General features: G+C 41.4%; 3 protein-coding genes and 1 gene segment (V, D, J or C); 3 read left to right on the top strand and 1 right to left on the bottom strand.

Moving 5' to 3' along the window:
- The first annotated feature begins 23,858 nt into the window (after positions 1-23,858).
- Positions 23,859-30,314, top strand: LOC128399211 (vomeronasal type-2 receptor 26-like). The gene is made up of 5 exons (XM_053360459.1): positions 23,859-24,079; positions 25,011-25,302; positions 27,092-27,289; positions 28,452-28,578; positions 29,182-30,314. The coding sequence occupies exons 1-5, from the start codon at positions 23,859-23,861 to the stop codon at positions 30,084-30,086; spliced, it is 1,743 nt and encodes a 580-aa protein (XP_053216434.1). The 3' UTR covers positions 30,087-30,314.
- A 4,825-nt stretch (positions 30,315-35,139) lies between these two features.
- Positions 35,140-42,280, top strand: LOC128399210 (vomeronasal type-2 receptor 26-like). The gene is made up of 5 exons (XM_053360458.1): positions 35,140-35,360; positions 35,984-36,275; positions 39,345-39,542; positions 40,659-40,785; positions 41,376-42,280. The coding sequence occupies exons 1-5, from the start codon at positions 35,140-35,142 to the stop codon at positions 42,278-42,280; spliced, it is 1,743 nt and encodes a 580-aa protein (XP_053216433.1).
- A 1,814-nt stretch (positions 42,281-44,094) lies between these two features.
- On the bottom strand, positions 44,095-44,754 carry LOC128400591 (Ig heavy chain V region 914-like). The segment is given in 2 exon segments: positions 44,095-44,447; positions 44,528-44,754. Coding segments are annotated over 2 exon segments (381 nt in total).
- A 14,191-nt stretch (positions 44,755-58,945) lies between these two features.
- Positions 58,946-64,572, top strand: LOC128399209 (vomeronasal type-2 receptor 26-like). Its single transcript, XM_053360457.1, has 5 exons — positions 58,946-59,236; positions 60,111-60,965; positions 62,162-62,383; positions 63,350-63,476; positions 63,671-64,572. The coding sequence occupies exons 1-5, from the start codon at positions 58,946-58,948 to the stop codon at positions 64,570-64,572; spliced, it is 2,397 nt and encodes a 798-aa protein (XP_053216432.1).
- Positions 64,573-72,089: the final 7,517 nt, after the last annotated feature.

Raw genomic sequence — 72,089 nt, 5'->3', positions numbered from 1 at the left:
GGAGAGTCTGGAAAGTCTTTCTGGGCCACACTTTGAGCAACTCATGACCGGCCACAGTTATAGTATCTATAATGGTGTTTATGCCGTGGCTCATTCTTTGCATGTTATGGGCTTGTCTCGATCCAAGCAGAGAGCCAATGAGAAAGGTTTCAGTACTGATCTTCAAGATGTTCAGCCTTGGCAGGTAATGTCCCTACAATGAAGCATTTTTATTTCAATAAATTAGTAGAAGGTGAGACTATATTCAGCTTTCTCCTGCAATAATCTCTGAGGAAATGGAGTTGGGCATCTTATTAGTAGAAAGCATTTTATATTTTTTATGTTTCTTTAAGCATCAGAAGTATGAATATACAAAGCAGGATGAATTCCCATAATCCCTGACATTTAGTCATGCTGAATGCATGGTGAGAATTGTAGCCCAACAACTTTAGAAGTCACTATCTGACATTAGATGAACTCTCCAATTTATTTACATGGCACATTCTTTTATTTATTCCTTCTATCTCCATCTATCTTCTAGCTCCATCACTTTCTTCACCAGATTTCATTTAACAACTCAGCTGGGGAAACCATTTCCTTTAATGACAAATGGGAAATGGGAGGCGGCTTTGACATCATAAACATGGTCATATTTCCAAATAACTCTTTCCAGAGGGTGAAAGTTGGTTGGATTGAGCCAGATGTTCCTGAAGGAAAAGAACTCATCATTCATGAAGATACAATTGTTTGGCACAGTGGTTTCAACCAGGTATGGATTCTGGCATGGCTGGATGAAGACATGAGCAGAAGGAGCTGCTGTCAATGGCATTATAGCCTAGGGCTGCCTTGCTGCTTGTCTGGGCAGTATTCTGCTTGATCATGCCAAGAGAAAATAATGCAGCACTGACTCCAAGTCCCCAGGGACTACAATTCTCACCATGCATTCAGTACTTGTCTTGCCAATCACTGGAATTGATTGAAACAAAGATAACATTCTTCATAATACATTCATTTTTATAGTCAACACTCTACCTAACAGTGAAAGTTTCATTCTGTCCCAAATTTGTAAATTTCTTTTCATATCTTCCCAGGTATTTAACTAATTATCATTATACAGATTTATATTATTTAACCATACACCTAGATAATTGACCTTCCTTTCAACCTTTAGACCTGACACATTTGTAATTTATTGTTACTCTCATCATTCATATCTTTTTTTTTACCAAGAGTTTGGTTTTGTGTTTATTAATCTTAAGACCTGCTACATCTCCACATTTTTTTATCTCTTGTAATTCTTACGGGATGGACTCTGTTGCTTCTTCTACAGATATCACCATGTTGTCTGCGAAAGCTTTTAGTTTACACTGTCTCTGTCCCACTCTTATACCTTTAATTTCTTGATTCCATCCTATTCTTTGTGTAAATACTTCCAAAACTAATATAAACAACAAGGGTGACAACGGGCAGCCTTGTCTCATTCCTTTAGTTATTTTGCAATTCTCAGCCAGGACATTTTGCCCATGCTCCCTTCCCACCTCCTTGCAGAATCGGGTCACTCAGGATGAGCGATCCCTGTCATCCACCATAGCCTGCAGCAGACCTGGAAGTCCCTAAACCATGAATGAAATCTTTGACTCAGCCCTGATCACAGAGATAACTGTATATCATTGCCTTGAAAAAGAATTCTGTGGTTCATATTGAATTATTTTTTTCATTTTCTTTCTTTCCTTTTGGTTTCTCCAGTGATTAGTATGTGTGTGGGCATTGCCATTCAAATGGAGCGTTGGGGGGGGTTACTTGCCCCCCATATTTTATTCAAGTTGGCACCCCTGATTTATATTATCAGAGGTATTTTCCTGAATGCCCAATAGAGTGTTACTATGTCCTTAAAATATCTGAGGTTTAGACCAAGATTGACAACTGAAGTATCTCTCTATCCAACTATTTTAATTTCCCTTTGTAACACCTTTCATGGTTATTGATAGGTGATGCCCATGTCTTTGTGCAATGACTACTGCCACCCTGGTAACCAGAAGAAAAGGAAGGAAGGGGAGAAATTTTGCTGCTATGATTGTACTCCATGTCCAGAGAGGAAGATTTCCAATCAGCTGGGTAGGTTATGTAGCACCCCAATGTTTCCATTACACAGGGCAAATTGAAAGAGTTGTGTCAGATGACTATTTAAAAGTAAAAAAACTGTCTATATAAATGGCAACATTTCTCCACCCTTTCTGAACATTTGAAAGCAATATTCCATTCACTGGGAGCAGAAAGTCTGCAAATTCTCTATAATTTGAGTGGAAAGCAAAAAGTGCTATAAAAAAGGTGTTCCCCATTGCAATCATGACACCCTATATAGCATGGCATATAGTCCCCTGTTATGCACCATTTCAGAATGAATATATGAATTTTTAAGAAATAAAAAATAAGGCTTATGAAAATTCTTACTTAATTTCATATTTCAATGCGTACAAGTATAATGCAACAGAAAACTGGGTGCAATTTACATACATAGGGACCCCACCAGAGTGTGTTAAGGCTGCTAAAGTGTCATCAAATGCACAAGCTTTTGTGTGTGCAGGTTTTTTTTTTGGTTTTTTTTTTAGAGGAAGCATCTCTTTAATCCTTTGCAAATGTTTATGACATCCACAGATATGGCTACTCTTTCTAAAAGGACCAAGACTGACAAATTTCAGAATGATGGTGGCAGTGGTCTTTCTGAAAGGGCAGATTTTCCCATTCTGGAATGGATACAGGTTAAAAACCACAGCATAGATCCTCAAGAAAGACTGGGGTGGATGAGAGCAGCAAGAAAAGTGTGGAGTGAGGTTCTCCTTCCTGCACACAGATTTCTCAGTAGATAACCTCTTCTCATTGATACAAAGTAGGCATATCTGAGGTCGGGAGTCTTGTTAGAATAAATCTGTGGCAGGCCCCTGGAGCCCCCACTCTCTTTCCCCTCCACAGACCCTCCAAGTTTCCCTATTTTCCAGGGACAGTCCCAGATTTACAGAAACCGTCCCGGTTTCTGATTTGTTCCTGGAATGTCTCACTTTTGCTTAGGGTGCCCCTATAGAGGGTATAGGGTTATGTGAGCCCTGAGCCAAGGAGATAAGTAACTGTACAACCTTTAGAAGACATCTAAAGACAGCCCAGTATAGGGAAGGTTGTTTTTTGTTTTAAAAAAGTTTAATGTTTTTATATATGTTGAAAGCCGCCTACATATATGGCTGAGGCAACCCAGTCAGATGGGTGGTATTGAAATATTATTATTATTATGGATGTCCCTATTTTCATCGGAGAAATGTTGGAGAGTATGCCTGTGACATAGTCCTCCAAGGCCTGGAGCAAGTGTATGCAGTAGCCCTTCCCCTCTTCACAGGCCTGGTAATAAGATATCTCTATATTCTATTGCATAGTGGAAGGGGACCAGAAAAGTGTCAAAGGTCTCAGGAAAGACTTGCATGGGGAAAATGTCACTGCTCAAGGAAGGAACATATTACTCCAAGGTTAATGATTTAAGACATTGAAGAGTCACTGAGCTGCCTCAAGATGTCTTCTTAACAGCATAATGGAATTTAGGATTGTGAATACTTCACCTGAATCACTTCATTTGACTTGTGATTTAGGAAGTACACAGAGCTTATGCACACTCCAAATAAGCAGAATTGAGACAATATGAACATTGGTTTTCAAATTACTACTGTAACACTCGAAACCATCAAGCAGAGGTTATACATGTTATAACTGATATATAATAGGTAGAGTGGAGAACAGTTCATAGGCAACAAATACTGATATGAGAAATTTCCAATTTTTTTAAAGATATGGATGACTGTTTCACATGCCCAGAAGATCAATTTCCAAGTAAGGAGAAAGATGAATGTTTGCCTAAAGTTATAACCTTTCTTTCTTATAAAGAACCTTTAGGAATCACTTTAGCCTTCACTGCTGTTTTTCTTTCCATTCATGCAGTCTTGGTGTTAACAATTTTCATTAAGCACAGGGATACACCCATTGTCAAAGCCAACAACCAAGGCCTCACCTATATCCTCCTCATCTCCCTCCTGCTCTGCTTCCTATCTTCCTTCCTATTTCTTGGCAAACCTGGGAAAGTGACCTGCCTTCTCCGACAAACAGTGTTTGGTATCATCTTCTCAGTGGCTGTTTCTTGTGTATTGGCCAAAACCATCACTGTAGTGATAGCTTTCATGGCCACAAAACCAGGATCCAGCATGAGGAAGTGGGTAGGGAAAAGACAGGGACAGTCTGTTGTCCTTTCCTGCTCACTTATTCAAGCAAGTATTTGTACCTCGTGGTTGGCAACCTCTCCCCCTTTCCCTGATTTAGACATGCACTCAGTAACTGGAGAAATCATTGTGCAATGTAATGAAGGGTCAGTCGCCATGTTTTATTGTGTCTTGGGTTACATGGGCTTGTTGGCCATTTCCAGCTTCACTGTGGCATTCCTAGCCCGCAAGTTACCAGATAGTTTTAATGAAGCCAAATTCATTACATTCAGCATGTTGGTCTTTTGCAGTGTATGGTTGTCTTTTGTTCCAACCTACCTGAGTACAAGAGGGAAAGACATGGTAGCTGTGGAGATTTTCTCCATCTTAGCCTCCAGTGCTGGGTTACTGGGTTGCATCTTTGCCCCTAAATGCTACATCATTGTGTTTAGGCCCCAACAGAACAAGAGAGAACAACTAATTAGGAGAATATTTTAAGAATCCACCTTGTTTATTTTTTCTACTCGGTTGGTAAGGTATATGTTTTAGGATTTTGGGTGTTAATATAGCATTAATTATGGTTTGATTAGTAGGTGAGGGGCCTGCCTCAAAAAACATCCAAGAAAAGCTATGTTATGTATTGCCAGCAGCTGACTTTTATGCAATGGATTGGGTTTCTTCTTTTATATTGACTGCTGTTTGGATTTCTGCCAAATAGCCTTAAAAGAAAGCTCTCAGTTTCCATTTGAGAAGTGATGGTCTCTGAAAGTAGGAGAGTCTCGCTGGGGTTCTGACATTTGTTGGGACTGACAGAGAAGGCAGGGACTCACACCCTCCGTTACCTTTAGGAGCTGGACACAACTCTGTTGTGACCAACATCTTGAATTTTAAGGGGTTGTGGCACAGTGAGCATGTTCCTCAGTGCTGCCCCCACAGTGTAGACAGGCCTCACAGTAATAGTTTTTCTATAGGAAAAACACACTCAGGACTGAAACACTAAATCACTAATTGTTCTCCGCTGGGATCGTGGAAATCATTGTAATTTTCTCACCTGCCCAAAGCTGTAGACGTTTTTCTAGAGGACACTAGGAAACCATCAACAAGCAAGCCTGAAAGTGGTTATGAATATCTCCCTAGTCCATAGCTTGTTGGGAATAGGGGCAAAAGGCAGGCAGAGCCCTGTCACTCTCATTTCAGACAATTCCCCCTTTATCCCCCCCCCACACCTTCTATCAGCCAGACGTGTGTGATGGCCATCTCTGCTCATACTCAGAGGATGCATTTGTACTCCCAATGATGCCAAACATCTGACTGATACATATCTCTTAAGTAAGAAGTGTATTAGCAAAGTATACTAGCACCAGCTGGTACTACATGTCTAAGTCAAGTTGCTACTACAGATGAAAACAGAGAGTGTCTGTGTGGAGAGGGAAGCTTTGTTGTCAGGATGTTTTGGCTACTTAAGTTCCTACTTTTGCTGCTGCATATGATGTACAAAGCCGATACTATGGAGTGCCCTGAAAGTGATCCCCTCCTTGTTCCACATGAGTGGTACCAACCAGGTGGGCTTCTCATTGGTGGGATGGCTTCTCTGATCTCTTATCCTACAGAAGAAATTTTATTCAATGAACATCCTTTTCAAAACCTGTTTGGCATTCCAGAGTAAGACAAATATTGACTTAATCTCCTACGATGAAAACTATTTTCATTTTAGAATGGAATGAGGGTGGTGAGAGAGATTATGCATTATTCTTTATGTTGATCACATTTGCATATAAGCAGCAGTATGTAACTTTTCTATAAAATCTATGAACTGTATTTCCTTCAGTCCATTTCTATTCTGGTTAAGTGTGAGTCCGTTCACAAAGAAAGATACACTAACACAGGTGTTTGTCCAATAGGAACAGAAAGTAGTAGCAGAAAGATATCCATCTTCGCATAATATTGAGGCAATGCATAAGTATGTGATTATAGAGTATTGATGCAGGATTAGGACCCAGTTCATTAAGAACTGAAAAGGTTCAGCATGGTAAATTTGGGGGATAGATCATCCAAGCCTAGGGAACTTAGGGTGAGGGGGGGTGGAACTTTCCTCCATTCTTCCAGTTGCCTCACGAATGGAACTGTACTAAGGAAAATACTGCTGGCTCAAAACAGTTCCCAAAAGTGTGAGAATAAAGAGAGAGTCCCGGAATTACAGAAGTCATTCCGTATCTGATTTGATCCTGGAATGTCCTGGTTTTCCTTTTTCCTCTCCTCCACGTCTTGGAGAACAAGTGGTGGAATGATCAGACCTCCCCACTCCTGTCCTTTTGGGAGCAGGAGCACCTGCTTTATGCGTGTGTGTAGGTGCAAAAAAGGAGTCCTGTTTATACTGAAAATAAAATATCTGTACCAAATGAAGGAAATTATGAAGCTCACCTATGAATCCCTTCCTATCATTTTGAAGGAAAATGTAATCAATCCACTTTAAATTATTTAATTGCCATGCTTCAGTGGCCAGCAATTTTTTAAGGAAATGTGTGGAGTGTTTCTTCCTTTATTATAAATTAAGCCTTACACTGCAAGCCTTTACATGTATACTCACAAGTAAGTCTCACTGTATTTGATGCAGCTTACTCCCAATGTAAAGACTGTGCAGCCTTACACTGCAATCCTAAGCATTTTTTTTTAATGAAAAGTAAGTTCCACTGAGTTCAATAGGATTTACTCTCTGGTATGTTCCTGATCGGGACGCTGGTGGCGCTGTGGGTAAAAGCCTCAGCGCCTAGGGCTTGCCAATCAAAAGGTCGGTGGTTCGAATCCCCGCGGCGGGGTGCGCTCCCGCTGCTCGGTCCCAGCGCCTGCCAACCTAGCAGTTCGAAAGCACCCCCGGGTGCAAGTAGATAAATAGGGACCGCTCCGGCAGGAAGGTAAACGGCGTTCCGTGTGCTGCGCTGGCTCGCCAGATGCAGCTTGTCACGCTGGCCACGTGACCCGGAAGTGTCTGCGGACAGCGCTGGCTCCCGGCCTATAGAGTGAGATGAGCGCACAACCCTAGAGTCTGGCAAGACTGGCCCGTACAGGCAGGGGTACCTTTACCTTTACCTTTATGTTCCTGATCACAGTTGTGGTTGATGTTGCTGCTGTTCTGTCCCACCTTTTCCCCTGACAGGGACTCAAGGTAGCTTACAGCTATAATTTTATTTTATTGGGGAAACATGTACTGGGCTGGAGAAGCTGGAGAATCTTCCTGCCCCAAACTTTGAGCTGCTCATGACTGGCCACAGCTATAGTATGTATAATGGTGTTTATGCTTTGGCTCATGCTTTGCATGATGAACTTATCTCGATCCAAGCAGAGAACCAATGGGAAGCACCTTCAAGATCTGCAACCTTGGCAGGTAACGTTCCCACAACAGAATATCTCCATTTTCCTGAACATATTGGTGCACCCAACTTTCTCCTTGAATAATAACTGATGAAACATGGTTGCATATTTTATTCCTTGAAAACATTATTGGTTTATATTTAATTGGAATTGGCAAATACAAACTGTTTATGTTCATGAGTGAAAGAAAGCAGAAAGTGAGACACAGATTTGGCTCCTACTTTCACTATTTTTAACACATTTTAACTCAAAACCAAAGTGCATGGAATCTATCTACATCTATGTAGCAATTGTATGTCACAGAAGATGCTTAAAACAAGGAAGAGGAACCTGTAAACCCCCCTCCCCATGTGATATGGTCTCTGGCTCCCATCAGATCTGACCATTGGCCATATTGGTTGGGGCTGATGAGAGCTGAAGTCCAACAACATTTGAGGGGACTATGTTAGCTACCCCGATATAATACAGTGGTACCTTGGGTTAAGTACTTAATTCGTTCCGGAGGTCCATTCTTAACCTGAAACTGTTCTTAACCTGAAGCACCACTTTAGCTAATGGGGCCTCCTACTGCCCCACCAGAGCACAATTTCTGTTCTCATCCTGAAGCAAAGCTCTTAACCTGAAGCAGTATTTCTGGGTTAACGGAGTCTGTAACCTGAAGCGTATGTAACCTGAAGCGTATGTAACCCGAGGTACCACTGTAGCTGTAATCAGTAAAGATGAAGTATCTAATTGGTTTATACTGCCCCTTCTTTTCCTCTCTTTGAAACATTTTATTTCCTAACTCATCCTATTAGCTCCATCACTTTCTTGAATACATTGCATTTAACAACTCAGCTGGTGAAACATTTTCCTTTAATGCTGAAAGGGAAATGGGAGGTGGAGTTGACATCATGAACATTGTCACATTCCCAAACAACTCCTTCCAGAGAGTAAAAGTTGGTTGGATTGACCCAGATGTTCCTGGAGGAAGAGAACTAATAATTCATGAAGATATGATTGCCTGGCACAGTGCTTTCAACCAGGTATGGTTCTGGTATGGCTGGATGAAGGCATGTGCTTAAGGGGTTGCAGCCAAGGTGTCATGGGGACCCTCCAGCATTTTAGACCAGAGTTCTAACTTTGAATAGTCAGCTAAGTTTTTTTATTTGGGCCAGATTCTTAGCTTTCTCTACACCCTTTCCAACCTGGAGATACCATTCTAAGCACATTACTTTTAAAATATTTTGCTGCATGTAAAGGTAAAGGTACCCCAACCGTTAGCTCCAGTCGCAAATGACTCTGGGGTTGCGGCACTCATCTCACTCTATTGGCCTAGGGAGCCAGCGTTTGTCCGCAGACAGCTTCCGCCGTTTACCCTCCTGCTGGAGCGGTACCTATTTATCTACTTGCACTTTGATGTGCTTTTGAACTGCTAGGTGTGTAGGAGCTGAGACCAAACAATGGGAGCTCACCCCATCGTGGGGATTCGAACCGCTGACCTTCTGATTGGCAAGCCCTAGGCTCTGTGGTTTAGACCACAGTGCCACCCGTCCATTTGCTGCACGTAAATCTTGCTAAATATGCATGTGTGTGCCTGCATACATGTGGAATTTAAAATAACAATGACTCACTCTTTGTGAGTTTTCTGCTAACTAAACTATTGGTGTTGTCAGGGGTGTTCTCCTGCCTGCCCTCCTCCTCCTTAATTTTTATACAGATATCCTCTATCTACCTTTCACCATTAATTCCCTAATTACAACTCTTTTCATGCCTGTGGATAGGTGCTCCCCATTTCTGTGTGTAATGAACACTGCCTCCCTGGTTATTTTGCTGCTACGATTGTGTTACATGCCCAGAAGGGGAGATTTCAAACCAGACTGGTAAGTGATACAGTGCTCCAATTTTACCATCACATAGAATAGTTGTGTCAGATGATCATTGGCAGGTGGAAAATGGCCACAATGTGAATATCTGGGAAGTCAATCCAGAATGAAAACATGAGCCAATATTATGGGTTTAAGAGCCACAGGTTTTTGATCCAATTGTATCTGATTCAGGAGAGGCTGTGAAAGCCCTGGACCAGAGGTGGATGCAAGCCTTGGAAGCAGTGGGAACTAGGTGAGGGTCAATAAACAAAGCTTGAATCCTAGAAAGACAGAGGTCTTGTGGGTGGTCTCCATGTCCTGGAGACAGGTAAACCACCTGTTCTGGATGGGGTTGCAGTCCTTCTGCAGTAGCAAGTCTGCAGAGTGAGGGACCTCTGTGATCCATTTCTGTCATTGAGCCCAAATGACCTCTGTGGTTAAGCGTGCTTTCTTTGAGCTCTTGCTGCAACCATTCCCAGAGCAAAATATCCTGACCACAATGGTCCATGCACTGATAACCTCAAGAGTTGGTTACTGGAATGCTTTTCATGTGGGGCAACACTTGTATCTGGTCTGGAAGATGCAGTTAGCTTAGAATGCAGTGACCAGACTGCTCATAGGAGGAGGTACTGGTAACAGGTTACTCTTCTGAGAGTGCTGCACTTTCCCCCTGTTCCCCCTGGCCAGGTTCAAGGTTTCTGTGATAATTCACAATGCCCTAAACAACTCTCCTCGCCTGCACACAGATTATTGGGAATACAACTTCTTTCCATTGGCAGAAAGAGATATGTGCATTAAACTGCATAGAAAAAGGGGGTGACAAGGGGTAAATATCATGGTCCTCCAGGAAAGAATGAGGAAATGTGGAAAATTTAACAGAGTGGATAAAGCTTTCCAATTGTGGGCAGCTATATCCAATAGTTTTATTTTAATTTTATTTTTTGTCTTTTCTTTACTGCTATAGTTTGGTTCAAACATCTAGCATGGTCCCTCCTGATAGCTGCTGTGGTCCTTCCACAAGGACAGTCAACAATTTCCAGGGGTTGGGGGGTTGGAAAAGGAACATATAACCACTGAAAAGACTAGGGAGAGTGAAATGTCTCCCACTAAGAAGGGCCCTGCAACTCCAAAGATCATTGGTGGAAGGTGGCCTCCTGCCAAACACAGAAATTTTTGGAACACAGTCTCTTCTTCTTGGAAGCAAGCTATTCATTGCATGGGGGAAAGGAACTAGGAAAATGGCTATGGACCAGCAGAAAAGTTTGAGGTGAGAGAAATGTCCCATGATCTTACCAAGGGTCATTGGTGGATGGGCACCTTCTGTTTAGGGGATGGAGTCACTTTGATAAAGAGAAAGCACTATATTGATTCTCATAGCAGAAGCGGGCAGCATAATGATCATGGGTGTCCAGAAAAGATTGGGGTAGGGAAAATGAAATACAATCAGGGACTTCATTGCCTAAGGGCCATTGGTGGGGTTGGTCCAGCTCATGACATTTCTCTATTCACCTAGGTTTCATTTTAAAAACAAGTGCAATTGATTAAAAATCTGAGTCTTCAAAGTGAATTAAGTTTTCAAGTAGTCCCTGATCTGCTCCAAAAAGGCTTATTAATAATGTCATTTGACTTCTGCATGTGAAAACCTCACCTGATTCACCCATATTCCTCTTGTAATTCAGGAAGTACACATCACTGATGCACACACCTGACAAACATTATTGAGCAAAATTGGAATTCATTTTCATATCACTACTGACACATCCCAAACTTTCAAGAAGAAGTCAAGAAGGTAGATTAGAGAACAGTCTATAAAATGCCCACAAGCTAAAATGAGAATCCTCTATCTTTCAGATATGGCTTACTGCTTCAGATGCCCAGAAGACCAATTTCCAAACAAGGACAACAATGAATGTATCACTAAAGTTACAACTTTCCTATCTTATGATGAACCTCTAGGGATCACATTTGCCACGGTTGCTATTTCAGTTTCCATGATCACGGTTGTGGTTTTAGCAACTTTTATTAAGCACAAAGATACACCCATTGTCAAAGCCAACAACCAAGGCCTCACCTATACCCTCCTCATTTCCCTCCTGCTCTGCTTCCTATCTTCCTTCCTATTTCTTGGCAAACCTGGGAAAGTGACCTGCCTTCTCAGACAAACAGTGTTTGGTATCATCTTCTCAGTGGCTGTTTCTTGTGTATTGGCCAAAACCATCACTGTGGTGATAGCTTTCATGGCCACAAAACCTGGGTCCAACATGCGGAAGTGGGTAGGGAAAAGACAGGCACATTCTGTGGTCCTTTCCTGTTCCCTCATTCAGGCAAGTATTTGTACCTCATGGTTGGCAACCTCTCCCCCTTTCCCTGATTTAGACATGCACTCGGTAACTGGAGAAATCATTGTGCAATGTAATGAAGGGTCAGTCGCCATGTTTTACTGTGTCTTGGGTTACATGGGCTTGTTGGCCATTTCCAGCTTCACTGTGGCATTCCTTGCCCGCAAGTTACCAGATAGTTTTAATGAAGCGAAGTTCATTACATTCAGCATGTTGGTCTTTTGCAGTGTGTGGTTGTCCTTTGTTCCTACCTACCTGAGTACAAGAGGGAAAGACATGGTAGCTGTGGAGATTTTCTCCATCTTAGCTTCCAGTGCTGGGTTACTGGGTTGCACTTTTGCCCCTAAGTGCTATATCATTTTGTTCAGGCCCCAGCTGAACAACAGAGAACAACTAATAAGAAAAAATGTTTAAAGGATCAGACTTTTATTCTTCTACTATATTGCTATGTTGGCAAAGTATTTTTAGTTTAATTAGTAGGTGAGGGGCCTGCCTCAAAAACATCCCACTTAAAGCATGTTTTCAGAAACTAACTTCTGCACAATGGATGAGCTCTCTCTTTTTACACTGACTGTTGCCAGGATCCCTGCAAAATGGTTTGCACTAATTGCTCTAAATTCTCAGAGTGATGTTCTCATTATTATTTATTGTACTGCTTTTATTTTATTGTTTTCATTTATTTATTTCTTAAGCTACCTCATTTGTACTATATGTTTAAAGCTGTATCATAGCACTGTTTCTCCCAAAGAATCCTTGCAACTGCATTTTTTAAGGATGCTGAGAGATGTTAGGAGATACTTATTCACAGAGCTAGGATTTCCAGAGTGAGTTAACAACTAGTCCCTCTTCCCAGGGAACTCTTAGCTTCCAGTGCTGGGTTGTTGCTTTTCATCTTTTCAACTAAATGCTACATCATTGTCATTACATACTCTTCCCTTGTATTATTTTGGGGTGGGTGGGAATACAGAACCTACGTCCTCCTTTTTCTTCAATAAATGTGCATAGTTACTGGTTTGATCCTGAAAGCAAATTTAACATGCATCTTGACTATTTACTGCCAAGTCCATTTGAATGAAGCAGGTAAATATACTGCCAGAGATCTTTTGATAATTTTTTTTTTATTAATTTTCAATTATAATCCAATAACTGCCTAATTATAACAATACCAATTTATAATACAATTACCAATATCAACCATTTTACCAAATTATATAATTTACATAATGTGTCCCCCCCTGTGCTGGAATTGATGATTTGATTATTTTCTTTGTTTCTGCATTCCAAAATCTTTTTGATTCAATTACATTCCAGTCATAATAACAATCCCTTATACAATAAGGTTAACAGACGTCCCCATTTCCCAGCGACAGTTCCCAGATTTACAAATCAATTTAATAGGAAGTTGAAAAGTTTCCCTGGATTCATTGAAAAAAATCTGTTAACCTTATTATACAACAGCTGCAATATTTATAACTTCTATTCGTGTTGACACATTAAATAATTTATGAAATTACAAGTGAGGATCTCAGACTATATCCTTTTTCTTCCTGTGTGTGACATTTATTCTGTCTATGGTGTTTCTTCCTGTCCTTGTAAAATGTAAAAATGTCTGTCTTTTCCTGGTTGTTGCTATAATCCGTCATTCCTTGAGCGGAGCTGATATTCCATTGTTGTTCCAGAGATTTCTCCCTCATTCAGTCCCATGCTTAGTTGTTTTGCAACTTTAACAACGGCTGCAAAAGTCACTCTATCCCAGTAAATAACCCGTTTCTGCAATTTCCCCTCTCAGCCTAGGAAGAAGAGTGATCTGTCATACTGCCAATGGCTCAGTAATGAACCTTATCAGTTCCTTGGCAAATTTCCAGATTCCTTTCATCTCTCTGTTCAACTGAAGATAAATGGGCAGTTGTAATTACAGTGGTGTTTCAAATTACAAATGCCTCAGGTTACAAACGCTTCAGGTTACAAACTCCGCTAACCTGGAAGAGTTACCTCGAGTTGAGAACTTTGCCCCAGGATAAGAACGGAAATCGTGTGCCAGCAGCACAGTGGCAGCAAGAGGCCCCATTAGCAAAAGCACGCCTCTAGTTAAGAACAGTTTCAGGTTAAGAACGGACCTCCGGAACGCATTAAGTTTGTAACACAGTAAATTGAATTCCAAGTCCTTTTAGTGTTGTTCAGTTCACTCCGTAGATAATAGTAAAGGAACAAAGAAAAAGAAAGAGTGGAGGTAGTGATGCTGTGCAGGACATGATGGAGACCAGGAAGAATAAAGAAACAGCATGGACAAAATAAATAAATAAATAAATAAATACAAATATAAAACAAATATCACACACAGGAATTATAAAGGATACAGAACTCCTCTTGCAGAAATAAAAATTATTAAATGTGTTAATACAAATGGAAGTCAAAAACTCTATAGCTGCTGCTAAGTGACTAAGATCAAGATGGAATGTAATTAGATTAAATAAGAATTCGGAAGCAGGATGAAATAAAATCATCTTGCCTTGAAATCTAGCATGCAGGAGACCAAACGTATAAATGGCTTTTTAATTGACATATATTTGAATTTGAATTGACATATATTTGAATTTGAATTGTAATTGAATTTTTAATTGACATATATTTGAATTTGAATTGTAATTTGGTATTAAAAGAGTGTGGTTTATATTGGATTTTAGCAATTGAAAATTAATAAAAAATATTTATAAAAAAGAAGTAAAATGCAGAGGGGATTTATAAGTGAGATGCTAGCTATAATGTAATTTCATTCTTTATCAATATTCCTGTGAGATCATGGACAGCAATCCAATAATGAAGCAAAGATTAAACCAGCTATTTAAGAGCAAGAGCTCAAGGAAGGTTTATTTAAACGAAATAAAAAGATACAATAGACACCAGAGCAAAGACTTCTTGGGTCACCATTTATATTTCTCTAATATCCATGGCAGGGGCTTATCAGAGATTAACATTCCTTTGGTCACTGCAAAGATTCTACATTAATTTATACAACTATTGTCCATTTAACAACTCCAGGTTTTGTCTTCTTGGACAACTTTTATCTGTCTTTTCCACCTTGTGCTCCCCATTTCCAACTCAGTGGCTGATGAAGCAGCAGTGTCACTTAAAGCATATGCTCTCTATATGCATGTATAAAAACTTCTATGAAGTTAGTTACATTGTACAGATTCCTTTCTCTTGTTTGTGAGTTATTGCTCCCTATGAGAATCTCATAACCACCTGCCACTTCTTATTCCATAAGGACCAAATGATTCTTGGCTTCAGATCTGGGAAAAACACACAAATGAGATCTTTGGTATTAAAAGTGTCACACAAATCTAAAGAACTAATTATCTTTGCCTGCAGGTATCCAAATCACTATAATTTGTTCACCTGTCCCAAAGCTCCTAAGCTTTCCTAGACAACAGGAGAAAATGATCAAGAAACAACTCTGGAAGTGGCTCTAAATAAACCTGTTTGCCATGGAGAGCAAAAGTAAGGGCAAGAGGCAAGCAGGGCTCTGTCAGTTTCATTTAGGATATTTCCCATTTCCCCCCTCCCCTTATCAACCAGACTTGGAATTAAAATGTTGGCAATCTCTGCTAGTACTCAAAGCACGCATCTGTATCGTTGTTGATACTGTACTGAAAAACTGATATAGATAGCAGTTTATTGACAGAGCTAGGCACCATCAAATGTACAGTTTTTAAGTCAGGAAGCTCCTATGAACCGTTATAGGAGAGCATTTGTCCAGCGAAAAGCTTTGCTACCCGGATGTTGTGGCTGTTGTTCTTCCTACTTCTGCTACCTCCCATGATGTGCAAAGTAGATATCAAGTGCTCCATGAACGATCCCATCCCTGTTCAGCATGAGTGGTGCCAAGCAGAAGCCCTTGTCATTGGTGGGATTGTTTCTCAGTTCACTTACCCTAAGCAGGAAATTTTCTTCATGGAACACCCTTCTCAAAAACTGTTTGAGGTTCCAGAGTAAGGAATTTCCCCGTCCCTACAATATGTTCCTAAATGGGTTTGTATGAGAGACAGGATGTTCAAAGGAAGTTCCCTTTATCTGCCTCCATCCCAGTCACCTGCTGAGTCTTGTGTATGTTGTTAACTCTACAGTAAATGTGGACTTTTTGCTCAAATAATGAAGGGTATTTTTCTTTGGAATGTCACATGGTGATGCAGTGGGCAATTTTTTCCCCTCCCCAAATTTGCATGTGGGGAGATTTATGCGACAACTGTATGATACACTCTACCCACCATTGCGAGCTTGTTCAGTCAGTCAATAAGGGATGTTGAGTGGATGTAGCCTGGAAATAAAAACCTCCAGTTATTGGCAGTAGTGAAATCAACAGGAGGGACTCAGTTACCTTGTTTGCTCACCTGTCACCTGGTGCAGGAATATAGTACCGTATTTTTCGCTCTATAAGACACACTTTTCCCCTCCTAAAAAGTAAGGGGAAATGTGTGTGTGTCTTATGGAGCGAATGAAGGCTGCGCTGCTCTCCTGGCTTCGTTTTGCTGGAGAGGCACTGCACAGCTTTCCTTCTCTGCGCAGTGCCCCTTCAGTGAAGCGGGAGGAGAAACGGAGCCCCTTCCATTTCTCCTCCCGCTTTGCTGGAGAGCCGCTGAGCAGAGAGGGAGAGAATATTTTTTTTCTTGTTCTCCTCCTCTAAAACTAGGTGCATCTTATGGTCGGGTGCATCTTATAGAGCGGAAAATTCGGTACATGTTTTACAATAGCAAAACTTTAAAAACAAACAAAAAATTATAATTCTGGCAGTATTTGAAATAGGATGATTTTAATTTCCCCTGAAAAGAGGTAGGATGAAACACAATTGCATTCTGATCAGTGCCTTACAAACGACGATGACCGAACGCTTTCATGACACACCACCTGAAAATAATAAGGGTTTCAATGTAGAGTGCAATCTTAACTTTCAACCCATAATACTGGAGTGGGTTAGGGTAAGGCACAGGTGACATGTCCCTGGGCTGTGCTAGCAAGGAGGATTCCAGACATCTGCTCTGCTCAACATTGCGGAAAGATAATGCTGGGATTTCTCCTACCAGCTGTAGCCCAGAGGAAAACCCTCAAACAAGGGGCTTGTCCACACTTACCATTTGACCAACTCTTTCCAGGCACAGATCCATGCTTTAAACTTCTGTGTCTGAATGCTCCCATTCTTTGATCCAGAACTTTCCCCCCATGAAAAGCTGCTCTTTAAAGCAATCTGCAGAAAACCTGAATTGCCCTTTGCTGCTCTTTAAAGAAAGCTTTAAAGAGCAGGCTTTCAGGGGGAAAGCGCTGGGGGAAAGTTCTTGTGCCTAGAAAGAGCATGGCAAAAGGTGTCCCAAGAGATTTTGTGATGGGGCAGGGATGGAATGTGGTACCCAGCAGCCTTAGAGGTGATAGTATGTGACTGCTTTTGAAATTTCTGCTCTACGTAGAGATGCTGGGGATTGAATCTGGGAACTCCTATAGATAAAGCAGATGCTCTTTTTAGAATCTGGGATGAAGGGGGAAATTCAGAAACAGTAGTAATGAACACAGGTTTTTCTTTTTTATGATTTAAATATTTGAGGCCAAAAAAACCCCCATTGGCATTGTGATGTTCCAAAAAAAAAAAATGCTTTCTTTACTATTGAATTCTCTTCTCTAATAGTAAGCTATCTCTCTATTTTCAGTATGGTGACAAAATTCTACCAACATGTGCTTGCCATGGCATTTGCTGTGAGGGAGATCAATGAGAACCCAAAGGTCCTGCCCAACATCACTTTGGGATTCCACATCTATGACAGCTACTTTGATGCAAGAGCAACCTATAAAAGCACTCTCAGCCTTCTCTTCAAATCCCATAGGCTTGTCCTCAATTACAACTGCAACACCCAGAAAAAACTTATAGCCATCGTTGGTGGACTTAGTTCTGATACCTCTTCTCTTATGGCAGAAATTTTAGGCTTCTACAAGATCCCACAGGTAAGATTTATGTATTGGAGAGGAGGAATTGAGGCAAACAACACTCTTATTGTGTCATTCTGTGAGTAATGTTTTAGTACAAAAAGAGAGAGGAAGACAATAAAACAAAAATCCCAGAAATGTTACTTCAGAAAAATTCCATGAGAAAAGCCTTTGACTGGACCTGTCACCAAGCCTTTAAATTGTTTCAACAATTTTTTATTATTTTTTTACATGCACATGCACAAAAATACACATCTCCCAATGTTTGTCTACAATATGTGTTTTCTTTCAGGTCACCTATGGTTCATTTGCCCCACAGGAATTTCAGACAGCTCAGGTCACTTCCTTCTACAGTATTGTCCCTAATGACGCCCTTCAGTACACAGGGATCGTCCAATTACTTCTGTATTTTGAATGGACATGGGTTGGGGTCTTTACTGTTGATAATAATAGTGGAGAACATTTCCTGAAGACCCTGGAGCTATTGTTTTTCCAGAATGGAATCTGTTCAGCCTTCACAAAAGTAATCCCACAAATAACCTACTTGGATGACTTGGATAGAATTATTCATATTGCCTCAAATATTTATGACTATTTCAGGGATAACAAGGTCAGTGCATTTATCCTGTATGGAGAATCTTTGACAATTGCATGGCTGAGAACTATTATATTTCTACGAGATCCTGGCAATAAGGAAAATAAATCATTTAAAAAATTGTGGATTCTGACAACTCAGATTGATTTAATTTCACCAGGCATTCAAAGGGGCTGGGATTTTCAGTTTTTCCAAGGTACCATTTCCTTTACGATTCACTCCAAGGGTGTTTTAGGATTCAAGGAATTTCTTGAGATCATAAAACCTTCCTGGACCAAAGGAGATGGTTTTCTCAAAGACTTCTGGGAGCAAGCATTTGACTGCATGTTTCTAAATCCCCAAGAGCTGTTGGAAGCTGATGGAATGTGTACTGGGGAGGAGACTCTGGGGGGCCTTCCTGTGCCTCTTTTTGAAATGGACATGACTGGCCACAGCTACAGTATCTATAATGGTCTTTATGCTGTGGCTCATGCTTTGCATGCCATGTACTCATCTAAATCCCATAACAGAGCAGTGGCTAAGGGTAACAATATTGAACATTTAAATCTACAGCCTTGGCAGGTAATGTTGGCATTACAAAATCATTTTTTATTTTTACTTTGTAAACTGACAGATTAGTATAATATCAAGTTGCATCTGGGTTTCTCTTCTATGTACAACAGATAAAGTTGAGCTGTACACCTTAATAATTGAAAATCCCCCATTTTCTATGTCATTCTAGTTCAGTGTTCATACCAGGTCTATGGTACATAAAATATATAAATGACAGTAGTAAGGAAAGGTGAAACCTCCAGTCTCCTGGTATTTCCCTCTATTTTTCAACTTCCATCATTTCTTTTTTATATCAATTAGCTCCACCCATTTCTTCAAAGAATTTCATTTAACAACTCAGCTGGAGAAACTGTGTCCTTTAATGAAAAAAGGGAAAGAATAGGTGGATTTGACATCATGAATATAGCCATATTTCCAAACAAGTCCTTCAAGAGAGTAAAAATTGGATGGTTAGATCCTGAGGCTCCTGAAGGAAAGGAATTGACCATGAATAAAGATATAATCATGTGGCATAGAGGCTTTAACCAGGTATCGATATTAACAAAACTAAAATAAACTCACTGTTACTGTTAACCATCATTTTCAAAAACAAGGTGCAACAAATTTCTATTCAAATTTTGAAAAGTCCACCTTTTCTGTAGAGGGGAAAATGTACCATGCATTGATTAAATGTGAAATTGGCTCTAAAGGATGGAGGTAAGATTTTTTCATTTGTCACCATCTGTCCCTTTTTGTTTCAATGGAGTATGTTGCTCAGCTGTGTGGTCCTCAACTTATTTATTTCCAGTTCAACAATTGAAAGCTCTTCCTTAATTTTTCCAAACTTAACTCCTTTCATGTACTGGATAGGTTGTTCCACTCTCTATGTGTAATGAACACTGCCAACCTGGCAATCAGAAGAAAAGGAAGGAAGGGGAAAAATTTTGCTGCTATGATTGTGTTCCATGCCCAGGAGGGAAGTTCTCTGACAAGAAGGGTAGGTTACAAAGTACTTCAGGTTCCCCATCAGGCAGGGTTAATAGACATTATTTAGTCACATTGTCTTTTGCAAGTGATAACTGGTGATACATGAGAGATATATTTGGCTAGCTAGTCATTAAGAATGCAGATTCATTGTTTGTCTTAAAATCATTACTGTTTAATGAATCAATATAAATGGGAATTTAAATGGATGAACACAAAACAAATATAAAGCGTTCATTAACTGCTTCATTTTTACTTGCTTATAAAGAGAAGCTACAGGCAGAAAAATAACTGGTGTATGAAAAGCATAAGAAAGCAGGTTTTCCATTGCAATATTAGGAATTGATACAATTTCAGTGGTTGGAACCCAAAATGAATGAAATTTCATAATATAAAAAAATTGTTGCATAGAATGTTACAGAACATTTGCGTGGCCATGGAGGTGCGGGGGGCAGCTGCCCCCCTAAATCAAGTAATAGAAATACTTAACTAACTGACCAGTTGCATCACAGATAATTCAGTTCTGCCCCCTAACATAAAGCCTGCCCCCCTAAAATAAATCCCAACTACCCCTGTGTTTCAGAGTATTATGAGAGAGGGAGAAAAAACAGTTGCACATATGCTTAAAATATATTGAAAAAAGAAGAATGTAAGTTTAGTTTGATTAAAGGCAAGCATTGTAAACACACCAGCCAAATGTTGATAGTAAGCATTGGCACAATGGAAGGAATATTTACCGGTAAGTTGGTTTCATAAAATATTTGGCACCTACGGAAGTGAGCATGAACAACAAATTCCACAAGCGATGCTGAACAGTCTATGTTACCTATGATCTGACATTGAAAAGAAACTCATTTCTATGTTTCAGATATGGATGAATGTTTACAATGCCCAGAGGAGAAATTTCCAAGCATGGACCAAAATGAATGCAGACCCAAAACTACAAGCTTTCTATCTTACAAAGACCCTTTAGGAATCAGTTTAGCCTCAATTGCTGTTTCCTTTTCACTGATCACAGCCATAATGTTAGGAATTTTTATTAAGCACAAAGACACACCAATTGTCAAAGCCAATAACCGGGACCTCACCTATGCTCTCCTGGTCTCCCTCCTGCTCTGCTTCTTATCTTCTTTGCTATTCTTGGGAAAACCTGGGGAAGTGACCTGCCTTCTCCGACAACCTGCTTTTGGCATCATCTTCTCTGTTGCTGTTTCTTGTGTGTTGGCAAAAACCATCCTTGTTTCCCTAGCATTCATGGCCACAAAGCCAGGGTCAAGAATGAAGAAATGGGTGGGTAAAAAAATGTCCAGCTCTATAATCCTTTCCTGCTCTCTCATTCAAACAAGTATTTGTATTGCGTGGTTAGCAAGCTCTCCTTCCTTCCCTGATTTAGACATGCACTCTGTAACAGAAGAAGTCATTCTGCAATGTAACGAAGGCTCAGTGACCATGTTTTACTGTGTCCTGGGCTACATGGGCCTCCTGGCCACTGTCAGCTTCCTTGTGGCATTCCTAGCCCGCAAATTACCAGACAGTTTTAATGAAGCCAAGTTCATTACCTTTAGCATGTTGGCATTTTGCAGTGTGTGGGTGTCCTTTTTCCCATCTTACCTTAGCTCAAAAGGCAAAGAAATGGTAGCTGTGGAGATCTTCTCCATCTTGGCCTCCAGTGCTGGGTTACTGGGTTGCATCTTTTTCCCTAAGTGCTACATCATTGTGCTGAGGCCTGAGCTGAACAACCGGGAGCACTTAATTAGGAAAAAGAACCAGTCTGGTTTATAGTTACGGTGGTAGCATAAGCTTTTAGGACCATAGAGGGAAGGGTTAGGGTTGGCAAAACTCTTTCAGAGTCCCTTTTTTATACACTTCCTAGTGTTTGTGGTGGCAAAAACTGTCTTTGATGACTGGGGGTGCTTTTTAAAAAAAAGTATTTATATACCACTAAATGTTCAAAAAGATCTCTTAAACAACGTATAACAGAAAAATTATCAACTATATAATTAAAACAAAGATACAACATGAAACCAGTAAAACAGGAGTATAAAAGTACATTAAGGGGGGTAAGGGGCACTCAAATAAATAAAAATAGAGACAGGGTCCAAACTTATGGGTAATTGAAAGCTTGCGCAAAAATGACTGTACTGTGCAAGGTACATGAAGCAACTGATCAATGCTCTTCCATATAGGACATTGAATAATACAAGGGCAGTAATGTGAAATGCCTATATTTAAGTGACTGCCTGATCACATTTTGTAGGGTGTAGTAGAACACATAAAATTTCCCCATATAATCTAATGAAGCAATCGTATGAACAAGGAGCTGACATAAAGAAATCAGGTGTAAGTGAAGCCAGTGTAAAGTTATACCAGGCTAATAATAATAATAATAATAATAATAATAATAATAATAAAAGATTTCTACCCCACCCATCTGGTTGGGTTTCCCCTGCCACTTTGGGCCGCTCTCCACAGAACATTAAAAACAGACTAAAACATCAAACATTAAGAACATCACTAAACAGGGCTGCCTTCAGATGTCTTCTAAAAGCCGGATAGTTGTTTATTTCCTTGACATCTGATGGGAGGGCATTCCACAGGGCGCGCACCACTACCAAGAAGGCCCTCTGCTTGGTTCCAAACGTTGTTTGGCATAAAACAGGACCTGCTTAAAATGTTTTGTTTTAATAAAAACACGTAACAAACTTGTGTATCAACACAGAAACATGACCCATTAAACAACGTTTTAAAAGTTGGTGTATATGTGTTGCTAGGTTGCCAGGTCACAAGGCCAAGCTGAATGGGCTTAGGATACAGCCCAAGTCCTTTCTCTCTGGTTCCACCTCTGTTTTTTGGGAGACATACCAACCTCGCTTCCCAATGCAAGCTTCTCTACATAGCATTTTAAATGCAATGCATACAAACATTACATTTTATGCCTATTAAACTTTTAGTTTTAACACAGTAACCTCAGCACGTATGTAATTTTCATGCATCAAGGTGGTCACAGCATTCTGCATCAGCTGCAGCTTCTGGACCAAGCCCAATGGAAGTCCCACATATACCACATTCTAGGGTTGCCATATTTCATGAAATGGGGGGGGGGTTGCCCCCAAAGCTTTTTAGAAGACCACCTCAAACCCGTGAAGCTTACTGTTTGGAAATTTCCCCCCAAAAGGCAAAGACTGTCCAAACTACCTTGGGCTGGGCTAGGCAGACTCAGGGAGGCTTGAATTGTTATCTATGCTGGATTCAAAGCTAAGGTGGAAGATTGGGATTTGGGTAGAAACCTAATGAGGTAGCAGGAGCCCATTCATTTAATGCTCATCCTGTATATACTTGTAAATACAAAACTATATATCACATCAACACCGCAGCCTCTGCTGTGTTACCATGAAAGGTAACCAAACCAAACATAGGTGCTGGCGCATGAAATCTCTTAGCATGTGAAATTAGGGTGCACATAACAATATGATCCAGAAATTCCTTATGTTATACTGAAGGCAAAGCAAAAATAGACCTGAGGTATAGCTGCCTGTTACAGCCTGAAAAAAGGTGTACTGAGGAAATAGAGAACTCATGTTTCATAAGCTAAAGGTTCCCTCTCATTTGTTCCTATGTCTTAGCTCTCCTGTTATTTTTCATTGAGATCATTGTGAACCCATCTTCTATCTGTTTTCCCATGAGGGAGTAAAAGAGTGGAGAAACATGTTTACTGGTGCCATATAGAGACCAGACTTTGCACAAGTAATTAATCCTGCAATTACCTCAAATAATTGATTCTCCATGACAACTTCAAGCAGTTTTTCCAAATCTGAATGTGGTTATATATCTTGAATTTGTGCTAATCATCCGATCAAATCAGTGCAGAGCTGTTCCCCTCAAGGCTTGTTAACTGACATGTTAAAGAAAATTCATATATTTATGAAGCTTATTGGTGGATTTGGCAGTTTTGTAATGCTGCTTGTTTGACTTAAATTGATGCCAGTTATAAGGAAGCTGATGGCTATCTGGAGAGATGGCTGCATTGGTGGTGGTGTTGCTGCTTTTGTTATCACACATGGTGTGCAAGGCAAATACCATTACATGCCCTAGAAGTGATGCCCTCCCAGTGCCTCATGAGTGGTATCAACCCGAAGGTCTCATCATTGGTGGCATTACGTCTCAGATCCTTTTTCTTTCCTACAAAGTGTCCTTCCAGGTCCACCCTTCTGAGGAACAAGGCTTTGATGTTCCAATGTAAGAGACCCCTCCCTGTCTCCTGGTGTCATGTGAGCTTGGAAACCTATGGATTTTAGTACAGGAATTAAAATTCTGAAAGAGCATAAATGGTGTTCTTGTTAATGACTGGCTCCCGTCATAAGATCATGGGCAGATCATGTTCCTGATCACAACTAGAGCAGTTACAAGGAACATCTACTCCAGTATCCTTTACCCTTAACAGCCAAACAGATGCCTGAGATGACAAACTGTGAATGTTTAAGTAAAATGAAGGCTATGGTGGACTCTCCTTGATTAGAAGTTTTTAACCAGAGGTTGGGTGGCCATTAGTTAGGAATTATTCAGTTGAGATTCCTGCATTGCAGGGGGTGGAGTAGATGTCCCTTGGGGCCCCTTCCAAGTACAACACTGATGAAAAGGCAAACACGTATAATGAGATTTTTTAGAAGAAGCAAATTAAGCAATGTTTAGGTTTAAAACAGTTTTAGATGTGGCTGTCAGGACTTTGGTCAAAATGAGAATAAAGGAAAGTTGTCAAAACAAGTAGTGCTGTTAAAAAGACATGGGTATTATAGGATGATCTCCGGTTGCTTAGCAGAGTGCTTTTGCTTTAATCTTCTAACTGGGCAATCAACTCAGCATGGTAAGGGACAGTTATTAAGGACTATGCAGGCTGTTAGCTGAGACTAACCTAGATTTTACCAGAGTGGAACATTCAAAGTAAAAAAAAATAATTTAGGGAAAAACTGGATGGGACACACGTCAAACTGAAATGGATACTGATTTCTCCATCTCCTTCCCTTCTTTTCAGCCACTGTGATTGAGTTTCTTCTTTAATATAATGATGGCCAAAGCTCATTGCATTTATGTCCGGGTCTAGCGCTGTGATAAAATATTTCGCACTCACCGTAGAATTTAGTTGTGAAAGAGCTTATGATTTTCTTTGCAGAATGGTGACAAAGTTCTATCAGCATGTCCTGGCCTTGGTGTTTGCTATAAAAACAATAAATGAGAATCCGAAAGTCTTGCCCAATGCCACACTTGGATTCCACATCTACGACAGTTACTACATTGAGAGGATGGCGTATCGCACCATTCTGGACCTGCTCTTCAAATCACATACGTTTCTCCCCAACTATGCATGTGGCACGCAGAAAAACTTAATAGCCATTATTGGGGGCCTTGCCTCTGATATCTCCTTTCATATGGCTGACATCTTAAGTCTCTACAAGATTCCACAGGTAAGATCTTTGCACAAGGAACAGGGTTGTAAATATAGATTGGTACTTTGATTCCATAAAAAAGGAACTCAGAATGGTTTGGCTAAAAACATCTCTAAAGTAGCTGTGCATTCTCTTTTAGCTCACGTATGGTTCATTTGCTTCAGAGCAAAGTGTCACAACACAGGCCCGTTCCTTTTATAGCATGGTTGCAAATGAGACCCACCAATATACAGGGATTATCTGGTTACTGCAGCATTTTAGATGGACCTGGATTGGGCTTCTTGCTGTGGATGATGAAAGCGGAGACCATTTTTTGCAGACCCTGGAGCCATTGCTTTCTCAAAATGGAATATGCACAGCTTTTTCAGAAAGAATCCCAAACCAAGGCAATTTCCATGGCCTTGAAGTTCTTAATGATCAGGCCCAAAATATTTACAAGCCTTTCATGGATACGAAAGCGAGAACATTTATTATATATGGGGAAACAATGACTGTAATGTGGCTGATCACTTTAATGTTTTTTGTTGTTCCTGAATATAAGGAAAACACTTCAGTTGCAAAGGTGTGGATCATGACAGCCCAGATTGATTTTTCAGTAACTGGCATCATAAGGGGTTGGGATTTTGAAATGTTTGAAGGCACAATTTCCTTTGCAATTCACTCAGAAGAACCTTTAGGGTTCCAGACATATCTTCAGAATGTAAGGCTTCATTGGTCACAAGGAGATGGTTTCCTCAAGGAGTTCTGGGAGCAAACATTCAACTGTTCATTTCCAAATCCTGAAGTAGCAGCAAAAGTTGATAGAACATGTACTGGAGAGGAGAAGCTGGAGAGACTTCCAGGGGCTGTTTTTGAAATGCGCATGACTGGCCACAGCTATGGTATCTACAATGCTGTCTATTCTGTGGCTCATGCATTGCATGTATTGCACTCATCTACATTCAATAAGAGAGAAATGATGAGGGGTAAGAGAATTAAACTTCAAGATCTCCAGCCTTGGCAGGTAATGTCTCCAAAATGAAATGAGTTTAGTGCCAGGAAATGTCTCTATTATGGAATTGCTTTTTTAAATATGTAAACCACTTTGGCATTGTTTTTTTCATAGTCAAGCAGAATAGCTAACTATATCTATCTATATCTATCTCTATCTATCTATCTATCTATCTATCATCATCTATCTCTATCTATCTATCTTCTATCATTTACCTATATCTATCATGTAATCTCCGGGACTGAAGGCAAGACAATTTTTATCTCCCCAGAGGTGTTGCTACTACAATGACAATGAAGATGGTGTATTTATTACTATTACTAATTATTATTATTAATTTCATTTCCATACTACTTTATAGTTAAGAAAAAAATCTACAAAACATTCAAACATCAAAAAGCAATCCAGAACAAAATGTTCCTGGGAAAAATATAAAGTATACGTTCAAAGCAAAACATTAACAGGAAACTAGAATATTACCTTAAAGATTTCAGAAGAAAACAGTACAAAGGAGGTCAAGTACAGAGTGCACATTGAAAGCAGCAAAGTTAATGAGAATAAAAAATTAGCATAAGCATAGGACATGTATGCTGCTGTTGCTGCCACTCTTTGCAATGGTGGTTCATGTTAGGCAGCAGTTGTGGTTTCTGTTTTGCACTTAGATATTTGATGGCGCAGAGAAAGAGAGAGGAGGAAGAGAATCTATACATTTTCCGTACTCTACACCTACAAATTACTTGCATCTTCATCAAAAATATTTGGACAGCCTCTACTATAATAAATATATACTGTTTTTTCATTTTTTCTGTTAACTAGCTCCACCCATTTCTTCAAGACATTTCATTTAACAACTCAGCTGGAGAACTGGTAACTTTTAATGACAAGAGGGAAATGGGAGCTGGATTTGACATCATGAACATGGTCATGTTCCCCAACAACTCTTTTGTTCAAGTGAAGGTTGGAAGGGTGGATCCCAAAGAAGGACACAAATTCCTCATCAGTGATGATAGGATTGTATGGCATAGGCGGTTTAACCAGGTGTGGATTCCAGGGCATTCTCTTGGGCTATATCGTTATCAGGGCAGAAGATCTGTTGGCCAGAAACTTACCTTACACAGCAAATTGCCTCGGGCAATTAGGCTCTGTTTATGTCAGATTTCTTTAAAAAAACACAATGTCCACTTGAGGTGCTGAATATCTCTGTTCTTCCCATCAATTGAAAGCAGTTGTGTGTTTACTGTGGAGTTGTAAATATTGTCTAGGCCTTAACAAATTTTGGCCAGTTATCATTTCTTCATGGTCCAAACCTGGACTATACATCACCAGTTGGGAATCACGTTTCTTTGACGCACGGAGTATAAATGGTCATCCTTTTTATCTGGTCTTCAACTTCTCATCAGTCAAGCAATTGACTGCAATCATACTGTTTTAATTTAAATGGGGGAGCCCCCTAAACCATAGGAATGAAGAAATACTAGAATTTTGTTTAATTGGGATGTGGATGAAAGTACAAGCTGCAGAACTGTGGCAGACAGGGAATCCTTGGGCTGGCTAAGTGAAGAGCCAACCAGTTAACATGACAAAAGGTGTTGATGGCTCATTAGAAAGGAATCCTTTGGCCTGGGAAGTCAGATGTTACCAAGGTGATGCTGTGTTTGTTTGAGGGGACAGGAATGGGAGTTTTCAAGCAAGGGTAGCTGGGCAGATGAAGCAAGAAGAAGAGCTCAGATCCATGTCTGGGGGAAGCTGTTTGCAGGCCTTGCTGCAGAGATGCCTTGGACTCCAAAGCTGCACTGCTGTGGGGTACAAGTCCCTCTGGAAATGACCATGCTGTAAGATGTGGACTCCCTGCATGCCGACTGAAGGTGTGAATAGTTGAATAAACCATATTTCTTAAAGCCATGGCAGTCTCTGCCACATCTTCAGTTCTCCAAAGGAACACAGACCCTGGGTGAGTGCTTTGGACCCCATGGGTTCTTGCCACTGCTCGGCAGAGACAGGAGAAAGCGCCCGACATTTGTAACAATACTGTTTGGCATGCTCAGTGAAAGACTGGCAGATGGTTGCCTCTACTGTGCTCCCTGTTCTTCAGTGTCAAATCATTGTATTTCAACTTATAGTTAGCTGGTTTTTAAATTATCATTTCTGCTCCCCCTCATTCCTTTTCTATGGATAGGTGCTTCCCCTTTCTGTATGTACTCATTCTTGCCATGCTGGCAATCAGAAAAAAGCGAAGGAAGGGGAAAAGTTCTGTTGCTTCGATTGTGGTCCATGCCCAGAAGGGAAGATTTCAGATCAAGAGGGTAAGTGACATGATGCACAATGTATTCCAGCTTTGAGTGTTAAAGTGAAAATTTAAATTTAAAGTGTTAAAGTGAATCTGGCAGAAGCCAGATTAGGGGCTGGGGTTTCCGTTTTGAGCTTGTATGTCAGGGACTGGGTGGACGAGGAAGAGCAGTGGGCACCACCTGCCCAAGAGCCCCCTAAGGAAGGCATAGAAGAAGAAGAAGACGTAGACCCAGGATCCTGGTGGTGGGGCACTGGGGAGCAGTCTGGGGAAGTGACAAGCTGGGAGATCCTAGAAATGGGAGGTTTAAGCGATCAAGGGGGGGTAAGAAGAAGGAGCCCCATCCAGGACAGAGCTAACAAAAATGGATGGTGATTCGAGTGTAAAGTGAAGAAAGATTACATCTCATTTATATGCCCATGTGAGGTTCTTAATGTTTTATACCTCCCTGGGAACTTTGGATAAAAGGCGTTCGTGCGCGCGCGCGCGCACACACACACAGTATACTTTTTTGATTTGAGTAATATGAGCTTGCCCCAAGTTGAAAGATAATTTTGGCCATCGGCTCCAGTTGATACATGCCTTTTCAGTAAATTGGTAACTACTCTTTTTTTTTCAGATATGGATGACTGTTTCAAGTGCCCAGAAACACAATATCCAGGCAAAGAAAAAGATAAATGCATTCCCAAGTCAATAAGTTTTCTGTCCTATGAGGAGCCTTTAGGGATCAGTTTAACTTTGGTTACTCTTTCTTTCATCTTAATTACAGCTATGGTGATTGGAATTTTTATTAAGCACAAAGATACCCCCATAGTCAAAGCCAACAACCGGGACCTCACCTACATTCTCCTTCTTTCCCTCCTGCTCTGCTTCCTCTGCTCTTTTCCGTTCATTGGGCAGCCTCAGAAGATGTCCTGCCTTTTCCGACAATCCTCTTTTGGAATCATCTTTTCAGTGGCTGTCTCTTGCGTCTTAGCCAAAACCATCACTGTGGTTTTGGCTTTCATGGCCACCAAGCCAGGCTCCAACATGAGGAAGTGGGTGGGGAAAAGGGTGACCAACTCCACTGTGGTTTCCTCCTTCCTCATTCAAGCTGCCATTTGTGCCACGTGGCTGGCAAGGTCTCCTCCATTTCCAGATTTGGACATGCATTCGCTGCCAGAAGAAATTGTAGCAGAATGCAACGAAGGCTCTGTCCTCATGTTCTATCTTGTCTTGGGCTACCTTGGACTTCTGGCTACCATCAGCTTCATTGTGGCTTTCCTGGCAAGGAAGTTGCCAGACGCATTCAATGAAGCCAAGTTCATCACCTTCAGTATGTTGATGTTCTGCAGTGTTTGGTTGTCCTTTGTTCCAACATACTTGAGCACCAAAGGGAAATACATGGTGGCTGTGGAGATATTTTCCATCTTGGCCTCCACTGCTGGCTTACTTGGCTGCATCTTTTCCCCCAAATGTTACATTATTCTGCTGAGGCCTGAGCTGAACAGTAAGGAGCAGCTAATAAGGAGAAGAACCAGATAACTCTAACTAGTTCTTATTATATCACTTGGATTAGAAACAGAGGGCACAATCCAGAAACTGGGTTGGAATACTATCTATGCCAATCCAATCTATTCTGCTCATCTCAAAAAAAGGAGGGGATATGAGGTGGTATTCTGCATCAACGTAGAACAGATAATAAAGCCAGTCATTATATGCAGTGGTACCTTGGTTTACAAACATAATCCGTTCTGGAGGTCCGGTTGTAAACCAAAACAGTTTGTAACCCAAGGCGTGCTTTCACCAATGGGTCCTCCCCCTAAAAATTGGTTGGAATAATATTAAAAAGGGTTGTAATCCCAAAAAAGGGATACACACTTCTGGGTTGGACAGGATTATAATCCAAAACAGTTGTAATCCAAAGCAGTTGCAAACCAAGGTCCCACTGTAAGTTCTTTTGGTTTTTTTCTAAGTACTTTTGATGTATTTGACTTTCATAATTTAGGACAATGCTCCATTGAAGCTACATCATCAGATGATGAGATCATATAATGGAATTCCCGTATTTGAAATTTCTGTTTTGCTTTTCTAATGTTCTGTCATTTACTGGTAGACAACAGAATTCAGGATGAAATTAAGTTACCCACCAAAGGGACAGGTAGCTTTTGAGATGGTAATCATTACACATCATGAATTTTGTTAAATTTCCTCTTGCCAATAAAGTAAGCTTCATTAACGTGTGGCCCTGACATTCTGGATCCTACACCCCCAAGTTTAGTGCTAGTTTAGTACCATTTTGTGCCGTGAGCCTTGTGTTTCGTGCATCCCCATCCAAACTGAGAAACTGACACAGCAAATCGGTGTCACAAGTTAATGCCAAAATATCTTCTTTGTGTTTAATTCTCCAGTGATCATGTGTGGTTTGAGCAGTTTTCTTGAGTTAATTTTCTGCTATGGTCCAATGCAGTATATGTAGATGTAGCCTGGTAGATGAAGGGAACACAGTGGATGTAGCCTACCTTGATTTCAGCAAGGCATTTGACAAGGTGCCCCATGATATTCTTGTAAAGAAGCTGGTAAAATGCGGTCTTGACTTTGCTACCACTCAGTGGATTTGTAACTGGCTGACTGACCGAACCCAAAGGGTGCTCATCAATGGTTCCTCTTCATCCTGGAGAAGAGTGACTAGTGGGGTGCCACAGGGTTCTGTCTTGGGCCCGGTCTTATTCAACATCTTTATCAACGACTTGGATGATGGACTCAAGGGCATCCTGATCAAATTTGCAGATGACACCAAACTGGGAGGGGTGGCTAACACCCCAGAGGACAGGATCACACTTCAAAACGACCTTGACAGATTGGAGAACTGGGCCAAAACAAACAAGATGAATTTTAACAGGGAAAAATGTAAAGTATTGCACTTGGGCAAAAAAAATGAGAGGCACAAATACAAGATGGGTGACACCTGGCTTGAGAGCAGTACATGTGAAAAGGATCTAGGAGTCTTGGTTGACCACAAACTTGACATGAGCCAACAGTGTGACGCGGCAGCTAAAAAAGCCAATGCAATTCTGGGCTGCATCAATAGGAGTATAGCATCTAGATCAAGGGAAGTAATAGTGCCACTGTATTCTGCTCTGGTCAGACCTCACCTGGAGTACTGTGTCCAGTTCTGGGCGCCACAGTTCAAGAAGGACACTGACAAACTGGAACGTGTCCAGAGGAGGGCAACCAAAATGGTCAAAGGCCTGGAAACGATGCCTTATGAGGAACAGCTAAGGGAGCTGGGCATGTTTAGCCTGGAGAAAAGGAGGTTAAGGGGTGATATGATAGCCATGTTCAAATATATAAAAGGATGTCACATAGAGGAGGGAGAAAGGTTGTTTTCTCCTTCTCCAGAGAAGAGGACACAGAGCAATGGATCCAAACTGCAGGAAAGAAGATTCCACCTAAACATTAGGAAGAACTTCCTGACAGTAAGAGCTGTTTGACAGTGGAATTTGCTGCCAAGGAGTGTGGTGGAGTCTCCTTCTTTGGAGGTCTTTAAGCAGAGGCTTGACAACCATATGTCAGGAGTGTTCTGATGGTGTTTCCTGCTTGGCAGGGGGTTGGACTCGATGGCCCTTGTGGTCTCTTCCAACTCTATGATTCTATGATTCTATGATTTTATGTTGCTGCTGTTGTTGATGAGTTATCTGCAGTAGGGTCAGCAGAGTGGGACAGCAGTGCTTGCCTGATCTCCTCTCACTGCAGCTTATTGGGAAAGACAAGGCAGTGATAAGTTCAGTGCAGTGCACTAGTGGTAGCACCAGATGGGTTCTGTCAGTGTGTTAGTACTATGCCAATATCATTGCTTTCCTCACCCCTCTCACTGCTCCAACCTGTAGACCATTATGAATTATCTGCTATATACACAAATGGCACGTTGTCGCTTGTCTATTGTGATCCCCTGTGGTTGCTGGATATTATTAGGTACTGTCTGGAGATAGGGGGCTTATAGGTAGACAAAATAGTGGAAAGGGAAATATATATATGTGTAAGAGAGAAAGACAGAGGACTGATAGGCATAGGAAAGAGGGCCTTTTCTGTGGTGACTCCACACCTCTGGAACTCTCTACCTGGGAAGGGGATTGATCATGGGGGTTAGAAGGGCAATGCAAGTTTGGTGGGTAGCAAGGATGTCTGTAACAGAAAAATCATTAAGTCATGAGAACATTGGTTGAGCATCATGTACTAATTTTTGGGGGGACAAATTCTTGGTTTTAGTCTTAGCCTTTTTTATTATTTAAGATGTTTGGCAGGATTTCCAAATAAAGCATTTGTTTCCCTTCTCGTAATGTCTTCATTCAATCTGGTGCAGTTAACTCAATTTAGAGAGCTGCTATGGGCAAAGGGAAGTTTTTGTTAGGATTCAGATTCACTTCCTCTCACTGTGTCTCTTGCACAGTAATAAACAGCTGTGTCCTCAAGTTTTAGGCTGTTCATTTGCAGATATACCATGTTTGCAGAGTCGTCCTTGGAGATGGTGAAGCGCCCTCTCACTTGCTCAGCATAATATTGTGAACTTCCACCACAATCCCTTGCAATCCATTCTAGTCCCTTCCCTGGAGCCTGTCGTACCCAATCCATGCAGTAGCTGCTGAGGGTGAACCCAGAGGTTCAACAGGAGAGGCGGAGAAACTGTCTGGGCCTTTTGACATCTCCTCCAGACTCAACAAGCTGGATGTCTGCTTGGACACCGGAAAAGAAAGACTATAACTCTGTGAGTGGTGCACTCCCTTGTATCTGAAAAAATACCTTTGAAGGTTGCTAAAGTGAACACAAATGGAAACAAAAGCATCATGTCTTTCCTTGTCTGTGGGTGGGGGAGGTTAATTGGAAATGTGTTGGGCAAACAGGGTATGCCTTCTGATGTGGCTGGTGCAGCGAGATGTGGCCACTGATATAAAGAGAAAACAGCCTTCAAATTTACATACAGCTCATCATAAAGGGGCAAAGCAGTCCTTGAGTAACCCTTATCTCTTTATGCATACACACTCCACTTTAGATTTGGGAGGTGGCAAACAGTTGGTCACCATATCTATGGATAAGAACCAGGATAGGAATTATGGACACAAAGCATGGGCCAGCAAGAAAATCTAAGTCTAAATAAATTATAGCTGCTCATCCATGCAATAAATGATTGTAGAATCTGCTCTCTGTAACTTATGGATAGCCGATAGAAGCAATTTAAGTTTTCACATCTTTCCTTGAGAAGGGCTGTCCCTACCAGTAGGCAGAGTTAGGCAGCTGTTGTGGGAAAGGGATCAGCAGCAGAGTTTGGGAGACTGGAGGTTCCCTCCACCCCTTGAACTCGCCACATCCTCTCACACGTGGTAGGAGATGTTGTCCTTTGGCCCGTGTTGATTCAATTGCCAGTCTGGTTGATTTCTGAGCATGGGATGGAGGGAGGCCATTTGAATTTTAAACAATAAACAATGAGTAAACAATAAATCTGAACCCTGAAAACTTGCCTGATACAAGCTTCTCAATATAGCATTTTAAATGCTATACATACAAACATTACATTTCATGCATAATAAACTTTTATCTTTAACACAGTTACCTTAGCATATATGGAATATTTGTGTATCAAAGTGCTTCTCTAACCTACGTGGTCACAGCATTCTGCATCAGCTGCAGCTTCTGGACCAATCCCAATGGAAGTCCCACATACACCACATTCTAGGGTTGCCATATTTCATGAAACGGGGGGAATCACCCCCTAAGCTTTTTGGAAGACCACCTTAAACCCGCGGAGCTTTTTGTTTGGAAATTTGCCCCTAAAAGGCAAAGAGTGTCCAAACTACCTCAGGTTGGGCTGGGAAGACCCAAGGAGATTTGAATTGTTATCTATGCTGAATTCAAAACTCGGATGGGGTTTGGGACTTGGGTAGAAACCTAATGAGGTAGCAAGAGCCCTTCCATTTAATGCTCATCCTGTATATACTTGTAAATACAAAATAATATATCACATCAAACCCTCAGCCTCTGCTGACTTTCATGGTAAGGTAGCCAAACCAAACATAGGTGCTGGCACATGAAATCTCTTATCCTGTGAAGTTAGAGTGCACATAACAAAATGATCTAGAAATTCCTTATGTTATACTGAAGGGAAAGCAAAAATAGGCCTGAGGTATAGCTGCCAGCTACAGCCTGAAAAAAAGGGTTACTGAGGAAATAGAGAACTCATGTTTCATAAGCTAAAGGTCCCCCCTCATTTGTTCCTATGTCTTAGCTCTCCTGTTATTTTTCATTGAGATCATTGTGAACCCATCTGCTATCTGCTTTTCCATGAGGGAGTAAAAGAGTGGAGAAACATGTTTACTGGTGCCATTCAGAGACCAGACTTTGCACAAGTAATTACTCCTGCAATTACCTCAAATAATGGATTCTCCATGACAACCTCAAGCAGTTTTCCCAAATCTGAATGTGGTTATATACCTTGAATTTGTGCTAATCATCTGATCAAATCAGTGCAGTGCTGTTCCCCTCAAGGCTTGCTAACTGACATGTTAAAGAAAAGTTATAAGGAAGTTGATGACTATCTGTAGAGATGGCTGCTTTGGTGGTGGTGTTGCTACTTTTGTTATCACACATGGTGTGCAAGGCAAATACCATTACATGCCCTAGAAGTGATGCCCTCCCAGTGCCTCATGAGTGGTATCAACCCGAAGGTCTCATTATTGGTGGGATTACGTCTCAGATCCTTTTTCTTTCCTACAAAGTGTCCTTCCAGGTCCACCCTTCTGAGGAACAAGGCTTTGATGTTCCAATGTAAGAGATTCCTTCCCTGCCTCCTGGGTTCATGTGAGCTTGGAAACCTATGGATTTTAGTACAGGAATTAAAATTCTGAAAGAGCATAAATGGTGTTCTTGTTTATAGCTAGCTCCCATCATAAGAACATGTGGAGATCATATTCCTGATCACAACTAGAGCAGTTACACAACTAGAGCAGATTCTCCAATATCCTGCACCCATAACAGCCAAACAGTTGACTGAGATGATAAACTGTGAATGTTTAAATAAAATGAAGGCTATGGCGGACTCTCCTTCATTAGAAGTGGGTATTAGAGTATGTTCTCTAGTTGCTTAGCAGAGTGCTTTTGGTTTAATCTTCTAACTGGGAAATCAACTCAGCATAGTTAGGGACAGTTGTTAAGGACTATGCAGGCTGTTAGCTTATACTAACCTAGATTTTACCAGAGTGGAACATACAAAGTAAAAAGATAAATTTAGAGAGAAACTGGATGGAACACATGTCAAATTGAAATGGATTTGCAATTTACTGCTTTTTCCATCTCCTTCTCTTGTTTTCAGTCACATCTAGCACTGTGATAAAATATTTCGCACTCACTGTAGAATTTAGTTGTGAAAGAGCTTATGATTTTCTTTGCAGAATGGTGACAAAGTTCTATCAGCATGTCCTGGCCTTGGTGTTTGCTATAAAAGCGATAAATGAGAATCCCAAAGTCTTGCCCAATGTCACACTTGGATTCCACATCTACGACAGTTACTACATTGAGAGGATGACCTATCGTACCATTCTGGATCTGCTCTTCAAATCACATACATTTCTCCCCAACTATGCATGTGGCACGCAGAAAAACCTAATAGCCATTATTGGGGGCCTTGCCTCTGATATCTCCTTTCATATGGCCGACATCTTAAGTCTCTACAAGATCCCACAGGTAAGATCCTTGCACTATGAACTGGGTCCTTCACAAAATCCAACATGCAACTCCATATTTTATTGATATTCGTGGAGAGATTGTGTAGCTGACACAGAGGGAGAAATATGACTGTTTAGAAAATAAAATTATAATGTTTGAAAAACCAAATAAAACTGGCTTCATACAGTTGGGGGACACAGTATGTGGAAGATGGCATTCTCCCACTCATCCACCCCCCATAGGCCTTTTCTGAGTGCCCCCCTGCACTACATTCTTCAATATAGATACTATAAATGAGCAGGAAATTCCCTGGGAGTGTCTGGCAGATTAATTTTCCATCTGTGTTTCCCAGGCATCATATTGCCAAATTTGAAGCCGAGGATTGAACAAACACATTTCAACCAGAGCTGGAAATATAGATTGGTATTTTACTTCCCCAAATCTTGATTCCATAAAAAGGGAGCTCACAGAATGGTTTGGCTAAAAACATCTCTAAAGTAGCTGTGCATTCCTTTTTAGCTCACATATGGTTCATTTGCTCCAGAGCAAAGTGTCACAACACAGGCCCGTTCCTTTTATAGCATGGTTGCAAATGAGACCCACCAATATACAGGGATCATCTGGTTACTGCAACATTTTAGATGGACCTGGATTGGGCTTCTTGCTGTGGATGATGAAAGCGGAGACCATTTCTTGCAGACCCTGGAGCCATTGCTTTCTCAAAATGGAATATGCACAGCTTTTTCAGAAAGAATCCCAAACCAAGGCAATTTCCATGGCCTTGAAGTTCTTAATGATCAGGCCCAAAATATTTACAAGCCTTTCATGGATATGAAAGCGAGAACATTTATTATATATGGTGAAACAATGACTGTAATGTGGCTGATCACTTTAATTGTTGTAGTTGCTCCTGAATATAAGGAAAACACTTCAATTGGAAAGGTGTGGATCATGACAGCCCAGATTGATTTTTCAGTAACTGGTCTCATAAGGGGTTGGGATTTTGAAATATTTGAAGGCACAATTTCCTTTGCAATTCACTCAGAAGAACCTTTAGGGTTCCAGACATATCTTCAGAATGTAAGGCTTCATTGGTCACAAGGAGATGGTTTCCTCAAGGACTTCTGGGAGCAAGCATTCAACTGTTCATTTCCAAATCCTGAAGCAGCAGCAAAAATTGATAGAACATGTACTGGAGAGGAGAAGCTGGAGAGACTTCCAGGGGCTGTTTTTGAAATGCGCATGACTGGCCACAGCTATGGTATCTACAATGCTGCCTATTCTGTGGCTCATGCTTTGCATGCCTTGCACTCATCTAGATTCAATAAGAGAGAAAAGATGAGGGGTAAAAGAATTCAACTTCACGATTTCCAACCTTGGCAGGTAATGTCTCCACTATGAAATTGCTTTATTTTTTTATAAACCACTTTGGCATTGTTGTTTTCATGGTCAAGTAGAAGATCTGTCTATATCTATCTATCATCTATCTATCTATCTATCTATCTATCTATCTATCTATCTATCTATCTATCTATCATCTATCTATCAATCATCTATCTATCTATCTATCTATCATCTATCATCTATCTATCTATCATCTATCTTTCATCTATCTATCTATCATCTATCGAATCTCCTGGCCTGCAGGCATGACAATTTTTGTCTCTACCAAACGTTCAAACATCAAATAAAGCAATCCAGAACAAAAGGTTACTGGAAAAAGTCAAATATAAAGTATACATTAAAAGCATCACATTAACAAGAAGGTAGAATAATACCTTAAAGATTTCAGAAGAAAACAGTACAAAGGAGGTCAAGTACAGAGTGCACATTGAAAGCAGCAAAGCTAACAAAAGAATAACATATTAGCATAAGCCTAGAACACGTATGCTGCTGTTGCTGCCAATCTTTGCAATGGTGGTTCATGTTAGGCAGCAGTTGAGGAAGCTCAGGCTCAATGACCCAGCACTGCACTAAGAGACTGCACTATGAAAACTACTCTATTCTGAACTTAAAAATGGAAAGCGTAATGCTGGTGGTCAACAAAATAGGTTTGAAGACTCTCTCAAGGCAATTCTTTAAAATATGTAGTATAAACACCGAGAACTGAGAAAACCTGGCCTGTGAGTGCTCCAATTGGAGAACAGCCGTTACCCAAGGTTTCATGGGCTTTGAAGATGCTCAAACTCTGGACAAAAGGGAGAAACATGCTAAGAGGAAGGCACGCTTGGCAAATCCACACCGTGATCAACTCCCATCTAGAAATAAACATCCCCACTGTGGAAGGACATGTGGATCGAGAATTGGCCTCCACGTCACTTACGGACTCTTTGCTAAAACCATCTTCTTGGAAGTCAATCTTACTCAGCGATGAGTGATCGCCAAAGAAGAAGAAGAAGCACTAAGAGACAGCCAAGATGGTCTCAGGCCTCTTCAGGAGCCTCAGCTTTTGCAGATGCTCCAGGTGTCCCCATTTTCCAGGCACAGTCCCACATTTACAGAAGCCGTCCCGGTTTCTGATTTGATCCCAGAATGTCCAGCTTTTCCTTAGGATGTCTCTATTTTCATTGGAGAAATGTAGGAGGTATGCTTTTGTATCTGGAGTCAATTGGGGCGCTGCCATCCAAGGCCAGATGGGAAAAGGTCTGCAAAGACAAGGAGCAGGTCTTCCAGGACTCAAAGCCAAAATGGTTTTAGTTTAGCTCTGATCGTTTTGATGCTGTTCTTTGCTGATGTCTCCTGTTTTCTTTGCTGCATCACTTTTGTTTTACGACAAATTGTAAAGTTATTTTTCTTTTCAGCTTAAGGATATCATAGAAAGGGTGTCACAGTTAAATACTGAAGAGTACAAATAACAGTAGGTAGTACTCATTGACAAAGTCTGTGGTTTCTGTTTTCCACTTAGATATTTGATGGGGCAGAAAGAGAGATAGGAGAAAGAGAATCTATACATTTTCAGTACTCTACACCTGCAAATTTATTGCATCTTCATCAAAAAAATTGGACAGTCTCCACTAAATGACAACAGTAATAATAATATTAAGTATATACTTCTTTCTTTTTTTTTACTTTTTCTCTGTTAACTAGCTCCACCCATTTCTTCAAGACATTTCATTTAACAACTCAGCTAGAGAACTGGTAACTTTTAATGACAAGAGGGAAATAGGAGCTGGATTTGACATCATGAACATGGTCATGTTCCCCAACAACTCTTTTGTTCAAGTGAAGGTTGGAAGGGTGGATCCCAAAGAAGGACACAAATTCCTCATCAGTGATGATAGGATTGTATGGCATAGGCGGTTTAACCAGGTGTGGATTCCAGGGCATTCTCTTGGGCTATTTCATTATTAGGGCAGATTATCTGAGGGTCAGAAATTTACACTACAAAGCAACTTATTGTGCCAATGGTAATTAGGCACTGTTAATGTCAGATTTAAAAAAACAAACAAAATATCCATTTGAGGTGTTGAATATCTCTGTTCTTCCCATCAATTGAAAGCAGTTGTATGTTTACTGTGGAGTTGCAAATATTGTCTAGGCCTTAATGAATTTCGGCCAGTTATCATTACTTCATGGTCCAAACCTGGACTATACATCACCAGTTGGCCATCACGTTTCTATGATGCACTGAGTAGAAATAGTCATCCTTTTTATCTGGTCTTCAACTTCTCATCAGTCAAGCAATTGATGCACACATGCGGTTTTAATTTAAATGGGGGACCCCCCTAAACCCTAGGAATGAAGAAATGTTAGAATTTTGTTTAATTGGGATTTGGATGAAAGTAAGAGCAAATCTGTTCACATGACAAAAGGTGCTGACGGGTCATTAGAAAGAAATGCTTTGGCCTGGGGAGTCAGATGTTACCAAGGTGATGCGGTGTTTGTTTGAGGGGTAAGGAATGGGATTTTTCAAGCAAGGGTAGCTGGGCAGATGAAGCAAGAAGAAGAGCTCAGATCCATGTCTGGGGGAAGCTGTTTGCAGGCATTGCTGCAGAGATGCCTTGTACTTCAAAGCTGCACTGCTGTGGGGTACAAGTCCCTCTTGAAATGACCATGCTGTAAGATGTGGACTCCCTGCATGCAGACTGAAGGTGTGAATAGTTGAATAAACCATATTTCTTAAAGCCATGGCAGTTTCTGCCATATCTTCAGTTCTCCAAAGGAACACAGACCCTTGGTGAGTGCTTGGGACCCCATGGGCTCTTGCCACTGCTCGGCAGAGACAGGAGAAAGCACCCAACGTTTGTAACAAAACTCTTTGGCATGCGCAGTGAAAGACTGGCAGATTGTTGCCTTTACTGTGCTCCCTGTTCTTCAGTGTCAAATCATTGTATTTCAATTTACAGTTAGCTGGTTTTTAAATAACAATTCTGCTCCCCCTCATTCTTTTTCTATGGATAGGTGCTTCCCCTTTCTGTGTGTACTCATTCTTGCCATGCTGGCAATCAGAAAAAAGCGAAGGAAGGGGAAAAGTTCTGTTGCTTCGATTGTGGTCCATGCCCGGAAGGGAAGATTTCTGATCAAGAGGGTAAGTGACATGATGCACAATGTACTCCAGCTTCGAGTGTTAAAGTGAAAACTTCAATTGGTCCAAAATGCAGAAGCCAGATTAGGGGCTGGGGTTTCATTTTGACCTTGTATGTCAATGACTGGGTGGATGAGGGAGAGCAGTGGGTACCCCCTGCCCACAACACCCCAAGGATGGCATAGAAGAAGAAGACTTAGATCCTGGATCCTGGTGGTGGGGCACTGGGGAGCAGTCTGGGGAAGGGACAAGCTGGGAGATCCTAAAATTTGTGAGGTTTAAGCGATCAAGGGGGGTAAGAGGAAGGAGCCCCTTCTAGGACAGAGGTAAGAAAAATGGAGTGTGATTCGAGTGTAAAGTGATGCACACTGGAAAAAATATTATGTTTCATTTATATGCCCATGTGGTATTCTTAATGTTTTATAGCTCCCTGGGTTCTTTGGATAAAAGGCACACACACATGGGGGGGGGAAGAGGGTATGATTTTTTGATTTGAGCAATATGAGCTAGCCTCAAGCTGAAAGACAGTTGTGGCCATTGGCTCCAATTGATACATGCCTTTTCAGTAAAATGGTAACTCCTCTTTTTTCCAGATATGGATGACTGTTTCAATTGCCCAGAAAAACAATATGCAGGCAAAGAAAAAGATAAATGCATTCCCAAGTCAATAAGTTTTCTGTCCTATGAAGAGCCTTTAGGGATCAGTTTAACTTTGGTTACTCTTTCTTTCATCTTAATTACAGCTATGGTGATTGGAATTTTTATTAAGCACAAAGATACCCCCATAGTCAAAGCCAACAACCGGGACCTCACCTACATTCTCCTTCTTTCCCTCCTGCTCTGCTTCCTCTGCTCTTTTCCGTTCATTGGGCAGCCTCAGAAGATGTCCTGCCTTTTCCGACAATCCTCTTTTGGAATCATCTTTTCAGTGGCTGTCTCTTGCGTCTTAGCCAAAACCATCACTGTGGTTTTGGCTTTCATGGCCACCAAGCCAGGCTCCAACATGAGGAAGTGGGTGGGGAAAAGGGTGACCAACTCCACTGTGGTTTCCTCCTTCCTCATTCAAGCTGCCATTTGTGCCACGTGGCTGGCAAGGTCTCCTCCATTTCCAGATTTGGACATGCATTCGCTGCCAGAAGAAATTGTAGCAGAATGCAATGAAGGCTCTGTCCTCATGTTCTATCTTGTCTTGGGCTACCTTGGACTTCTGGCTACCATCAGCTTCATTGTGGCTTTCCTGGCAAGGAAGCTGCCAGACACATTCAATGAAGCCAAGTTCATCACTTTCAGCATGTTGATGTTCTGCAGCGTTTGGTTGTCCTTTGTTCCAACATACTTGAGCACCAAAGGGAAATACATGGTTGCTGTGGAGATCTTCTCCATCTTGGCCTCCACTGCTGGCTTACTTGGCTGCATCTTTTCCCCCAAATGTTACATTATTCTGCTGAGGCCTGAGCTGAACAGCAGGGAGCAGCTAATAAGGAGAAGAACCAGATAACTCTAGCTTGATCCTATTACATCATTTGGAATGGAGACAGAGGGTACAGTCCAGCATCTGGGTTGGAATACTATCTATGCCAATCCAATCTATTCTGCTCATCTCAAAAAAAGGAGGGGATATGAGGCGGTATTGTGCATCAATGTAGAACAGATAATAAAACCAGTCATTCTATGCAGTGGTACCTTGGTTTACAAACATAATCCATTTTGGAGGTCCGGTTGTAAACCAAAACAGTTTGTAACCCAAGGCGCTTTCGCCAATGGGGCCTCTCCCCTAAAATTGGTTGTATTAATAAAAAAAGGTTGTAATTCTTGAATAAACATTCACAAACTTTTTATTGATAATAACCAGCTAGACAAATTAAGGATCTATGCAATTTTGTAACATGCAGAGAATAGCAGAGAATCAACTGAAATAGTTTGTAACCCAAGGCGCGCTTTCACCAATGGGGCCTCCCCCCCAAAATTAGTTGTAATAAAAATAAAAAGGGTTGTATTCCTAAAAAAGGGGCACACACTTCTGGGTTTTACATCGTTATAATCCAAAACAGTTGTAATCCAAAGTAGTTGCAAACCAAGGTCCCACTGTAACTTCTCCCCACCCCCCAAGTACTTTTATGTATTTAACTTTTATAATTTAGGACAATGCTCCATTGTAGCTACATCATCAGATGATGAGCTCATATAATGAAATTCCTGTATTTGAAATTTCTGTTTTGCTTTTCTAATGTTCTGTCATTTACTGGTAGACAGCAGAATTCAGGGTGAAATTAAGTTACCCACGAAAGGGACAGGTAGCTGTTGAGATGGTAATCATTGCACATCATGAATTATGTTAGGTTTCCTCTTGTCAATACAGTAAGCTTCATTAATATGTGGCCCTGACATTCTGGATCCTACCCCCAAACTGATGCCAAAGTTTAGTGCTAGTTTAGTGCCATTTTGTGCTGTGAGCCTTGTGTTTCGTGCAGCCCCACCCAAACTGAGAAACTGACACAGCAAATCGGGGTCAAAAGTTAATGCCAAAAATTCTTCTTTGTGCTTAATTCTGCAGAGATCATGTGTGGTTTGAGCAGTTTTCTTGAGTTAATTTTCTGCTATGGTCTAATGCAGTAAATGTTGCTGTTGTTGTGGATGAGTTATCTGCAGTAGGGTCAGCAGAGTGGGACAGCAGTGCTTGCCTGATCTCCTCTCACTGCAGCTTATTGGGAAAGACAAGGCAGTGATAAGGTCAGTGCAGTGCACACTAGTGTTAGCACCAGATGGGTTCTGTCAGTGTGTTAGTACTATGCCAATATCATTGCTTTCCTCACCCCTCTCACTGCTCCAACTTGTAGACCATTATGAATTATCTGCTACATACACAAATGGCACGTTGTTGCTTGTCCATTGTGATCCCCTGTGGTTGCTGGATATTATTAGGTACTGTCTGGGGATAGGGGGCTTATAGGTAGACAAAATAGTGGAAAGGGAAATATATATATGTGTAAGAGAGAAAGACAGAGGACTGATAGGCATAGGAAAGAGGGCCTTTTCTGTGGTGACTCCACACCTCTGGAACTCTCTACCTGGGAAGGGGATTGATCATGGGGGTTAGAAGGGCAATGCAAGTTTGGTGGGTAGCAAGGATGTCTGTAACAGAAAAATCATTAAGTCATGAGAACATTGGTTGACATCATGTACTAATTTTTGGGGGGACAAATTCTTGGTTTTAGTCTTAGCCTTTTTTATTATTTAAGATGTTTGGCAGGATTTCCAAATAAAGCATTTGTTTCCCTTCTTGTAATGAACTCAATTTAGAGAGCTGCTATGGGCAAAGGGAAGTTTTTGTTAGGATTCAGATTCACTTCCTCTCACTGTGTCTCTTGCACAGTAATAAACAGCTGTGTCCTCAAGTTTCAGGCTGTTCATTTGCAGATATACCATGTTTGCAGAGTTGTCCTTGGAGATGGTGAAGCGCCCTCTCACTTGCTCAGCATAATATTGTGAACTTCCACCACAATCCCTTGCAATCCATTCCAGTCCCTTCCCTGGAGCCTGTCGTACCCAATCCATGCAGTAGTTGCTGAGGGTGAACCCAGAGGTTCGACAGGAGAGGCGGAGAGACTCTCCGGGCCTTTTGACATCTCCTCCAGACTCAACAAGCTGGATGTCTGCTTGGACACCTGAAAAGAAAGAATGTTTCTAAGAGATCTGCTTCATATAACTCTGTGAATGGTACTCTCCCCTGTATCTGAAAAAATACCTTTGAAGGCTGCTAAAGTGAACACAAATTGAAACCAAAGCATCATTTCTTTCCTTGTCTTTGGGGTGGGGGAGGTCAAGTGGAAACGTGTTCAGCAAACAGGGTGTGTCTCCTGATGTGGCTGGTGCAGGGAGATGTGACCACTGATATAAAGAGGAAACAGCCTTCAAATTTACATACAGCTCAGCATAAAGGGGCAAAGCAGCCCTTGAGTAACCCTTATCCCTTAATGCAAACACACTCCACTTAAGATTTGGAAGGCGGCAAACAGCTGGTCACCATATCTATGGATAAGAACCAGGATGAGAATTATGGACACAAAGCATGGGTCAGCAAGAAAATCTAAATCTATATAAGTCCGTTCTTAAACTGAATCCATTCTTAAACCAAGGCGTGCTTTCCCTAATGAGGCCTCCCGCTGCTGGTGCCCTTCCCCAGTTCAGCTTCCATTCATAGATCGAGGTAAAGTTCCATTCATAGATCGAGGTAAAGAAGTAAATGCTCCAGTGTTTGAATGTTTTTCAGAAGCCAAACGTCCGACGCAGCTTCCGCTGAGTGCAGGAATCTCTTGCAACCATTCGGAATCCACAATTCAGTTGTTGAACATTTCGGAACCGAACTCGCTTCCGGAACATATTACGTTTGACAACAGTGGTTTGACTGTATACTACAAAGGTGTTCCAGCTCTCCCTAAGTCATGAAGCTTAATGGGTGACCTTTGGCGAGTCACCATCTCTCAGCCTAACGTGCCATTTCCCACGTACACCACCTTGAGCTATTTGGAAGAAAAGGTGGTATATAAAGGTAAAAATGCATAAATAAAATGTAAACAATTCTGTCAATATATTTTGATATTCAAAAGGTGTCCCAACTCTCCATAAAATTCTGTCCCTTCCTTTCTCTCTGTCTTGGAATCTAAGAAGGCATCTTAGTAACTTGCTTAGTTAGTAAGTAACTTAGTGTATTCTACCTACCTTTCAGCCAACATTATGTATATTTCTATCCATTGTAATCAACAGGCTTGGGGTTAAGGAACCAGCCCCCGCCCTTTGAAAACTTGTTTGGAGCCACACATTTGATTGTTTTTTTTGGGGGGGGGGGACTGATTCCCCCCCGAAGTTCAAAATACATGGCAATTATAAAGTCTAGTCTGGCTTTTAGAAAGCTGGATAACACTGCCTCAGTTTTCATTGGAAATTTTTTGAGGGAAAGGCTATAGAGGATAAAGTGTCTTCCATGAAGAGGTTTCAACCAAACGGCTGAGAAAATAATCAGCATTGCAGTTGAAACCACAAAACCACCATGTTATCCACCTCCTAGGCAATAGAATCATATTTACAACTCTGCTGCCCTCTTGCGAAAGACAAGGGGAGGAATTTTTATGAAGAGATGCAACTAATGCACACGACTGCAGCTTGAGCATTGCTAGAGCAATTCACTGTTACAAATCCTTGTACTATCTGGACCAGGTGATTTGACCTTCACCGATACTGGTTTATAAACATTGATGGTAAGGACCAGCCAATTTTCTTCTGCTTCTCCCCCCACCTCTATTTCTAAGGTTACATGTGATGGGGGCTTTGGAGTTCCTGGATCCAACATGACCAAACTGTGGGAGGCAGTGGAAAACAGGAGTGCCTGGCGTGCTCTGGTCCATGGGGTCACGAACAGTTGGACATGACTAAATGACTAAACAAGGACAGATCCCACATGGCACTACTTCAAGATGAACCCTTTGCCCCCAGTATCACCACACTCCTTTTGCTCATGTTTTGGCTATGCCCAAATGACACCATCATCCTTTTATAGACAGTCCATGTTGCAAGGACCTCCCCACCTCCCACTCACTCAGTATTTTAAAATATTTAGAAATCTCTGGCTTAATACAGAATCCAAAGGTACTGGGTGGCTCTACTGGTTCCCTTTGGCTAAGCAGAATAGAATAGAATAGAATATCATTTATTACGGCCATAGGCCCATACAGGTAAAAACAACACATAAATAACAGTTTGTGCCGTAAGGAGGAAAAAACGATCGCTAAAACACCACTATAACAATAAAATACTATAAAATGGAAAGGCATGCTACGCCTTAATTAGCTTGTAGAGCTCCTTGGCGTCGCTTTTGGGAAAGGACAGCAACTAGGAACCTAGCCACCTTCAGGGTTGTGTGGGTATCCTTGTCCTGCAAGATTTGGGCAAGGTGGAATTTTGGTGGGGTACCCTCTAGTTTCTGTATGATTGATCCCAACAAATTTGCCCGTGGCACATTAAACAAGGGGCAAGTGAACATAATGTGCTGGAGCGACTCCGGCGTCACCTTATCACATTCACACACGGCGGGGGCTTGGCCCTTTGAGAACCTATGTCTCAGGACATTAGAGGGAAAAACGTTAAACCTCGCTTTGGTGAAGGCCAGTCTATGGGCAACAGTCGAAAGGGAGGAGAGGTATGATGGAACGCAGTAAGTTAAAGTGATACCAATGTTCTGGGGCGAACAAACACCTCCCCCCAGCATATAATTTCGCTGTAAATCGATGTCATCCAGTCTTTGGCGGATCAGTCTCTGAGCAGTGATTTGGTCTAGTTTTAGGGAATCTGAGGGAGAGATTCCATAACTCAGGAGTTTGGCATGAATTCTACTAGTCCAAAGGCTAGAGAATTCATCTCGCCATAAGCATTGGGCAAGGTAATGGTTTGGTAATCTATGCCACAATGATAACCAGAAATTGAAGACTTGCTTCCACAGGCAAGTTTCTAAGGATGCGACCTTCAATTCTAGTCGCATGGCTGCGTTGCTTACGCACAGGGGGAGCATTAGGAGCCGACGTAGGAATTGGCTTTGCAGAGTCTCAAGGGGAGCGAGATCTGTCATCACGGCCCAGAGCGGGGCAGCATAAGCAAGCACGGCAACCACTTTTGCCTTAAACACCTTTAGGGCCGAGGGAACATGCAAAGCTCCGTCCGAAAAGAAGAATCGGAGGAGCGCATATGACAAGGTTTTGGCCTTATTAAGTAGGTGTTGAATGTGAGCTTTCCACCCCAAATTGTATTGGAAAATAACACCTAGGTATTGAAATTTTAGGACTTGCTCTATTTTTGCCCCACCAAGCTTCCATTTGTATAATCTCCGGCTTCTGGAGAAGATCAGGATCTTGGACTTGGCATGGTTGATGGTTAATTGATTGAGTTGACAATACGTGGCAAAGATCAGGCTAAGCAGAATATAGCTTAAAGGTAAAGGTAAAGGTCCAGTCACGGATGACTCTGGGGTTGCGCATTCATCTCTCCCTATAGGCCGAGGGAGCCGGTGTTTGTCCGCAGACAGCTTCCAGGTCATGTGGCCAGCATGACTAAGCGGTTTCTGGCAAACCAAAGCAGCACATGGAAATGCCATTTACCTTCCTGCCGGAGCGGTACCTATTTATCTACTTGCACTTGACATGCTTTTGAACTGCTAGGTGGGCAGGAGCTGGGACCGAACAACAGGAGCTCACCCCGTCACGGGGATTCGAACTGCTGACCTTCTGATCAGTAAGCCCTAGACTCTGTGGTTTATACCACAGTGCAACCCGTATCCCTTGAAATGCTCTAACATGCTTATGTTAGAGCATTTTCTGAGAAATGGTGCCAATAGGCAGGGCTTTTCTTTTCTTTTCAGCTGCATCTCGCTGGAAATCAGTTCTGACACCTCTCAGGTGGGTGCCATTGCCATTATGAGAGAACAAGGAAGGCATTCATGGTGAGTTCAGGTACCTCTGTTTCTGGAAAATAGCACTGCCAGTGAGCATTCGGGGGGGGGGGATCAGTGGCTCAACAACAGTTCCCAGAACTATCCAGAACTATCCAGGGAAAGTAAAGCAAGGCTTTTAGCCTGGTGGCAGTAGTAATACAGCTGTTATAAAAATCAGACAGGCATCCACAGTTCTGAAACCAAGATGATCTAAGAACTATCCCTTGCTTTAAGAGTGGTTTTGGAACAATCTCAATTGTGATCTTCTGGAGAACACCACACATCTCATATTTCCCACTATACCCAGCTTGATCTTTCCAATGTTATTTTCCCTCCAATATAACTAAAAAATTTAAGTGTGTCAGCACTAACAGTTCTCTGCTATGTACCGTATTTTTCGCACCATAGGGCGCACCGGGCCATAGGGCGCACCCAGTTTTTAGGGGGGGAAATCAAGGAAAAAAATTTTTCCCCCCCAGCCCCAAAGAGCAGCATACAGGCTGCGCACAACCTCTCCCTGCCGGAGGGGTTGCGCGCAGCTATGGAGCAAGCCAAAGCAGCAAGCGGGATGGATCCCACTCGCTGTTTTGGCTTCCCCTTTAGCCCTGTGCAGCCTCTCCTTGCCGGGAGAGGCTGCGTGGGGCTAAAGACTCCATAGCCCCGTGCAGCCTCTCCTTGCCGGAGACGCTGTGCAGGGCTTTCCTGGCTTTACTGGGAGGTGGGGGGATTCACCCACCTCCCGCAAAACCGGCAGAAGCCGCGCAACTCCTTTAAAGAGATCGCGGCTTCTCCTGGCTTTTCTGGGAGGTGGGAGAAGGGACTGATGCGGCCAGTCAGTCCCTTCTCCCTCCTGTGGAAAAGCCCGCAAGAGCGCACGGAGCTTGTGTGCAGCTCTTGGGGGCTTTTCCCGCCTGCCTCCCCCCTGCATTTGCTCCATAGGACGCACACACATTTTCCCTTGCTTTTTAGGAGGGGAAAAGTGTGTCCTATGGTGCGAAAAATACGGTATATCTAATTAGAATTAAGACCAACTGAATTAAACAGAATTTACTCCTAGGTACGTGAGAACAGGCTTTCTGCATTTTGGGGACCCGGCACATGAAATTGTCAGGACCTCTCCACTTGCTGGGAAATAGTCCCTCAAAATCAGTTTCCCCTTTTTGTACACTGCCCCCATTTGCCATGTCTCACTGTGTCTCTTCGAGCACAATAATAGAAAGCTGAGTCTGCAGCTGTCAATGAGTTCAGCTGGAGGGAGAACTCATTCTTGGAGGTTTCTGAAGAAATGGTTGCACGGCTTTGAAAGGAAGGGTCATATCGCTTGCTCCCACCAGGGGGGTAAACCCATGCAATCCATTCTAGACCTTTCCCAGGATGCTGCCGAATCCAATGCCAGTCATAGCCAGATGTAGCAATGGAGAAACCTGTTACTTTACAGACCAGGTTGAGATTCTCTCCTGGTCTCACTGTGCCTGGTCCAGATGATGCAAGCTGGATGTCCGAGAAGGCCCCTTGAAAACATAGAACATTACAATCAATGCAGCATTCCATGTAACCATTCTAATAACTAAACTCCAATTTCTGGATATTCCATTAAACATGTTCTTACATCTTGGGACGTCCACTAAGAAAAACAAGAATGGGATCAAAAATTTCATCACGTTAGTGAAGAGATGCCCCGGCTAAACAGGAAACAGGAGCCTTTAGACCAGGGAGAAACTGAGCATCCTTCATCTGAGAGGTTTCCTTTTGAAGAGAGCCTCCTGGGAGTATTTGCATGAGTTCTCCTCCCTCATGGAAAATGTGGAATATAAAGAGTCTGTTATGGTGGGATGATCTATCAAATCTGGTTTCTTTAAGTGTGTCTTTTTTTTATACACGTTTTTTCTCCGCATTTCCACATCTGTTTACAAAGGGCCATTTTTTCCCTGAATACATGCACACTTGTATCCAATTGTACATGATACACACATTTTTCCCCAAAATAATATTCCCCAACATATTGCATTTTTAATGTTGCTTTCACTAAAATATGCACAGTGCTTTTTTCTGGGGGGGCGCAGGGGGACGCATACCCCTAAACATTTTGTGAATCTAAGTTTGGCCTCATTGAGGGGCAGTATTTCAATATGAGTAGGAAACTGAGAGTACCCCTAAACATTTTTTATTTTATTTTTTTAGAAAAAAAGCACTGGATATGAATTTTTGTGCACACTTTACCCCAGTGTATGCATGTATGTACATATTACTTGGCTGAAGAACTTTAAGTGCATATTTTTAATGATGTTCTCATATTATTTCAGAAAGTGCAGATTATGTAGGTTCTCTCTTAAATACAAATTGAATCCGATATTCCCCTGATCCCTCCTTGCCCCAGTGATTCACAGGACCAATCTCACATGTTTTTTTTTGTATGTTTATAAAATTATGTATACCTCAATTTAAAAAAAATAACAAACCTGTTCATAACAAATACAATAAAAAACCAAATAAAACTTGAAACAGTTCAGCAGCTCTAACAGAAAAAATATCCCAACCTGTTTCCATATTCCTAGAGTGAAAGGAAAGTTTTCAGCAAACATTTGAAAATTAGTATAAAGCGTATCTGCTGAATTTGTACCGGAAAACCATTCCACATTCAATCTAAGGCAGCTGAATCAATCTGGAGAGCTGCAATGCACAAAGGGGGCTTTTTTGTCAGGCTTCAGATTCACTTCCTCTCACTGTGTCTACTTTCAGACAGTAATACACAGCTGCATCCTCAGGTTTCAGGCTGTTCATTTGCAGATATACCATGTTTGAAGGGTCATTCTTGGAGACCCTTGGTTATAAATTGGTGGAGGAGGGGTTAAGATAGGCTGGGCCTGCCCCCCCATGGTTGCTGCGGAAAGGGAATTCCGTTAAAGGAATCCTGGGGCTTGCCATCTTTTCGTCCAATCCTTGGAATGGGACTAGGGCTGGCAAGCCTTCAGGGAGCATGCAGATGAGAATTGAGGGTCTGTGACTCAGCTCCATTTCTCCCCGACTTGCTTTCCCCCGCACTGTCTTTCGGTGGTGCCCGGAAGTCAGTTCTGTCCCCAGGCGGGGGAACAGATAGTCTTAACCAATGCCTAAACAACCACTCACGGTTTTGTATTTAAATAAAGTTGTGGCCAAAATTATGCCAAAAACCTTAAACAAAAATTAAGTGTGCGTTGTGAGTTATTTGGGGGGTGGCTTGGGGACCTCGACACGCAAATAGTTAATGTATGCATGTACAGCCGTACCTTGAATCCCGAACGCCTTGGTACTTGGACATTTCGGCTCCCGAACACCGCAAACCAGGAAGTGAGTTTTCTGGTTTGCAAACATTCTTTGGATTGGAAACGTCTGACAGGGCTTCCACGGCTTTCGATTGGCTGCAGCAGCTTCCTGCAGCCAATTAGAAGCCATGCTTTGGTTTCTGTTTGACTTCCAAGGTATGACTGTAACAGAACCAATCAGCCTTTTTCACCTGTTGCCTTCTAGTGGATGTTAAGCTCCAGTTCTCATCAGACACTATGGCCACTCACACAGGGAAGGCACCTGTTTATGAGCCTTCATACTGGATAGTGCTACACATGTTTTCGTGGAAGGACACTACCCTCTTGTGAAGCTCAGGGGGACATCCCATCTTGTTGAGCAGTGTGAGGAATCCTTTGCAGCTGAGAAAGTCAAAGGCCTTTGTCAGGTCTATGAAGGGAATGTACAAAGTGGTGGAATCTACACACATATTAAAAACACTGTGAAAATGCTTTTTTTAAAAAAACCATTTTGAAAAATACGTTGAATTTGTCATGTCTCACTGTCACCCCCTAGTGTCACATTTGTATATTGCACTTTACAACACAGTTAAAATCTTTAATTTGCAGCTATATAGCTGAGTCCAGGGTGTCTATGCACTTTGCATTTCTCCTGCAGCTAGCGCTGTGAGAAAATCGTGTTGACTGTTAACTTAGGATTAATATCCACTGAATTAAACAGAACTTACTCTTAGGTAGGTAAACAAAGGCCTTCTGCTTTGAGGGCCCTACTCACTGGGTTTTTGTTTAATTTTATGGTCATTAACTAGTATCAGAAATAGGCATTCAGAATCAGTTTCCTCTTTTCAGTTTCCCATTCAAAGTGTTGATGCTGACCTTTAAAGCCCTAAACGGCCTCGGCCCAGGATACCTGAAGGAGCTTCTCCATCCCCATCGTTTAACCTGGACACTGAGGTCCAGCGCCGAGGGCCTTCTGGCAGTTCCCTCCCTACGAGAAGTGAGGTTACAGAGAACCAGGCAGAGGGCCTTCTCAGTGGTGGCACCTGCCCTGTGGAACACCCTCCCATCAGATGTCAAGGAAATAAATAACTTTCTGACTTTTAGAAGACATCTGAAGGCAACCTTGTATTGGGAAATTTTTAATGTCTAATGTTTTACCAGTTTTTATGCGCTGTAACCTGCCCAGGGTGCCTGGGAAAACCCAGCCAGATGGGCGGGAGATAATCAATGAAATAATGATGGGGTGGTGGTGATGATGATGATGATGATACATTGCCCCTATTGACCTTTTTTCACTGTGTCTCTTCAAGCACAATAATACAAAGCTGAGTTTGTCAGCTTCTCATTTACCCCTCCATCACCTCTCCTGGTTTTCTTAATATACACATATTTGTTAATTTGGAATATACGTAAATATGTTTGTTGGCTTAATTTTATCTAACACACATAAATGTATTACTTCACTGATTTTATTTTTTAAAAGAGCATAAAAGAGCCACTCACATCTCTTTATGCATACTCTGTATACATCATTTGAAAGGCGGTAAATACTTGCTTTCAATACGATTTTTTTAAGAATCAGGGAAGAATCATGGGCACTGAACAAGAAGTTTTAAATGTTTTAATTCATTGGAAGCTGCCCAGAGTGGCTGTGGCAACCGAGTCAGATGGATGGCATATAAAGAAATAAGTTGTAGTTGTAGTTGTAGTTGCTGTTGTAGTAAATTTTTCTGGTAATCTAATTTAAAATAAAACATAGCACATCAATTATGGAAGAAGCTATCATGGGAGTTTCTCTCTAGGAATTGTGGGTATTCAGAAGAGATTGCTGCCCTGCACCCCTTGAGCTTGCCCCCTGCCCTCAGGAATGGTGGCAGATGCTGTCCTTTTTCCTGATTTGACTGCCAGTCTTGTTGATTTCTGGACGTGGAATGAATATTACTTGAATTCAGAGATACAAATGCATGACAGTTATAAAGCCCAGCTTGGCCCTTAGAAAGTTTAATAAGACTGAAACATTTTGTGGGAAAGTCTATTGAGGATGAATATTTCTTAGATCAGGTTTCAACCAAAAGCTGAAGGGGAACAATCAGCATCACAACTGAAAGCAAAAAACAGCACTTGACTTACCGCCTTACTTCCCAGCTAGGCAATGCAGTCATTATTACACCTCTGCTGCCCTCTTCTGAAAGACAAGGGAAGAACAGAAGATCAAACGCATCCATTCTTAATGAAATCAGCCCTGAGTGCTCACTGGAAGGACAGATCGTGAAGCTGAGGCTCCAGTACTTTGGCCACCTCATGAGAAGAGAAGACTCCCTGGAGAAGACACTGATGCTGGGAAAGATGGAGGGCACAAGGAGAAGGGGGCGACAGAGGACGAGATGGTTGGATAGTGTTTTCGAGGTTACCAGCCTGAGTTTGACCAAACTGCGGGAGGCAGTGGAGGACAGAGGTGCCTGGCGTGCTCTGGTCCATGGGGTCACGAAGAGTCAGACACGACTAAACGACTAAACAACAACAACTTCTATGTCAGTCTCAGCCATCACAATTCGCACCACACAAAGCCTTGCACTCTAGCCCAAGGGGCTTACCTTGACTGACAAAAAGCTAGTTTATTTAATGAATTGTTTTATTTAACATAATTTATATACCCCTTGATCGCAATACAACTTTTAGGCAGTTTACAAATAAAATAAAAACATTATGATTATCATTAAAAGATTATTAAAAGCAAGTATCTGAAAAATATTCAAAAATACCCCGCCCATCTGGCTGGGTTTCCCCAGCCACCCCATATTTCTATCTCAACTTCTACATGTCTGGATTAGCTTGTGTAAACAAAAATGTTTTAAGCAGGTTCCAAAAACTGTGTGGCTATTTATTTTATGCCTACTCATTTTTTTACACATTACCTAGAAGCATGCACATAATGGGTCAGTTTTCTTCTACTTCTTTCTCTGTGTGCTTCTATAGTAGCACATGGGAGCAAGGGGATCATTCCTGAGACAGAAAAGAGGTACAGGCTCAGCATCAGACAATGAGTCACAACAGCATTTATGACCAGGCAGTTCCACTTATGGAGTCCAAGACCAGGGAAGGAAACAGTGTGTCTCAGTGGGTTGCTATGCCCACATGCCAAGCTCTTAAAGATGGAACAAGACAGGACTCTCATATCTTGAGAAATTTTTGAGTGTACAGACTTTTATTGCATCGAGTGGATGTGTCTGTTTTCAGTGATGGGAACACCACTAGGTCCTGGATAACCAGGTGGGAGCCTCCCCTTCAGACTCCCCCTAGTGGTTGGCTGGTGTCCTTTCCAGACTCCATTGCTGTACTCCTCTCCCTGGGAGGGAAGAGGGGAAGTGGCAAGCCTGCTTTAACATTCAGAGCAGCCTTATCCTGTGAGAGCACCCACTCAGGGGCATCTTGCCCATAGAGGCAAGTGGCGCCGGGCGCCAGGAATCCAAGTTCTGGAGGGCACTAGGGAAGAGACGGAGGCTAGACGCGGTGCCTCCCGGCATCAGTTCACCGCCCTTGCCTGCCTCACTGAAGCAGCACTGCGCCCGGAGCCTCCGCCTCTTCCCCGCCGGAGGACCCACCCTCCAGCCACTTTACACCTCCTCCAGCCCCGCAAAGCTGCTGACAGCACCATAGAAAGGTCAGCAACTCTGGGAAATGGGGGGGGCGGGGGCGCCGAAGGGATCTTTGCACCATGGCACCAGATATATTTAAGACGGCCCTGCATCCACTTCCTCCAGCCTCTCTTCCCCTGACTCAGCTCCCCCATGTCATTATTCTGTTCAGTTTCCTCACTGATCTCTGCCTGCCACTCCATGTTCAATCCATTGGGGGCTGTAGCTCAGTGGAAGAGCATCTGCTTTGCATGCAGAATGTCCCAGTTTCAATCTATGGAGTCTTCAAGTGGGGCTGGCAATATCCCCTGTCTGAAACTCTGGAGAGTTGCCAAATATCAGTGTAGAAAATGCTGAGCTAGATGGGCCACTGGTCTGGCTTGCCCCAAGGCCACTTCCTGTGTTCCTAAAATCCCTTGTAGTTTTGTAGACAGTATTCATAAGCAGTATACTACATTCCCTGCATATATAGGCAGGAGGGATTCGCACATATAAAACATCCAGTAATAAGGAACAACGAACCTCACTTAATCGGTATCTGAATATCAAGGAGACCTGAGCAAAGGCTCTCTGGGTGATTCCCTGTAAAGAATGCCTTTAACTGAATTCAGGTAGGTAGCCGTGTTGGTCTGACGCAGTAGAAATATATATATATATATTTTAAAAAATGTCCAGTAGCACCTTAGAGACCAACTAAGTTTGTTCTGGGTATAAGCTTTCATGTGCATGCACACTTCTTCAGATACAACCAAGAACAAACTTAGTTGGTCTCTGAGGTGCTACTGGACATTTATTTTTATTTTTTATCTATATTTCACCTTTAACTGAAGTATCCTATCTTATAATGGCCTTGAGGGGACAAGGAGGAAGAGGAGGAGGAGGCCAATTGGGTTATTGCTAGTTCTAGTCCAAAGTTGGCTTTATCCAAAGGCCAGTCTCACCCACTGGAGTTGATGTGGACAGAGGCACAGCAAGTCTTTATGGCACTCACAAGCACACTAAAGTGGGTGGGTGGGGATGCACCAGCCCAGCCCTCACTGCTGACATGATGCCAGTTCTGATCCAGCTCAGGGAAGGAGAAGGATGTAACAGTCATGCACCCTTCAATCTCAGCCTCCCAACATGAGGGTGAGTCTGGGATTGAAGGATGCATGTCTGTTGCACCCTCCTCATGCCACCCTGCGGGCTGGAAGGGCGACATGAGGAGGACACCGCAGGGCAGCCATGCACCCCCAGAAAAATGCACACAGGGCCATCACCCCGGCAGCCCACTGACCCTACGCCCCTAGATGTGGGTTCAGTGTGGTCACCTTGAACCTCCCTTGATAGTTGTCTGACTATGGAGCAGAGGAGAGGGAGAAAAACATGTTTACTACCAGTGTAGGCACTTGGGGACAAAACTTTGCAAGGGTTATTATCTTCCATGCAATTATTTGAAATAATTGATTCTCAATGACGGGGGAGGGGGAGGGGGACAGTGTTCCAGAAAGTAGTAGGAAAACAATCCATCGACAAGTCTTAAAGTGGTTATAAACCTTCCCTTTATGCCATTCAGAGCTTGAGTTAGGGATCAGAGGTAGGCAGGGCTCTGTCAGTTTGAACTCTGTCAGTTTCTCCCTCACACATTTCTTTCGTTGCCAATGTTAATGACAATATGTTTCTCTTTCTGAAGAATATTGGTAGAATCCGCTGGTGTTTAATGCCAGTGATGAAACTGTAGGTGGACATGTGAGAATCTAATCAAGAGATAAATTTAGCCACCAGGATGGTGGTATTAGTGATGCTGCTGTTTCTGGTTTCAAAAGTAGCCACCATGAATTGTCTTGCAAGTTCTCCCCTCCCTGTTCCTCATGAGAGGTACCAGTCTGGTGCTCTCCTCATTGGTGGAATTGTTTCTCAGATAATATACTTTTTCCCAAAGGTTTCCTTCAAGGAACACCCTTCTAAGGAGTTGGACTTTAACATTCCAGTGTAAATAATTCTTTTCTTTTCTGTTTTCCTTCTGGTGTCGTGTGAGCTTGAAAACTTCTGTCGCAAGGGACTTAAGAAGGAGGCCTCAAAGACTGCATGTGTGGCTTGCATCCACATCACACCTTGTTCATGGTCATAGATGGTGTGCAAGTATAAATTCCTTATAGTAAACCTGGATTTCCTCCTTCCATAAGGCTTGCTCATATGTTACATTGAACACAGGTACAAGCTGTATCTACACATATACAAATGTTTGTGTGAAAGAGAACATTGAATCATACAATTGTAGAGTTGGGATATGTCTCAAAAGTCATCTCGTCTAGTCCCCCGCAATGCTGGAACATCCTCTTGTACAATATAAATTCTTGTTGAATTGTGCAGCTCAACTATTGTGTACACAGGTACACCTACTGCACACACATTAAACATTACATGTGATTAACTGTATAAGTGTACAGCTCAAATATTTCTGTACGCAGGTACACAGATTGCACACCTGTTGAATGTAATGTGTGAACACCACTATAGTAAAAGAAATAAATGTCAGTTGTAGAAGATTGAAAGCAGTTTTTTCTTTAGTATACATTGATTTGCATATTGTCAGACGTAACTTCTAATAATTTGTTTCTTAAAGCTTCTGAGATATTAAGGGCAACATCCCCCCCACACCAAAACACACATGTACACACTGAAATGGCATAGCTGCAGGAGACTACAAAATATGCCAACATGAGGGCATTGGTGAAAATTCCTATTTGAAAACCGATGAGCAAGCAAACTGCAATGTGATTTATAAAAGGAGCAAATTTAAAAGGATGTTTAAGTTAAAAGCACTGGTAATGGGGGCTTGCTACAATGGAAGGAGGAAAATGTATTCAGATGACCATTTCCAAATGAAAAAAGGGTGATATGGCATGATTTTTAGTTATTTTGCAGAACATTGGTGACTTGCAAGATGTTAATGACTATGAGGGCACATTATGGAACAAAGCACATACATTTTTAGGGTTTCAAAACACCACGCTCATACTAGTGATGGGTTGTTGCTCAGTGGCAGAACACATTTGTGTGTTGACAATGGTATAATCAATTATGAATATAGGAAGCTGCCTTCTATTGGTTCACCCAAGTTGGAAACAGCTCTCCCGGGTTTTAGGCAGGAGATTCTTCTAGCCTTCGGACTTTCTTCCAGTGCTTTTTTCCCTAAAAAATATGTTTAGGGGTACTCTCATTTTGACTCAAGGAAATTACCATTTTATAGTTCAAATCAGGAAAAATAAATACAGTAAATGGACAAAAGTACAAAGATTCACAAAATGTTTAGAGGTAAGCATAGCCCTGCGTCCCCCCAGAAAAAAGCACTGTTTTCTTTATAGAAAGCTGATGCTTTACCATTGAGCTACAGATCGCTCAGCATTTTACATTATGTGCTATATTTACAGTACTTTCACTGATTTCCACATTCTGCCTTTTACCAGTTATGCTTCACTAATTCAGGCAAATTTCCCAATGTTGTCTCTTCTTATATGGCCCTTTTATTTGTCCTCTGTCCTTTTTGCAGCTTCATCCTATAGCTCTCAGCACTCATTTCTTTTTTTTTTTTAATCCTTCCGAAAGTGATGGCAGAAATTACATTTCAATTGGAGCATTTCAGTTGCTCAGAGCTCAGAGCTGTTGGATTGTAAAAAATTGTCTGTGAAAATGTGTGTGTGTGTGTATCTATCTATCAATCTATCTATCTATCTATCTATCTATCTATCTATCTATCTATCTATCATCTATCTATCTATCTTTTCAGTATGGTGACAAAGTTCTACCAGCATGTCTTAGCATTGGCTTTTTCCGTAAATGAGATCAACGAGAATCCCAGGATCTTGCCCAATGTCACACTTGGGCTCCATGTCTGTGACAGCTACTTCAATGAGAGGATGGCCTACCGCACAACTCTGGATGTGCTGTTCAAATTGCATAGATTTGTCCCTAACTATGAATGTGGGAGCCAGAAAAGCCTCATATCCATCATTGGGGGACTTGGCCCTGATATTTCCTTCCACATGGCAGACATCTTAAGTCTCTACAAGATTCCGCAGGTAAGATCTACCCCTTTAAGACAAGTCTGGTGGAAAGACAGCTTGTTGCTGTAGCATATTGTTTTAGAATCTGCAACTGCAAACTGGTTGTATACCATTTTTCTCCGCATGGGGATCACAAAATTAGCTTCAGAAAGTGAGTGAATTGATTTCGGATCTGGAAAAGAAAAGTCTTGGAGAAAGTGGCGATACTGAAGCCAAATAAGAATTACTCTCAAAAGTTGGTGGGAAAATAATAATAATAATAGGGATACCTAATAGAGTTCTTTATCATAATTAACTTAAATAAAAGTGTGCCATATATCTGCATTCTAAAAAGAAGGGCCATTGATTTTCAACAGGGTTAATTTTAATTTTAAAAGATTATCAAAAATAAGTGTTTTGTGTATAAAGATGGGATTTTTAAGTTTAAATAGGTTAATTAAATTGATGGAGGAATTTAGGGAAAGTATGTTAAGAATAAGTTTTGAAATATAAAGATAGAGGTTTAGAAGTTAAAATTTGTTTAAGATAATTGAATTAGAGGAAATAAGGTAAAGTGGGGGGGATAAAAATTGCTGAGCTAAAAATTGGAATTGGAGTACAAGAAGGGTAGGTGTGGGGAAGTCAAGGAAATTGGGTATGGAATATAATTATGGTAAACTTTTTAAATTGCTGTTTTTCTTTTTCTTTTCTCTTTTCTTTTTTTTCTTTTTCTCTTTTCTGTTTTCCTTTGTATTCTTTTTTGAAAATTTTAATAAACATAATTAAAAAAAAAAAATTTTAACCAAAGGTAGAAGTCTACATCATAAGTGCCTTTTATATGCATAAAAAAGGAACATGTGTATATAATACTTTAGAGTCATTTCTGAGATACTGGTGTGTTTCATTATAGCTCACATATGGCTCATTTCCTCCAGAGGAAAATGTCTCCTCTTTTTACCGCATGGTCCCAAACGAAGCCCATCAATATATGGGGGTTATCCGACTGCTTCAGCATTTTGGATGGACCTGGGTTGGGCTCTTTGCTGTGGATGATGAGAGTGGAGACCATTTCTTGCAGGCCCTAGAGGCATTGTTTTCTGAAAATGGAATCTGCTCAGCCTTCACACAGAGAATCCCAAGCCAAGCTCGGTTGATTAATATCACTGACATGATTGATACAGCCACAAATATATATCAGCCTTTCACGGATCACAGAATCAGCACTTATGTTTTCTATGGAGAAACTCTCACTGTTATGTGGCTGACTACTATGATGTTTCTAACTGATCCTGAATATCAGGAAAACACATCTTCTGGAAAGATATGGATCGTGACAGCCCAGATTGATTTTACAGTTATAGCCCTTATCACGGGTTGGGATCCTGAATTTTTCCAAGGCACCGTTTCTTTTGAGGTTCACTCAAATGAACCATCAGGGTTCCAGGCATATCTTCATAATATAAAACTTTACTGGGAAGAAGGAGATTCTTTCCTCAATGATTTCTGGGAGCAAGCATTCCACTGCTCATTCCCGAATCACAATGTGCCATTAGAAGTTGATAAAGAGGTTTGTACCAGGGATGAGAGGCTACATAACCTTTTTGGGTCTGTTTTTGAAACTCGCATGACTGGTCACAGCTACAGCATCTTCAATGCTGTCCACACGGTGGCACAAGCTTTGCACACCATGCACTCATCAAGATCCAACCACGACCCACTAGCAGGTGGTAAAAAACCTGAATGGAAAAACCTTCAGCCCTGGCAGGTAATGTTTCCACAACAAAACGGATTTATTGCCATGAATGCATTTTTATAAAGTGAAATAGCACCCAAATACAGTGGTACCTTGAGTTACAAACACCTCGGGTTACAAACGCTTCAGGTTACAAACTCCGCTAACCTGGAAGAGTTACCTTGAGTTGAGAACTTTGCCCCAGGATGAGAACGGAAATTGTGTGCCAGCAGCGCATTAGCAGGAGGCCCCATTAGCGAAAGGACGCCTCTAGTTACGAACAGTTTCAGGTTAAGAACGGACCTCTGGAACGAATTTCATACCACTGTATAACAATGGAATTGCACTTGACATACTATTCATTAACAAGAGCAACAACTATTGTTACGTTTAGGGGGGATTCTGACTTAGAGGTGTTCAATGAACCCACATATGGCAGCTTCACCCCATTGGTTCCTCAGCTGAGCACATACTCCAGATGTCTGAACCTGTGGCTTATTTTGTACTGAGCAGGATTATGATCACTCATTAACAGGAGCTGAAGTGTGGGGAGAAGGAGAATGATGCGTGAGCAGGAGGAGCTAATCGCTCTCGGCATAATATTGAGGGAAATTGCCCCTCTGAACCTGCATTTAGCCTCATAGCAGCTTGGGTGTGTGTGATTTTAACCAGAATCGCTGAAGAAAAATGCTAGCCACCTAAAGCCCTCTTCACTGCTGTGGCCTGGGACACATTCACACCACACTTTTAAAGCAGTATTACATCACTTTAACAGTAAGAGATTCTTCAACAGAATCCTGGGAATGACTCCCTGAGGAAGTTGTGGATTCTCCTTCCTTGGAGGTTTTTAAGGAGAGGTTGGATCGCCACCTTTCATGGATGCGTTAGTTGAGATCTGTGCATTACAGGGGCTTGGTCTAGATGACCCTTGGGTTCATTCCAACAACTCTACGATTCATCTAGCTTTTTCACTTGTAGATTGAAAGAACAATTTGCTTGCATTTTTTAAAAAATTACTGTTTGACTGCATTAATTATTGCATCTCCCCCCAAAAAAGCATTTGTAAAAGGAAATTGCAAAAGAAATTGCAAAAGAAACAAAAACAAAATCTGCATCAGCAGGGAAATGTGTTTATGAAGCTCAATGCGACAGTGCTGATCTCTCTCTCTCTCTCTCTCTCTCTCTCTCTCTCTCTCTCTCTTTCTTTCTTTCTTTCCTCATTCCTCAAGCTTCATCAGTTTCTTCAAAGCATCTCCTTTAACAATTCAGCGGGAGAAAGAGTGCACTTCAACAATAAAATGGAAATGGTAACAGGGTTTGACATAATGAAGATGGTCATATTTCCCAACAACTCCTTCACAAAAGTGAAAGTTGGAAGAGTAGATCCCAGTGAAGGGCAGGATATCATCCTGAATGAGGACAGGATTACTTGGCAAAGACGTTTCAATCAGGTATGTGTATATACTGATACTAAAAAATGGGACCTAATGGTCAGAAGTTAGGCTCTGAAATTTGTTTTTTTATTTATTAAGTTCATTTATGTCCTGTCTTTCCTCCAAGGAGTACAAGAATACATTCAATATTGCCTTGTTTCCATTTTTCCTCACAAAAGCCCTCTGAGGTACGTCAGCCCGAGAGATACAAATTGCCCCAAGGCCACACAATGATTTTCTTCGCCAAGTAGGGAATCGAACCCTGATATTTCTGCTCTTGCTCTAACCATTAGACCACTGGTGGTTTTCAGTTAGTGCCATGTATACAGAAACTCCACAATACCTTTCTCTGGGCTGGGATGGGGTGGGGGAATGAAACACTGAATAGCAGAGAGTGGGCTAGTTTCTAAGAAAAAAAGGTATGATGGTGCCTGGATACCTTACTTTATAGCTGAGGTTCTAAAAATGCTAGAAACTTCTCCTCACTGTCTTTTAACTGGAAGTTAGGAATGTGGATTGTGGTCCATATGAATTTTGGTTTATAGGGCCACCATTGCCCCCCCCCCCGGGGATGTCCATGAGAGATGGAATGCCTAATATTTCTACTTTTCACAATAATGGTATAGAACTTAAAGTTACCCATACAAGGAATATGTGGTACATATTTACCAATCCTTGATTAAGAGCCTCCCTCCCTGTGAGGAACTTAATCTGTGGAGCAAAATATACTCCACACACCCTCAATGAACTCCCCCCCCATCCTGTTTTTGTGGGATAAAAAATTCATTTGAGTAAGCCATTGGTTTACTCTGGTGTGCAGATACTCCTCAAACAAGCAATTGGTTATAAAACTAAGATTCAGGGAACCACTGACAAATTGTCTGGACCGTGTTCAACTGATTGTTGAATCTTTTTAGTTTTGCCAATGAACAAAAGTGATCTCTAAATTCTTCCACCCATAATTCTTTTGACCTTTATGCATAGGTGTTGCCCCTTTCTGTATGTAGTGACTCCTGCCATGCTGGTTATCAGAAGAAGAAGAAGGAAGGGGAGAAATTTTGCTGCTATGATTGTGTTCCATGTCCAGAAGGGAAGGTTTCATGGCAACAAGGTAGGTGTTCTAGTGCGTTAATGTTTCCAGAATACACAGAAAATACAATTTATGAAGTAAAAACAATAAAGAAATTTATGACAACTTAAAGACTGACAGATACTCAGCATAACCAGACACTGCTATGTTGAAGATTTCATGAAAACAGGCCTGTATTCACAAATGAATATGTTTCTCACTATTTTGTTTTTCAGACATGGCAGACTGCTACAAATGCCATGACGATCAATATGCAAGCAGGGACCAAGATCAATGTATGTCAAAGACATTAGCTTATCTGTCCTACGAAGATCCTTTAGGGATTAGTTTAGGATTGGTTGCTGTGTCCTTCTCTATTGTTACAGTATTGGTAATTGGAATTTTTATTAAGAACAAAGATACCCCCATAGTCAAAGCCAACAATCGGGACCTTACATACATTCTCCTCTTCTCCCTCCTGTTCTGCTTCCTCTCATCATTGCTATTCCTTGGCCAACCTGGGAAGGTGATCTGCTTTCTCCGTCAATCTGCTTTTGGCATTATCTTCTCAGTGGCTATCTCTTGTGTGTTGGCTAAAACCATAATTGTGGTTCTTGCTTTCATGGCCACCAAGCCGGGGTCCAGAATGAGAATGTGGGTGGGGAAAAGATTGACCAATTCCATTGTTCTCTCCTGCTCCATTATTCAAGCAGGCATTTGTGTGCTGTGGCTGGCAACCTCTCCCCCATTCCCAGATTTGGACATGCAGTCCCTAATTGAAGAAATCATAGCAGAATGCAATGAAGGGTCTGTCACCATGTTTTATCTTGTTCTGGGCTACATGGGAGTTCTGGCCATCATCAGCTTCACTGTGGCTTTCCTGGCAAGAAAGTTGCCAGACAGTTTTAATGAAGCCAAGTTCATCACCTTCAGCATGTTGATGTTCTGCAGTGTTTGGTTGTCATTTGTTCCGACCTACCTGAGTACCAAAGGGAAATATATGGTGGCTGTGGAGATCTTCTCCATCTTGGCCTCCAGTGCTGGCTTGTTGGGTTGTATATTTTTCCCCAAATGCTACATTATTTTGTTGAGACCTGAACTGAATACGAGGGAGCAGTTGATAAGAATAAAAAGTTAAAGAATCTAAGTAAACAATTTATGTATTTCTTGTGCAATATGACAATGAGACGGTGGACCTACTCAAGAAGTCAGATTTAGGTAGCATACATTCCTGACCAATCTATTTCTACTCCTATGTTACAAAGAAACACAACAAATATGACAGATTCATATGGATGGAGGGTTAAAAATATAACGTGCATGTATGATGGCTGATTATTCTTCTGACGTATTTATCTTAATTCTAATTCATAACTTCTTAAATAATGTAGGCCACAATCCTCATGAATAACCAAAATAAGGAACTGTATAGAACCTTGGAGATTCACTCACTAATAAATATTTTCCAAATCTGCTTAATACATAACGTATAAAACCTTGAACAACTTAGGTCTAGGTTGCCTCAAATACTATCTACCCCTATACAGACTTGTAAGGTCACTTAGATTGCTTGGGGAATTTGATTAATGATACTGTACTTTATAGTACATCACAGGGCCTGTATCTCCCATAGATGAAGCAGCAATCAACAATTATTTCAAACATCTTGCAAAGTCTCATCTTTTTGCAAAGTCTCATCTTTCCCTAACCGATAAGATTGGACTATGTTTTATGTGCTTTGAAACTCTTGAATTATTTGCTTCAATTATATGCTTTTAAGTGTCTTGTTTTAATTCTTTTTAATATTGTATACTACTTAGAGATTTTAAAATATTAAGTGGTTTATAAATGCTTTCACATAAATAGCATTAATAAATAAGGAGGGAATCATACAATTCAACAGCAGCAGGTTCAAATGAGTGGTTTTCACTGACATTACATTGGGGCAGGAAGGATTAAAACTCTATTCTCCACATTCTGTGGTACTGAGTATTGTTAACAATGTTCTCTGTTTCTTATGTCTTAAGTCCACTTGTAAAAAGCTCTTTGTGAAATAGATTCATTGGTGCTTTGCTAAGCATAAAATAAATTACATTTATAACATGCTAAATTAAGGTTCACAGCTGATGGACCCTTAGCTGGGAATTAATACTTAAAATGCATTAAGGTTAAAGAGCAGTTGGAAATGACTCCCTCTCTCTTCTTTCATTTCACTGTATCTTTGTGCAAAATAATATGTGGCCATCTCTGCCACTGTCCCAGATGTCAAGTAGAAATGGAAATAATAGTGATTGTGGGAAGAATCAGAAGTGATTCAGATTCTCCTTTGGAAAAATGGAGGTCCAGGTTTATTTCACTTACTGGCCCAGTAAGTGCTCCAGTTGTTCCAGGCCTCTCCTAGAAATCTGTTGGGTCCATGTCTAGCATATGTTCCTAATAGAATCACCATTGATAGGGCCAATTGTGTACCAGTGTCACTGTTTCTACTCCACAGAGCACTTGTTCATAACTAGGGGGTGTCTCATCTCACCGCCACTCCTCCTCTATGGGAAACCCTTAGACCTTCCACTTTCAAACGCAAGCGACTATGAAGTGCACTTTTTACCTTCCAAATTTCATTTCAGAAGCCAGTCCTATTCTGGACCTTCTTTGCCCTTCCATTTTCAGTATCAATTCTCTAGAGATATCTGGAGATATTTTCAATATCAATTCTCTGCAAAATTCAGAAAATGCAAACTTTATTTATCAGACCAAAACCTTAGGGACAAAGCAGCTCCTTCACACCCAGAACCCAGCTTTGTCTAATTCACTCCAAATTGGTATCAAAGTTTTGTGCTCTTTTTGTGCAACCTTTTGTTACCAACCACACACTTTTTGCCACTGCCCTGAACTGAGTAATTGGTACACTGTGAACCAAAACCCAAATGGGATCGTCCTCAGGAGGCGGTCCTTCTTGCGACTGGGCTCCTGGACACACGCCTGGATAAGTAGGTTTTGTTTCTCGGTCTAAGTTTCATTTCTCTAAATAGGCATCACGGGTCATAGCCAATCAGGAGGGGGTTGGGGTGGTTTAAGAATTATATAAGCATCAGCGCAAGAGTGCCCAGGCACATGATTGGCATTGCTGAACCCGCCCTTCCGCCCTTACTGTTGGTTCTCGGCCTTGCTCTGGACTTCGTGTGAGTGACCTGTCTTGGGACAGGGGCCGGGTAGGAATTTTTATCCATTTGGAAAATTAGCACTGGCCACTTGGTTTTTTGCCTACCCCTTTAGCAATTGCCACAACTTTCCAGGTTTGGTGGTTAGGCATTGGCTTAATTTTATGTTTGGAGGGGAGGTGTGACCATCACCTGCCCCTCAATGATCAATAGATATTCTGTTAAAGGAATCTGGGGGTCCGGTCCTGGATCTCGTCCGAATTCCGCTTGATGGGCTAGGGCCATGCCGGAATCACAGGAACCTCACGGTAAGCTTCTGTTGGGCAAAACCCCAAGGTTGCTGAAGTTTACCTACATAGATTCTGTCAACTGGGGCAGTAGTCAGTTATAGTCTTCAGCCAATGCCTATGCCAATACCACTCATATTTAATTTGCAATCAATAAACTTGTGGCCTTAATGTTACCCATCAACCTTAATTCTGTGTCTGTGTGTAGTTATTTCATGGGGGGCTGGCTGGGGGCCTCAAGACACAAATCAGTGTCAAACTTTGGCAATAGTTTCAAACCCTTTTGTACAGCAAACCTCACTCCCAAAATATTAAGCAGGTCCCTTAGAATGGAAGGAGGGGTACGAGTGATTCCCCCAGCTAAAACATGCTGTTTTAGCAATTGTTGTTCATAACTATGGCGGACAAAGTTAAATTAAGAAAGGATGGGAAAAGATAAATATCGTACTTTTCAAAAGAATAATCTCATATTTATTTATACCCTTTATATCTTGATTATTTTACTCTTTATTCTTGATTTATTTATATCAAGAATAGAACAATTTTGTACCAAAAGTTACCAAAGTATTGTTAGGATTTTTATCCATCCGTGCTGCTGCAGCAGTAGCACTATGTTTGTGTTTATCATGTGAGTGTCTGAGAGAGCGTGAGACAGGAAGTCTTAGTACTGTTGGATGTTAGTTGGAAGTTAGCTTCACTTCTGTGTGTGATGCTGTTCTGTACTGGTGCTCAAAGAACACAGACATGCTGATGGATTTTCTGTATATAGACTGTAAAAAAAAGTAGTTTAGAGCTACTGATTGACTCTTTCTTCTGCTATGATATGCAAGCAGACGAGTGTGCTCCTCTCAGGAGGGAGGGGTCGCTTATTACCGATCTCTCTGGACTCAGGGAGATTTATAGCAAGAGAGTGACCACCAGAGAGATGCCCCAGTGTCTTGGGAAGTTGGTGGCTTTCCCAGGCGTGTTTCCAACAAGAATGAATATCAATAAAACTTTGCATATTTTGATTTGTATATATGGCACCTTATGAGAGGCCAACATCTGACATCCTGAAGCCCTCATGCCTTCCCAAACAATTTTACTATTTATACTCCACCCTTCTGACTGGGTTGCCCCAGCCACTCTCAGCGGCTTCCAACAAATAATAAAAGCATAATAAAACATGAAAACCTTCCCTATAAATGGATGCCTCCAGAAGGCCCAGGATACCCAACCCTCCAATGTTTCCCTAATGAAAATAGGGACTTCCAAAGGAAGGAAGTCAGCTACAAGTGAGCACATAGAATGGAAGGTGGCATGATCCCCAAGGATGTGTTATATGGAAAGCTGGCCTCAGGCACAGGGCATGTTGGCAGACCAACCCTGTGTTACAAAGATGCCAGTAAAAGTGACATGAAAGCTGGCAACATTAATCCTGCCATGTAAGAATCGCTTGAAAACAACTTCAGTGCCTATAGACAGTTTGTGTAATCACAGCCCTGGGAGGATCACAGAAAGAAACGCCGTGATGTACCCATACTAGTGAAACCAGATGCCTTCATGTGCTCCCAGCTGAAATAAAACATGTCTCTCCCAGGAGGTGTCCCAGGAAGTGACATCTTCTCAGTCTCCTGATGTAGAAAACAGCTCTTTTCAGAGTATCAGGTTAATTGCCTGTTCACTCTTATATACACAGTGAATTCGATCGCTAAGATTTATGCCTGGCTATCATCAATCAGAAGAGAAGACTCCCTGGAAAAGACCCTGATGTTGGGAAAGATTGAGAGCACAAGGAGAAGGGAATGACAGAGGACAAGATGGTTGGATAGTGTTCTCGAAGCTACCAGCATGAGTTTGACTAAACTGCGGCAGGCAGTGGAAGACAGAAGTGCCTGGCGTGCTCTGGTCCATGGGGTCATGAAGAGTCGAACACGACTAAACGACTAAACAACAACATCATCAATCACCACATAATCATCTCTATAGGCAATTCACTGACAGAAGACAGTAGTTGGCCATGTTCCCTGCTCACCAGAAGTGAGACTATTTCAGTCTTTTCATGTCCTGTATATCTTCATTCATTCTTGCAGATTCCGTAAGAGAAAATATGGTCCGTGATATTGAAAAATTGCCGCTTTCCATTCATTCTAACACTTCAAAGGTGTTCACAAAAGTGAGTAATGAAGGAGAGACTGTAATGTGGTCATTAAATCTTCCACCATGTTTGTTCAAATAAACATAATGACTCTTAGAAATGTTTACAGGACTCTTGTCAAATACATATATTAGGTTGGAATACAAATTCCAGCTATTTCAGACCCTGTGCATTATATTTCTTAGCCAAAGAACAAGGTGAGGTTAGGAAAACATATTCCAAGTTCTAAGCCTAAGACTCTATCAGGCATTTCCACCTGCCTTGCTCTACCATCTAGTCTCTGCTTCTCATTGTGTATTGCATTATTTTATGTACTGTGGCTTGAAGTTGTTTTATTGATTATAGTTTAGATATTATTTATTGTAACTGTTGAGTGGATTTCTGTTTAACTTTTATATGTTGATATTATTATTTTATACTATTCTAATGATTGTTGAATGTTACTTTTTGATGTAGATTGCCTATTTTAAAGTTATGTTTTATTATCACATTTTTGTATTGTATTAGATTGTTATAAGATGTACATTTTTTGTTTCTTCAGCTTGTAAACCGCCTTGAGTATTGTAAGATACAAAGACGGTATACAAATTAAAAATGATGATGATGATAAGCCTAAAGTTAGCAAAATGCCCGTTGTAATTGCACCAACTAAGGCATAAAATCCACACAAAGAATAGGCACTGTGGGGAATATATTACTGATCAGCTCTGAAGATTTGCCAATATTAACTATTTATTTCTCCTATTACATCCATTTTTGCACACGTTCCCAAATATAAATTCGTCTGTACATTATTTGATTAAAAGCAGTTTATGTACCAATCTGAATTTAATTGGTGGGAGATCTGCATGAAAAAAATTCAAGAAAGCCACAATTTTGAAAAATTAAACTGTGTTTTGTGTAATGTTTCAGGAAGCACAATTTATATTTTTTTCTATAAATGCAAATTGAATTGAATTTCCTGAGCATCATTAGTTACTTTCAGATGAATTTAGGGCATCAAATGAAACTAAGCAGGGACGCTCCACACTAAGTATAAGTATGTATAATGTTACAGAAGGCTCTTGCATACAAAAATACAACAGGATACACAGCAAAATCCTTCAATTCTTTCTCCTTATGAGTTGCTCCTTGCTATTCATCTGAGGCCTCAGCATTATGATGTAGCATTTAGGGGCAAAGATGCAGCCCAATAAGCCAGCACTGGAGGACAGGATGGAGAAGATCTCCACCACTACCATATACTTCCCTTTGGTGCTCAGATAGGTTGGAACAAAGGACAACCAAACACTGCAAAACAGCAACATGCTGAATGTAATAAATTTGGCTTCATTAAACGTATCTGGTAATTTGCGGGCTAAGAATGCCACAATGAAGCTGGCTGTAGCCAAGAGGCCCAAGTAGCCCAGGACACAGTAAAACATTGCAACGGAGCCTTCATTACATTGCACAATGATTTCCTGTGCCACAGAGTTCATGTCTAAATCAGGGAATGAGGGAGTAGTGGTCAGCCATACAGTACAAACACTTGCTTGGATAACAGTGCAAGAAAGGACAATGGAGTTGCTCAGTTTTTTCCCCACCCACTTCCTCATGCTGGACCCTGGTTTGGTAGCCATGAAAGCTACAATCACTGTGATGGTTTTCGCAAGCACACAAGAAACAGCCATTGAGAAGACAATGCCAAATGTTGGTTGTCGGAGGAGGCAGGTCACCGTGTTAGGTCTTCCAAGAAACAGCAACGTAGAGAGGAAGCAGAGCAGGAGGGAGGTGAGCAGCATGTACGTGAGGTCCCGGTTGTTGGCTTTGACTATGGGCGTATCTCTGTGCTTAATAAAAGTTCCCAACACCCAGACTGAGATCAGGGAAAAGGAAACAGCAATCACGGCTGCACTAATCCCTAAAAGCTCTTGGTATGATAGAAAGGTTATTGTCTTAGGGATGCAATCATTTCTGTCTTTGCTTGCATGCTCTTGCTCTGGGCATCTGAAACAGTCATCAGTATCTGAAACAAACATGGAAAGACATAGAATTTGATTTGATTTGATTAGTTTAACTTGGGTCATTAGATCATGCTTGATGCAATGGAGCTCACTGTCTAATTCAGATATATGTATTAGACTACCACTTTATTGAAAGTCCTCTTGAGCAATCCTGGAAGGAAGAAACTTATCTACACACTATTCTTATTTACCACTTGTAAATTGCCAATCATTTGACCTTTTATAATGGGGAAACTGAGGTAACAAATCACTTACCAATCTGGTTTGAAACCTTCCCTTCTGGACATGGAAGACAATCATAGCAGCAAAATTGTTTTCCTTCCTTCCTTTTCTTCTGATAACCAGGCTGGCAGTGTTCATTACACACGGAAAGGGGAGGCACCTGCTCTTAAACAGGAAAGGATTGCACGGGAATTTTTTTACTTTATTTTTACATTGTTCAAGTGCTAATCATCAAATTAAACAACAACAAAATTTGTTTAACAACAGCAGCCAAATTTTTCTCCTTCCTTCCTTTTCTTCTGATATCCTAGGTGGCAGTGCTCATTACGCACAGAAAGGCAAGCAACTACCTTTACAGAGGAAATAAATTGTGGTGTGTGTTTTTATTTTTATTTTGCATCATGCAAGTGCCAATCATCTTTCTTTCTTTTTTTAAAGGGCAATCAATCAGCTCCAAAACTTTTGCCTGGAATGATGCTTTCTACCCAACCACACCATTGCTTCTTCTATTGCACTGTTGTCCACATCAACTAGCAGTCTAGTTCATTTGCATTCAAAGCAGGGGTAGACATGCAGCACAACTATGCAATGAAAGGGAATGCTTGGAATCCAATCGACACATCCAGCTGTGAAGCCACTTCCCTCACTCTCCATCCCCAAGAATGTGTAGATTCCATACCTTGTTAAAGCTTGTGTGCCAATCAATTAGATCTTCATTGATCATGAATCCGTTTTCTTCAGGAGCTCTAGGATCTTCCACCCTTCCAACTTTCACACGAAGGAAGGAATTGTTTGGAAACATGATCATGTTCATTATGTCAAATCCACCACTCCTTTCCCCCTTTTCA

The sequence above is a fragment of the Podarcis raffonei genome, chromosome 13, assembly GCF_027172205.1.
Source record: "Podarcis raffonei isolate rPodRaf1 chromosome 13, rPodRaf1.pri, whole genome shotgun sequence".
Taxonomy (NCBI): domain Eukaryota; kingdom Metazoa; phylum Chordata; class Lepidosauria; order Squamata; family Lacertidae; genus Podarcis; species Podarcis raffonei.
Note: the sequence above shows the minus strand (reverse complement) of the source record. Positions and strands in the feature narration are given on the sequence as shown.

Coding starts and splice junctions, on each gene's coding strand:
- LOC128399211 (XM_053360459.1), top strand. CDS start 23,859: ATGGCTGCATTGGTGGTGGTGTTGCTGCTTTTGTTATCACACATGGTG. Junction 24,080..25,010: donor CAAGGCTTTGATGTTCCAAT/GTAAGAGACCCC, acceptor TTTTCTTTGCAG/AATGGTGACAAAGTTCTATC. Junction 25,303..27,091: donor GTCTCTACAAGATTCCACAG/GTAAGATCTTTG, acceptor TCTGTTAACTAG/CTCCACCCATTTCTTCAAGA.
- LOC128399209 (XM_053360457.1), top strand. CDS start 58,946: ATGGTGACAAAGTTCTACCAGCATGTCTTAGCATTGGCTTTTTCCGTA. Junction 59,237..60,110: donor GTCTCTACAAGATTCCGCAG/GTAAGATCTACC, acceptor GTTTCATTATAG/CTCACATATGGCTCATTTCC. Junction 62,384..63,349: donor GGCAAAGACGTTTCAATCAG/GTATGTGTATAT, acceptor CTTTATGCATAG/GTGTTGCCCCTTTCTGTATG.
- LOC128399210 (XM_053360458.1), top strand. CDS start 35,140: ATGGCTGCTTTGGTGGTGGTGTTGCTACTTTTGTTATCACACATGGTG. Junction 35,361..35,983: donor CAAGGCTTTGATGTTCCAAT/GTAAGAGATTCC, acceptor TTTTCTTTGCAG/AATGGTGACAAAGTTCTATC. Junction 39,543..40,658: donor TCATCAGTGATGATAGGATT/GTATGGCATAGG, acceptor TTCTATGGATAG/GTGCTTCCCCTTTCTGTGTG.